Genomic DNA, 72,089 nt, shown 5'->3' with positions numbered 1-72,089 from the left:
GTGTGTGTGTGTGTGTGTGTGTGTGTGCGTGTGTGTGTGTGTGTGTGTGTGTGTGTGTGTGTGTGTATGTTTCCTTATAACATTTCAAATCTTACCAGAGTGAATCACCCCTCCCTCACCCCCCAACATCTAGCTCCCCCCCCCCCCGGCAATCCGGGAACCATTTATCTCGCTAGATGATTTGACAAGATCCCTCCATTATTTTCGGGTGCATGTGGACCTCTGGGCAAAGAAGAACCTATCATTCGAAACGGGGTGACCACAGAATGATGATATTACAAGTTGAACACAAATTTTCAAAATGTTTAGCCTTAACTCACAAGTGTTATAGAACTACTCTCCACAAGTAAAACAGATAAATAGATCAATAAAATGCGCACAGGATGGTACTTTTCCTTCTCTTGGGGCTGGCGCCAGGCAATTTCAATCATTTTCCTGGTGCCAGGCGATTTCAATCCTTTCCCTGGCGCCAGGCGATTTCAATCCTTTCCCTGGCGCCAGGCGATTTCAATCGTTTCCCTGGCGCCAGGCGATTTCAATCATTTCCATGGAGCCAGGCGATTTCAATCATTTCCCTGGCGCCAGGCGATTTCGATTATTTCCCTGGCGCCAGGCAATTCCAATCATTTCCCTAGCGTCAGGCAATTTCGATAATTTCCCTGGCGCCAGGCGATTTCGATCCTTTCCCTGGCGCCAGGTGATTTCGATCACTTCCCTGGCGCCAGGCGATTTCGATCATTTCCCTGGTGCCAGGCGATTTCAATAATTTCCGTGGCGCCAGGCGATTTCAATCATTTCCGTGGCGCCAGGCGATTTCAATCATTTCTCTGGCGCCAGGCGATTTCAATCATTTCCCTGGCGCCACTCTCAGTGAGCCCCTTCCATACCGGAGGCTTCTTGGGGCCAGGGGGAAAAACTACAAAAATGGCGTCAAACGGAAAATATGGTAAAAATATGCTCCATAATCATGAAGTATATTAATTTGTTCTATCACCCCCGTTGGCGCCAAGAGATGCTCTTCAGCCAAAATAAAATCGTTTGGGGACAGTCAAAACAAGATCGATATACACTGGGTTCTCGTGGACTAAAAAACTTTTAACCTATTAACGCAAAAGTCCCCCTTCAGCTGAATAAAATCGTCTTCCGTCAGCCAGAAAAAAGTATATGAATCTGGGCTGAGCTCGGGAATGCCATGAGCTTTGGTGGGGCAAACCTTTCCTTTACGCGGAGATCAAATCACAAAAGCTTAAGACCTCTTTCAAGAATGTTTATCGTTCGGGGGGGGGGGGGCGACATATCTGCCCCATCTCGGCTCCCTCCACCCTTCGTCTTCTCCCTCGCTGTTTACGTTTCTCTCCTGACTCGCCTCCCTCCTCCCTTCGTCTTCTCGTTGTTGTTGTTCCCCGCGCGTCCCTCAAGCCGCCGCCGCCGCTTTTCACCTCCGCCTTCTTCTTCTTCCCAATTTCCTTTTCCTCCTCCCGGCCCCCGATTAGCCTGGTCGACAAACAGGGACTGGAAATGGGAATCACAGCCCATCTAATGATATGTCAGCTTCACGCCGCACTAAATCTACGCCGTTTGGTCCTATTTCCTGGGCCTAAGGCTTCTTCTTCCTCCTTCCTTCCTTCCTTTCCCCCTCTCCCTCGGTGTTCCCTTCCTTGCCTGTGGCTTCCTTTATCTCCAATTTCTTTCCACATGACAGAGAAGCGAAAGTTGTCTTTCAACACGCAATAGAAATATTCAATTTTTTACCATTTTATGTCCAATTATTAATTTTTGACGAGCGTTCTGAATATATTCATCATTGTTGTTGATTTATGTCCCATCAGCTTGTATGGAAACGATAACCTCTGGAAAAAAGACGATCATGGAAACGGTAAGGGGGAGCGCATGAGATCGCTGCCTGGAATTAGGATTGCCTCATATTAGTGTCAGGTCCCGTGTAGCTGGAGCAGATCGAATTGGAGGGACGTCGAAGAGGAGCCGCTTCAGAGGGTCACTGTAGCACTTTTTATCCTCAGATGAGCTACGGAACTCCCAGCGAGTTCATTGGCTGTAAGACAGCCAATCACCGGGTTGTGACTGTTGACCAATCCCGACGCGAAGGAAGCAAAAGCCACAGCATACTTTTTCAACATACTTATTCAATTATTGACTTATTAATTTACTCATATATTTATGTACTTATCTATCTATTGAATTATTTATTTATCTGTTTATTCATTCATTTATATACCTACTTAATTACTTATTCATCTATTCATTTATCTATTTATTATTTTATTTTTTATTCAAAGTTTCTATCCGACCTCATTACGAATTGCAAGGTCTACCAAAATATTTCTTGATCAGTGCAACTCATGACCAACACAAGTATTGTCACCATAAAAGAGAGAGAGAGAGAGAGAGAGAGAGAGAGAGAGAGAGAGAGAGAGAGAGGCGCCTGCTGACTGTGACCAAAGCCGTCGCCTTGGCTGATCATACTCGGATAGCCGGGCCGAGAATCGGTCGCTAGGGGAACAGGAAGCAAACTCCCGAAACTGGGGAATAGGGAGCAAACTCCCGAAACCGGCGTGACGCCAGCCAGAATAAAATCAGAATCCCTCTCGTTTAGGGAAGGGTCAATACCAAGTTAAGATAAACAAACGAACAAGTAAATCAATCAAATATTCGATTTTTCATTTTCAACGGATGCCACAGGTGACCGCCACCTGCCCCAGTTGGTCTTGTGACGACAAGGTTGGCAGCTGGCGAGTTGGGGACAACCTCACCAACAAGTGTTGTCACAAGTGTTGTCACAGAAGGAGTAGAGTCTTGAGGAGGAGGAGGAGGAGAGAGGAGGAGGAGGAGGAGGAGAGAGGAACAGGTGAAGAGCAGAAAAAAGCGACCGACATTAATATCTTAATTGGAGATTACCCTTAATTTGTAAAATAATCCTTCGTGACTCTGGTCCGTAGAGGAGCCTCTAAAGTCCTCTGGAACACTGACTAAATATAATTTATGCAGTCAATATTGCGTGCGGGGGACTTGGGGGTGGGGGGGTGAGGGCGATGAAAGACAAATCAAATAATTTTCCAGGTGAGACGACAATGTCCCGAGCCACACGCGAATGAAAAACTTTCATTATCCCAAACGAAAAGAACAAGAATCGATAAGCAAGCATTCATTTTAAAACACACGCACACATACACGCACACGCACACAATACACGCACACGAACACACACAAACACACACGAACACACACTGCAATGCACACTAACAAACCCACAAACACACACACCTCTCATGGCGCTGTGGTTAGAGCTCTGGCCTGCCACTACGGAGGTCCGGGTTCGACTCTCGCCCGGGGCTGAAATAATATCAGTATCGCAACGCTGAGGGGTGTTACTCCAACTCTCGTGGGCGGGGAGTTGGGTGTGTGTGTGTGTGCAAGGTCATAGCATTACCCATAGATCGGACCTACGAGCTCTGAGCTCTCTTCCAGGAGGGAAATAGCTGTCGATCACGAGTCCAACACGTGATCCAAAGACCAAGTGAATACACACACACACACAAACATACTCAAATTGAAACTCTATCTATATGCCAAAAGGCTTCGTCCCCTTTATAGGTGAGGTAACTAGCCCAGCCAAGACAGGCACCCACCCTCCACCGATCACAAAACCATTTCTTTTCCTTTCAAATTTGAAAATGTTCACTGTAAAAAGGTATGTATATATATATATATATTTATATATATATATTTGTGTGTGTGTGTGTGTGTGTGTGTGTGTGTGTGTGTGTGTGTGTGTGTGTGTGTGTGTGTATGTGTGTGTGTGTGTAATAAAATCACTTGAAAAATAAAATGAAAGGTGACCGAACGTTTTCATTTTATTTTCCAAGTGGTTTTATTACACATTTTGTGAATCACGTGTTTTTGTGATTTATTCGCATATATATATATATATATATATATGTATATATATAATATATATATATATATTAACTATAATACACTTTAATTCTAAGCCATCAACATCGAGAAACTCGCGGAGGCCAACATACAGAAATTGAAACGTGGTACGGCGAAGGACTCGAACCCAGGCTAACACATGACAAGTGTTAGTGACTTAACCGATTGCGCCATATATATATATATATATATATATATATATATATATATATATATATATACATATATGTATATATAAACACATACCTATACAAGGAGAAACGTCCAAATCCATGAAAGATACACGCCCAAGCCATCGGACCTCCCACCTCTACAGATAAATAAAATCTGGTGACAACACGCAGACCAGAACCCACGGGGGGGGGGGGGATAGGTCCATCACCTCAGCGAAGACTCCGAAGTCTTCAGTTCGAAACTTCGAGAAGTGTCTGCAAGAAAGACTTAAGAGACTGAGAGACCGTCTGGTGTGTGGGTGGAGGGGGGGGAGGGTAAGGGAGTCTGCTGCAGATGTCAGGGGAGTCTGGGAGTGCCGGAGGAGTCTTGCCGGGAGTCTTTCCGGGAGGTGAAAGGGTCGATAATGAGGAAGAAATTTTCAAAGTTTGAGACCCATGATACTCCAATTAAAGACGAAGACACCACCCAACCCCACCCCACCCCCTTTTTTCATTTTTCTTTTTCACTTTTCCCGCCATTTCTTTCCATTTCCTCTTATTTTATCTTGCTCTTTTTTTATCTTATCTTGATTTATTTTCATTCTTATTCAGTGAGATGTTATTCCCTTTTTATTCTTAACCCTTCTCGTCCTTACGTCTAAATTTGTTTTTTTTTTACTTTATCTAATTCCATTTCATTTTATCTGGACTGTGTAAAATTATTTCAATTTCAATTTCTTCTATCTTTTTCTATCTAAAGATCTTCTTTAGAGATTTTCGCAATTCCCTGCCATATCAATTTAATTCCATTATATTTTATTCGCCCCCAATTTTATAATTCTGAAAGTTTTTCGTTTTCTTTTTTTTATTTGAACTTGATGCAATGTATCTATTCGATTCTCTAAATACCCACATGCCTTCTGTAATTGCGGGACACTTTTTTAAACTCATGAAGATACTACGACTCCCTACATTTCAAAGGGCCTTTCTCCCCTTATTGAGGGGGTGACCGAATCAAAACAACGACCCACCATGCACCCACCCAAAGACCCATTCGTTGTACCCTTACCCATCTCAGCTCCTCGTGGATGAAGGGTCATCCCTCGTCCCCACCACACAGCTCGGGTCAGGGGCAATGCAGCGAGACATAGCACGCCCACAGCAGGTCCAGATAACCTAGGATGGTTTACCCCCACCGCTTCTCCGCATGGCGAGTCAACAACAACAACCCATCCCCACCAGCTACACACTCGAGAAATGTACAGACAAGAAGGTATCTCCTCCGCCCGCTCGATTTCCTCATCTATTCACAACCACTCTCCATCCACACCTATCCTTTGCACTCTCCCTTCCTTGCTCGACAGACATTCCTCTTGCATCATCGTTTCCAATGTTTTCCTTGTCTCTTCCGCTCATCTCATCCTCGGTCCTCCATTCAAGTTCACTCCTTCCACTTTTGCTTCCCCCAAACCATTTTCGTTCGTCTTCTTCATTCTTTCTTTCCGTATGCCGCCCAGTCCATCTCACCATTTCAGATCAACACTCTCTTCTCTTGTCACCAACACTCTCCGCCTCACCTCCACATTTCTCACTCTATCCATCCTCGTAACCAACCCCATACTTCTTACACACTTCATCTTAAACATGTCTAGGCTCTTCCTGACAAACGATAAATAATGATAGATAATAAGGTTACTATGGCTGGTAGTCCGCTATTTTGATATCCGATCTTAGAAAGGCAAGCTAGCTGCCCGGTCCATAGGACATGACATCCCGTATATTCAGAGAACCAAGTACTGCTTGGAAAAGGACATAGGGTCTGAGGAAGCAATTGGCGAAGACAGAGGCTGGAAAAAAAAAAAAAAAAAAAAAAAAAAAAAAAAAAAGAAGAAGAAGAAATATACCTTTCCCCAGACTATTCCACTCCTTGGCGTAAGAATGTTAAGAACAGAATTATTTCCAAAAGAGTTCCTTCCCGCTCTTCGGCTACTTCGGGTCCGTTCCTCCTCCTCGTACTTCACTTCGAGTGACGTCATAATCCCTTCCCCCTTCCTTCGATGCTTTTGGGGTTGTCTACCCATGCCACATGTCACGACGATTTTTAACATCACGTCAAAGAAGATCAGATTAATTTACTGCAGTGGTTCCTAAGTCGAGGGAAGGGGGAAAGGGACCCGTCGAGAAGGAAATCTATTTCCGCCTTTCTTGCGCAATGGACTGGAAAAGGCTGGCAGGCCAACAACGGCAAGAGGACCCAAGAAGTGCTCAGTCCGGAGGGACCGTTGGTCGCCAGGGGACTGGCGGGGACGGGGGTCGGGGTGGGAGGCAGTCCCACAGTGGCGTTCGGGGTACCGACCGGGCGCCGCGCCGCGCCGCTGTCGGAGGCGTGGGCCCGTGTTTATTTGTGCCCCATTGCCCTTCAAATGCAATAATGCAAATGGTGTAGGGGGACCCCCAGGGGAGGAGGCGGAGTCGCCGTGAAGAAAGGGAAGAAGGAAGTAGAGAGAGAGGAGGGAGGGAGGGAGGGGGAGATAGTGGGTGGGGGATGGAGAGAAAGAGAGAGAGAGAGAGAGAGAGAGAGAGAGAGAGAGAGAGAGAGAGAGAGAGAGAGAGAGAGAGAGAGAGAGAGAGAGAGAGAGAGAGAGAGAGAGAGAAGGGAGGGAGAGGGAGAGAGAAAGAGAATCCTTCAAAAGAAAGGGAGGAAGGAAGTAGAAAGGGAGGAGGGAGGGAGTGGGAGATAGAGGGTGGGGGATGGAGAGAGAGAGAGAGAGAGAGAGAGAGAGAGAGAATCCTTCAAGAGAAAGGGAGGAAGGAAGAAGAGAGAGAGTAGGGAGGGAGGGAGGGGGAGATAGAGGGTGGGGGATGGAGAGAGAGAGAGAGAAAGAGAGAAAGAGAGAAAGAGAGAAAGAGAGATAGAATCTTTCAAGAGAAAGGGAGGAAGGAAGTGGAAAGAGAGGAGGGAGGGAGGGGGAGATAGAGGGTGGGGGATGGAGAGAAAGAGAGAGAGAGAGAGAGAGAGAGAGAGAGAGAGAGAGAGAGAGAGAGAAAGGGAGAGAGAGAGAGAGAAAGGGAGGAAGGAAGTAGAGAGAGAGGAGGGAGGGAGGGAGGGAGGGGGAAGTAGAGGGTGGGGGATGGAGAGAGAGAGAGAGAGAGAGAGAGAGAGAGAGAGAGAGAGAGAGAGAGAGAGAGAGAGAGAGAGAGAGAAAGGGAGGAAGGAAGTAGAGAGAGAGGAGGGAGGGAGGGAGGGAGGGAGGGAGGGGGAAGTAGAGGGTGGGGGATGGAGAGAGAGAGAGAGAGAGAGAGAGAGAGAGAGAGAGAGAGAGAGAGAGAGAGAGAGAGAGAGAGCGAGAGAGAGAGTCCTTCAAGAAGAAGAAGAAGAAGGGGGCTCAGATGGAGGTACAAGAAGAAAACGAGAATATGCGAGAAGTTGGCAGAGCGAAAGGAAAAGAAAGGTGGAAGGAATTGAAAAGCGGACGGACGGACCGGGGGAGGGGGGGAGGGAGGGCAATTAAGGGACAGAGGTGGAGAGGCGGAAGAAGAGAAGGGGAGAAGGAGGAGGAGGAGGAGAAAGAGGAAGAAAGGAAGAGAAGGCGGTCTCAGAATAAGAGGAAGAGGAGGAAGAAGAGGAGGAGGAAGAGGAGGAGGAAGAGGAGGAGGAAAGGCGGAAAAGGAGGAGGAGGAGAAGAAAGAGGAAGAAAGGAAGAGAAGGCGGTCTTAGAATAAGAGGAAGAGGAGGAAGAAGAGGAGGAGGAAGAGGAGAAAAGAGAAGAAAAAAGAGGAAGGAAGGAAGAGAAGGCGATCTTAGAATACGAGGAAGAGGAGGAGGAAGAGGAGGAGGAATAGGAAGAGGAGGAGGAAGAGGAGAAAAGGTTGAAGACTATAGATAAGAGATGTGCAAGAAGAGGGTGATGTCGAGGAAGAGGAGAAGCGGTGGATGGTGGAGAAGAAAAGCGGAAGAAGAGGAGGAGGAGGAGGAGAAGGTGGAGGTATATGAGGAAGAAAAGTTTCAGAAAAAGAGGAAGAAGAGGAAAAGAAAGAGAAGAGGAGGAAGAGGAAGAAGAGGAAGAGGAGAGAAAGAGGAGAAAGAGGAGGAATTGGAGGAGGAGGAAGTAGAGGAGGAGGAAGTGGAGGAGGACGAAATGGAAGAGGAGTAAGTGGATTAGAAGGAGGAAATGGAGGAGGAGGAGGAAATGGAGGAGGAGGAGGAAGTAAATGAGGAGGAGGAGGGGGAAGAGGAGGAGACTGTAGAGATGACGGATAGGAATGAAGAAGAGAAGATCAAGAAAGACAAAAACACGCGGGAGTCGATGAGGAAGAAAAAGAGAAGAAGAAGAAGAAGAAGAAGAAGAAGAAGAAGAAGAAGAAGAAGAAGAAGAAGAAGAAGAAGAAGAAGAAGAAGAAGAAGAAGAAGAAGAGGAAGAGAAGGAGGGTCGATAAAGGGCGGAGGCAAAAGAGAGAGAGAGAGAGAGAGAGAGAGAGAGAGAGAGAGAGAGAGAGAGAGAGAAAGAGAGAGAGAGAAAGAGAGAGAGCTAAGTTAATTACGTGTGTGAAGGGAAGGGAAAGAAAAAAATCTGAAAATAGAATGAATATGAAGAAAAACAATATCGAAGTGGAATTCTTTCCACCATTTCCGCCAAGAACCACTCTCACCATCTATTTATTATTTAACTATATCTATGCATTTATTTATTCCATCTATTATTATTTATATGATCATAATTTTCATTAATTTTTCTTTGATTTATCATTATTACGTTTCTTCCGCATCCGGCCTAGTTATGGACCAAAAGGTCTCCTGTCGGCATGCTCCGCCTTTGTAATCCTTTGTCTTGCAGCAGGGATCCCCTTCCTGAATGAAGCCGCCAGTACCATGGGCAGACCCTTCCCTTCCTCTACATGTGAACCCCCAAAACTCGCCAGTACTGAAAGCTTTTTATTATTCGAAAGCCATCCCATCCGGGAACCTCTCAAGATTCATAACAAATATTCGAAAGCGCTCGCCAATGTTCCCAACTTTTTCATATTCGGAACGAAAATGCTTTTGAGCAAAATCTCTCATCACCTTCTTGGATTTCGTGTGCAGGGTTGCACAAAAGTCGTTTCTTCACTCGCTGACCTTAGGGGCGATATCTCAACAAAATGGACCCCATACCACGAGAGGGTGATGCAGTTTCTTAGGAGGCAATCGGTGGTATTCTTAAAAAAAAAAAAAGAAAAAAAAATCTCTTCCAAGGATTTGTATAAGATTTATATAAGGAAAGATTTATATAAGGAAATATTTTGCCAAGAATACCACCGTATATTTGTATAAGATTTATATAAGTAAAGATTTATATAAGAAAATATTTTTTAAGAATACCACCGTAAGATTCTTACGGTAGTATTCTTAAAAAAAAAATCTTTCCCTTCCAAAGATTTGTATAAGATTTATATAAGGAAAGATTTATATAAGGAAATATTTTTTTTAAGAATACCACCGAAAGTTCCTATATTGTATTAAAATTCCATAGGTGCACCAGAAACAATAAGGTGGTTATCAAGAATTAAAACCTCTCAGAGACTTTTGGGCCACCCTGTATAGGTTCTCTCTATTGGAAATTTCTGAAGTTCAAAGTTCTCCAATATTCGGAGGGACACCTTCCGACAGCGGCAGCACAAGCTACGAACGCGTCAGTCTGAATTCTCTCCTATAACGGGAATTTCTAGAAATCGAAAGAAAAATAAATCCGTTGTTCGCAACAAAAACGGCTTTCAAGAAAATATTTAATAATAACAATAATAATAATAACAATAATAGTAATGGTAATAATGATAAATAATAGTAATAATAACATAAACAACAACAATGATAATACTGTCAAGTAAACAAACCCTAAATAGGCAAATAAGATCAAACAACCAAACAAGTAAACAATGTTAACCTATTCCTAAAAAAATAATAAATAAATCAATCAATCAATAAATAAAATAAGTAAATAAATAAATAAAAAGGTCAGACTCCATGAAGACATTTCCCTCGCACTTCGTTAATTATCAAAGTCTAATTACTTCCTGTCAATTTACAATCTTATTCTCGCTGGCATGTCATGTCAGGGCGAGGTTCCATTTTAAATCAATTACAATAAATCCAAATATTGCAACACATGTGCCGTTTTCCTGATATGTAAACACGAATTTAATGAGAGCCGTCCAAACATATACATATAATCTAATAAAATATTCCCTTTACCAAACAAATGCCTCTGCCCTTCTTCGAGAGAATGAACTTTGTAAACTGTCGACATTTGAAAAAATAAACATTTACAAGTTGTTCGAAATCTCACTTGTAATCAGAGTATAAAAAATTATCAGTTTCATCTTTATTGTACTGTTTTCGGGAATATACCTTCAGAATTAAATATGTAATTAGCCTACCTATTATATGTAAGTTAATACATAACACACATACATTAGGTGGCGCGGTTGGTAGAGTCCCCGATTCTCACTAATAAATTTCAGTATCGCTGCGCTTCGAATCGTTACTCCAACTCTCGTGGGTGGGGAGTTGGGTGTGTGTGTGCGTGTAAGGTCACAGCTTTATCCATAGATCGGTCATACGAGCTCTGAGCTCTCTTCCGGGAGGGAAATAGCTGTCGATCACAAGTCCAACACGTGATCCAAAGACCAAGGTGAATACACACACACACACACACACACACACACACATATATATATATATATATATATATATATATATATATATATCAATCTTGTTTTTCTCTCAATGTCAGTGGTGCCGACAAGTTTAGGAGTGTACAGAGTTATATTCAATTTTATGGATATTTCTCTTGAACATGTTGATTAATTAACATACTGTACGTAGAATCAGTTTGGAATACATAACATCGTGAGAAAACTGCTGTTGTATTCAGGTAGATTAATAAATCCAATAAAATATGCACCAACTTAAAAAAATGGTCCAGGTTTTGTCAAATCACATTCGAAATTGTCAAACACTATATTATTTTGAATAATGTTTTCTAATGTTTCACAGAACTACATAGATTACGTTAGAATATGCCATTGTTACAAGTACTCTTTCAGTTTTTCCTGGGATATGACAAATGAAAACTTGACTGATCCGGCCTAGTTAGTGTTTATCTTCCGTTTCACTCTATTCACATTTGATTTCGGATGAAATTTTGGTAGATATAAAGATGTTTACCAGTCTTACGGATGCAATTTTTATATGTAAATACGAAGCGGATAACTTATAATTCTGAATATTTTGAGCCTCATAAATAAGTACCGCAAAATAATGTCAAAGTTTTTAGCGTTTTTATGAGGGCTGCGCAGAGTAGCACGCCCTAACCCGAAAGTTACAAAGATGTTTCCCAGAAAAAAGAAAATAAATAAATAAATTAATATATATATATATATATATATATATATAAATATACATATATATATATACATATATATATACATATATATATACATATATATATATATATATACATATATATATATATACATATATATATATACACATATATATATATACATATATATATACACATATGTACATATATATATATATATATATATATATATATATACATATTATATACACACACACAGACAGACTTGTCCTGTTGCTTTCTATTCGTTGGTCGAAGCCACGAGGGAGGTTATTGTACGTAGCTGACGATGCTGGTGACCCAGTGGAGGATGGAGTCGTGCCGCCTGAGTAAAGAAAGCGTCGACGGGATTTTCTCTTTGTGGGCGATGCTGAATAAAGATCTAGCCAAATACTTAGAGGAATTTGCCTCGTTTCCTAGGCCGCTTCACTCACTCCTTAGCGTATCTTTGATGTACCGCAGCCGAACCCTCCCCACAAATAAATAAAATAAAGAAAAAACGCTGCCAACATTTTTATTGATTTGTAGTACTTACTCAAAATGGTAAGAGCTCTTTGATGTATAGGTAAGAATTACATGTGTCTGTGACAGGCAAACATCTTTATGAATACCGAAATTAATAGCAATCATTTTTCCTTTCATAGAAATATCGGTTAATGAAAAGAAAAATCTTGGAATTTCTTTTATTGTGTTCTATATAGTTCCATTATGCTTTGAGGCCTTCATGTATTATTCTTTGAGTGATTGATTTATGGAATTTTTGGCTTGAAGGCCAAGCGCCGGAACCGGTAGACCATTCAGTGCATTATTCTTTGTATAGATTTCATTATTACTTGGATTATTTATGCACCTGTTTTACAGATAGAACGTCCATGTTAACTCATTATCTAGTCAATATGTCCGACTTAGGAAGTGTCAAGCAACCATAATTTTTTGTGTTTACCTATTTACTTTATTACTCATGGCAAGCAATCTATTGGCGACTTATGTAAATCATTGTCGCTTCAAGTTTTACTGACTGGAAACCCGCAGTGACTGCCAGTGGCCCTCCCACAGATCTCTCCAGGAATAAACATTCAACTATCATTAATGTTGTATTAAGGGTGAGCCTGTTTATGTCACTACCTCAAAAGGGTAGGAAAGGAAGAGATATTGGTTGTCACCCCTCCTCAAGTAAAAATGTGGAAGAAATAAATTTGAAATTGACAGAGATATCTTGGGCCCAGTCTAGAGATCAAGTGTCAGCCCCTTGGGGCTGCACCTCCAGATGGAGATGAGAGTGTTGACAGGATTTGAAGACAGACCAACAGGAATGAATGAACATGACTGTAGGACCACAACTCACAGGCACTCCATCGTTGGTTCCTGTTTTTACCATCATAAAAAATATCTGGCTGTATCAAAATATTTCTAGAATAAAAACAATCAGTCTATAGAAAAGTAAAGGGAAAATGTCTTTTAGTTTGTCTAATCATTAGCCGTTACAGTCAACACTCTCCACTTTCTGCATTGTTGAAGTCCAAAGGTAAATGAAACAAACATGTGAAAAGTAATGCCACTTATTATGTTGACCACACAATGACAAGCTTCAGTACAAAATGCAGTGCCCTAGCCCACATCTGCCTTTACATAATACCTGCAATATTAATCAGACAATGGGCAAGTTTTCAATAATCATAAGGAACAGTCATTATCTATTAATATCCTCATCACTGAATGAAATCTATGAGGAGGTAAACACACCATATTTAGTTCTATCTGCCTTGAAGGTGAAGCTATGGAAGCTACTAGAGGTTGATGCAAAAACACACAGGAGCTGATCAGCTTTCCGACTCAGAATGTGCTGCTGCTGAGCACCTGGGGGGGGTATTTAGCCGAGCATGTCTACGAGTATGATGAGCACAACAAAGTGAAATGATTTCATGGTGGAAATGTTAAAAGAAAATGAAAAGAAATGGTCAAACGGCTTGAAAAGGGTGATACAAGAGTGGGTTTCTGCGTTGAGACATCACGTATTTGGATGGTGTAAACATAGGCCTACGTATGAGTAAGGTGATACGATAGGGAACCTTGTACTGGACAATCTCCTGATTTTCTTTTGGTAGCCACCGATTTCACTCATGTGAAGAGGTAATCTCTATATGAGATGGGGTTAACCCATACAACTCATCATTAGGCAGGTGAAACAAAATAGAAAGAGAAAAAAAAAAAATCACCCAACAAACTTTACCCAGGTGTCAAGGTGGCCACTGCCTCGTACGGTTTCACAAAAATGACTGGCTGGGTTGAAAACTGTTACAAATTTGGTGAACACTTGAGCAATTGAGAAAAATTACCTGAAAAGGATGAATGAAAACACAAACACAAGAATAGTTTTCATCCCCATTCTGTTCCTTAAATACTCCATTCTGGTTAACACCATATACCTTAATTCAGTCAAGAGACAGACTTAGAGCAACCAAGATTCCGTTTTATCCCAAAATTACCCGTCAGGAGAATGAAACTGCCAGGCATTAGCACGAACCAAATTTGTAACAACAGTCACCAGATCTGTACTATGGGGTTCTTAATTTGCTGGACTTTGACAACAAGGGAAACTCGCACAAAGATACAAGCTTTTTCATTTCCTGTTGTTTGGCACAGAGGACTTACTCAGGAAATTAAAATCTCTCGTCTATGAGCTTCCTTTGCTGTCAAAGTTCCATTCGTCTACATGAATGGTACTTACTCTTTCACTCTGGTCGCTCTCAGGCAATGCTGTTCAGCTTTGTGTTGTGCCCCCTTTGGGAGTTGGTGGGAGGGTAGGAGAGGGGGGGGGTGAAACCTATCTTGATTAATTAACCCCTTCCATACCCAGGGGTATTCATTCTTCTGTTACGGCTCTTTCCAGGGTATTATAATTAGCTGTGTGACCCCTTCTGTAGTATTTGGATTAAGGGTCAGCATGGTAGTGATGACATGGATGGATAAGGTTGGCCATAATGGTGAAAATTAATGACAACATGGATAAGGTCAATAGAAGGAATTTTCCTTCCCTTTCTGAGGTAACCTGATCTACCTCTGTTAAAACAATAATATCACTAAATTAAAGAGAAAATATCCTGTAACTTTTATAACAGAAGAGATGCTGAAATGCTAAGTAATAAGAATTCACACTGCTCCTATGGCATGTGGACAAGAATGCTGCCACCATGTTCCTATGTACATGATAAAAAGCCAGTAAATGGAGTGGATTGAGGAGACAAGGGATTCCCCTTTCTGTATTTTTCTCCCGCAGAGGGTCAAGACATGCTTTGATTGAGCCCTCTTCTGCCTTACTAAGGGTTAAAAGCCACTGGTATATGCATTGCATTTCACCACTTACAACCAGCCCTTCTATACTTGAGAACAAAACATCAGAGAAGTCTGGAGGTATACAAACATATACCAAAGGCTTTTCCCCCCTTGTAACAAGGGATGTAGCCAAAAAACAAAGGCATAAAAACCATTCCCACCCATTCCATCCCTATTACACTCCACTCTCCTTCTCCCTCTACCCTCCTTATTTTGGCACCTCCTGGAGGCAAAGGAAAAATTTAAGGAAGGTTTGCAAAGTCAAAAAATGCAAATGGACCAAAACTCGTGTGAAAAAAGAATTGTGAAAAACATGCGCCATACAAAGCAAGGAAATGAAGAAACATGCAAGAGGGAGAAGGTAAAAGAAAACTGGGTCAAGGGCATTAAATCAGGTTGAAATGTGAATTATGTACGTGTGCATTTAACCCTACTGCAGCATTCTCCGACTTTTAATCATTCATTCGAGCTGTTGCCGCTGCTAACAATCTCATGCCTATCTTTCAGTTATCCCTTTGACTGTCTTGTGCCTTTATTCTAGCTGCTGCCTTGCATGTTTATTTGGCTGAGAAAAGCTTCTTATGAAAAAATGAGTGTTAAAAGAGAAAGAGAGAGAGAGAGAGAGACAGACAGGGAAAAAAGAGAGAGCAGAGAGGGAAAAAAAGAGAGAGCAGAGAGGGAAAAAAGAGAGAGCAGAGGGAGAGCAGAGAGAGAGAGAGAGAGAGAGAGAGAGAGAGAGAGAGAAAATTGACCTAATTGTAGTATATACATGAACGAACGAATTGATAATGGATGGTGGTCCTGCATGACAAATGTTAAAGAGATTGACCTCCTTCTCTACCCGTCTTCAAAACCTGTCAACACCATAACTTCCATCTGGAGGTGCAACCCTGAGGGGCTGTCTCCAGAACTGGCGTAAGATCTCTCTATCAACTTCAATTGCATTTCCTGTATTAGGATAGCTGGTGTCTGCTCCCCTCCTACTGTTGACTTGTAACACTTCCACATTAATACAACATACACAATAGTCCAATTTTTCTTCCCTGGCAGGCCCATTGGCTCTTGTTAGCTCCTCTGGGAGGCTATGGGCTTCTGGTCCATGGAGCAGAGCAACAATTACTGTTACTATTGTTACAGGAAAGAGGTTTTGCTTACAGAGTCCTGTCTCATTTTCCTCACTTTATCATATGCCTGTGGTATCCCATCTCATTTCCCTCATTCAAACTTAGCTTCAAATTTGTTTATGATATGAGATTGGACTATGTCCTCTTTCAGGCTATTCCACAACCTGATGTATTTATCTTTTATCCTTCAGTATAATCCCTCTAAATCCTCTTAAATTTCCTATGTTATATTTGTTTGGCACTTTGTTGAAAGCCTTTTCCAGGTCCATGTATTTAGGCAACCCACTCTTTCTTTCTTGCAGCACATCAACTACTCTTAAATAGAAAATTGACAAGTTGGTTGCATCACATGACTTTTTCTGAATTTCAATTATCAAATTGCATTCCCCCTTTCCTCCAAGTCATCCAGCTATTTTTAACACATTTTGGCAATCATCTCATGCCTTAGCTTTTGTTTTGCTATTGCACATCTTTTGTTCCACTTTCCTTTTTTTTTGCAATGTTCTCCAACTTGTTCTTGATATATACTTTTCCACCTATGCTACATATTTTCAGGAAATTTTCCTCATTTCTTATTTGTTTCTTTAATCTTGTTGAACTCCTTCATAGTGGCTTTTCAGTTCTGCATAGTTAGCTTTTGCATAGTTGTATCTTCTGTCTGCACAATTCTTCCTTCATTTTTGTTTATTTCCAAAATGAATTCTGAGACTACATGATCACTTTTACTTAATGGACAGAAGTACTTCAGCATTTCTATCACCTCAGGTTCTTTAATCATCATCAAGACCAGTCTTGCTGAAGTTATCTTTGCCTCTACACATTTTTGGTACTTTCATCCACTGGGTCATTATGTAATTCACTGATAAATTCAACACTGTCTTGCCCTATGATTCTTAATCTATTTCCCACTACAATTTCACCCCTCCACAATTAATATCTTCCTCTATTACATTTTCATTTTCAATCAATTTTTCAATTATTCAGCTGTGCTTACCATTACCATACACACAACACAAATACAAACACAAAAATAACATATAAAAATTTATGAAATGCATACAAATATATCTAAAATTATGTACTGAACGTACAATAGAAGTAACTTCTAAAAACAATCTCTTTTTCTGTATTCAATCATGTAATCAATATCTATCACATATATGAAAAAGAGAAATCTTTGGCAAAAGTGCTACATTGAGAGTGTGACTTCCCCATATAATCTTAATTCATATATTCATTTCACACTATTACCGTTTTGTAAAAATTACCACACTAAGGTACCCTCAAATCATATCATTAGAAAGGTTAAAAAACAATGGCATTGAATACAAAGTAAAGATATCATATCCACAATGTTGTGGAATCTGCAGATAAAGAGCCATGGCTACATATAAAGAAATCTACAAATTATTCAACAATAGTACCTGTCATGATTAGGTCTGAAGTATGATCCTCAACAGGTAGCAGCTACTGCTAACCAACAGCTGTCCAAATGCAAGGGGCAAAACCATTTCAGCTGCAGCAAGGTACTTCCTGGTATGTGTTTATATAAGTATATATACACAACAATGTACCAAGATGAATGAATATTTAGGGTAGTCGTATATTTCTACGAATGGCAATGTGTCTATTGTGAAAGCATTCTATGCGAGGTAGGAAGAAAAAATGACAAAAGAATGACCAGATGAGAATATGAATGTGATATAAACAAGGCATATGAGCAAAATAAGGTAGAATATGACGAGCACTTGTTTACCATACTGTAATGTACAGGAACAGAGCTATACTTGTGGGTTCTCATCTGTTTCCATATATCAAATATAGTTATAAATCAATTTCATGGTTTTTTATAAGATTATATTTTCTTCCAAATCTGCTACATCTTTACGAGAAACCACATTTATTTTTATTTTTTTCGTGATCTCTTATAACTTTCCTAAAGCAAAATCTTTCCCATCAATTTTATCCCCTTCTTTCATGGTTTTGAATACAGTAATCATGTCACCTCTTTCTTTTTTCTTCTGTACATATGTGTGCGTGTGTATTTCCCCTAATGTCACATTACAGGAAAAAAACAAATCATGGGGGTCAGTCTATCTCCATCAATTAGACTTGGCTTTTGACCTAATTCCTTTGATAAAACTATTCCAAAGGTCATTACATTTGTACACAAAGCTACGTTTCTTAATATCTTTCGGGCAACTTGTCTTAGCATTTTTTCTTCTATGAAGTCATGTCACTTCCCTATTTCAAACTAAGAGATTTTTTCTGTCAATCTTGTCCACTTGTTTCACTAACTTAAACACAAGAATTATGTTAACTTCTCTTCTTTCTTCATTAACATGTCTGTTACTTAGGTGATTACCTTCTGGATCCCATAACTTAGTACCTTTAATGTAGCATGAATGTAGGCAATTGCATGACCCACATTTAACTAAGCTTCATGAAATCAGTTATCAATGTTTCCCACATTTTAACTATCACTTTAGTTGCCTATGTTTCTGTTTCAGGCAGTTTATTTTGCTCTATGTACATTGAGTATTTGTAATAAAATCCTGTACTGGGTATTCACTGCATAAGTTTTATGCAATCAGTTACTTTGCATTTTTTATGACTAGAGAATGATCTCTTTCAAAGACCACTCTTCGTTTCTACTATCCTTCCTTAAATTTCTCCTTTACCCCCACTATGCCTCCATCTTTTAATATTTTCCTTTAGTACCCTGTGGGAAAGTTGTTCAATGGGTTTCATGGTGTATGTACATATATACATACATACATGCTACATCATTCGTAAAGATATGTGAATAACAATATTTGTAAAAAATTACTGGGAAATAAGAAATATGCTCCAAACGTTTTCATCTAATAAGATATCTTCAGGGAATACAAGATGACTAAACAAGCAGAAAATTAAACAGAGAATACACTAGTCTAAGTGAGAAATTAGGAAAGGCAAAGATGCTTCCAAAACACTGTTATAACCTGGACATTGCTGGCACTGTGGGAAACCCAATTTTCTTGATAAAATTACCCCAAAAAATTGTTGAGTTTGCCACTTCTCAAGGAACACCCAGGTCATAAAACAGAGTTGCGGAAACATGTTGAGACTTTCCTAATGCCTTATTTGTCTTTGCATATTCTGCATTAAATTTTCCTCTTCTGTTGTTGTCGTTCCCTAGACTGTCTGTCCGAGAAGTCCCGTCTCCTCAAGGAATGCCACAGCCAAAGCTGGGTTTTCCCACAAATCCTTTATAGAGTGTATGTTGTGTTCTTTGCATGCATGATTGTGTATAATGCAGTCTTCCATTATGTGTTGTATGGTATGGGGTGAAGTGTTACATCCTGGGCAGCTGTTCACAATGTGGTCATCCAGCCTCTTCTGGTAGCTTAGAAGTGCTGGGTGGTGGCCGCACCGCAATCTGGCCAGGTGGACTCTGTCCTTTCATGGGAGAGAGGATTCAGAAGGGTGGATATCAGGGGGTCTGGCATGCAGCAGTGTGTTGTCTTTCAGTGTGTTAATGGAGCAGTGAGTGATATGAAAATGAATATGTTTCCGGAGGCTGGTATTTGGTGGTTGTGGAGGAAGAGAAGAGAGTATCTGTGTGTGATACAGGTCTTTGGGTGTTGTTTTAATGTTTCTTGGTGTGTGTGAATGTTCTGCTATGTAGTGTAGCGGGTGTGATGTGTTGTGGTGGCTGCGGCAAGTGTTTGTGTGCCTCTCATGTCGAGGTGGTCCTTGACTTTGAGGACTTTTGTTTCATGGTGTAAATGGTCTGTAGGTGTTGTATTTGTGCAGCCTGTAATTGTTTTTAGGGCTTTGTTTTGTATGATTTGAAGGGTGTTGTGGTGTGTCTCACTGAGATTAGGAGCCCATGCAGGACTCGCATAATTCATCACTGAGCGTATGCATTGTTTGTATATTGTTGTATTAGTTTCTTTGTTTTGTCCAAATGTTGTTCCAGTGATTGACTTAAGTGCATTAAGTCTAGGTGTGCATTTGTTTTTTATGTTTGTGATGTGTTGTTTGAAAGGCATAGATGTATCGTATGTTACACCAAGAATTTTCTATGTGTTTGTGTGTGGTATTAGTGTTGTTGACGTAGAGATGAGCTATGTATTTGTGTTCTTTTGTCCAGTTGGTGAGAAGTGTTGCTGTAGATTTGGTTGGAGCTATTTTGAGTCTGTTTGTGATTTCATATTGTCTGAAAATGTCTTGATAGATGAAAATACATGGATTGTCTTACTTCCCAAGCATTTTTCTGTATTTACATACACACACACACACGTATAGACACACCCACCAAGGGATTTTACCCCTTATAATGGAGGTAGTCTTGTCAAAAGGTATGTATCTACTCCCAACCATTCCACTCTCACCCATCACCCTTTCCTCCCTCTCATCTTAGCTCCTCATGGATGATGGATGATCCCTGTATCCCGTCCACTATCCTGGGTCAAAAGCAATGTAGTAAGACACAGTACATCCCTAGCAAGGTTGCTTTACTTAATCAGCAAACCCACCTCTCCGTCCCCTCAAGAGTAACTTGGGACAACAGGTTCATTGATAAATCATAAAATGCAACTAGAGGGGAACAAAAGGACTATTGAATCCTTCTTTCTCATATTTTCCTCCTACATGAAGTTAGGCCATAACATATGCTTTGCTTCATCCAACCCCCTTACCAAGGGGCTTGAGACCTTTGTATGTATAGTGTGTATGTATGTATATATAATAAATAAATAAATAAATAAAAAATGTATGAAGAATGTCTGAGATTATAAGTTGAGTGTTCGAGTCTCTCTGGTTCCTAGCTGTGACGGTTACCCACCCCATCAGTCCTAGTACACTAGGCAATACCAATAGTTTCTGTTACAGCTATGCACTTTCTGGTATATACCCCTCATCACCACCACACACTGATAAAACAGTAAATATGACTTCCTCCTCATTAGGTAGTGAATATGCAATTTCTATATAAAAAATAATTTGGTCTTGAGTGACCCATCAATCAATCTGTTTGCCTTGGTTCACTCTTTCGAAGACCTCTGGCTCCCAAGAAAGCAGCCACAGCCACCAGTTCAACCTACAAGTCACTCAATGAAGAGATTCTGTGGACCTGTCTGGAGGGAGTGCAGGTGAGTGTAATACAATGTATTCTGTGTCATCTGTGTGGTGGTTGCATCTAGAGCATTTTGTTTTCATTGTCAGGGCATTCTGGATAGATCCTGCTTCCGTATGAAATGATGACATGAATGTAGGCACACCAGTGCAATTTTTGCTCATCTTTGATGCAATTTCTCTGCTGGGCTGATCTCTGGGGATGTCTAGTAAAATATAGAATTTGGCAGAATATTCTGTAAAGCTTGTTTTGTGATCTGAGTGTATATTTTTGTATGGACATAATGTAGAGTACTAGGGGAACTTTAGTGTATATTTTTGTATGGACATAATGAAGAGTACTAGGGGAACTTTATTGTAATTTTCTAATAGAATTCTGCTGGGGTTGTTTTTATACTGTGTTTTTGTGAAGTAATATGGGAGGTAGGTTGGATCATGAACTGTGTGTTACTCTGTGGAGAAAAATGTTGGTTTCTGTGTGAAGATGTTGCAATGACATTATTTTGTTTGGCATCATAGATATCTTGTGTAGTAGTGGATTGGAAGCTGGGGGGGGGCGCAATGGTTAGTATTTGTGTGGGGGATGAAATCCTTTTGATGTTCTTTATTTGTTTGGCACAGTTGAACTGGGTTACCTTTGCTTCTGAAAGTTCTTCTCAAATTCCGAGTCTGTCCACTGCAGTAAGCATGGACCCAAGCAGTCTTCAACTGCACAGGGCTTTGCAGACCCCAGCCACCCATTCAAGAACTCCCACCTACATAACTTAAATTCCACTGACTGGAAAGGTATTTAACATGATACTGGCATTGTTTTACACATACATACACACAAAATAAGGACCTAGCCATGCAGACAGACCATAACAAAACATATTAGAAAAACTGGTTCTCTCTTCAAAAGAAGAAAAAGGGGTGACATGACTGGTATGTTTATAACATTGAAAAAGAGGGACAAAAATTGTGCCTACTCTCTTTCTACTAGTACCAGTCAGTGAGAGAGAAACAATCCCACACTAAAACAACATTTCTTCCAAGAGAGTATGGGAAGACCTAAGGACCAATGTTCGCCACTGTAGGACTGCAGGATTCCAATCAATGAAACTCTAGGCAACTGTCATTACTGATAATATTTGCTGCCTCAAGTTTCAGTGTCTGGAAACTCAAAGCTCCGCAGTGGTTTCAAAATGATCATTGGGGCCCTTCTATAGGTGTTCCTGTGAAGAAACATTCGACTACTATCCATGTTCTATTTGTGTAGGACTGTATGTCACTGGCTTATAGAAATACAACAAGAGCAGTTGCCAATTAACAGGTCTCCTTTTGGGAAATGATGGAGGCCATATAGGCAAAACTGATGGAGATCCTATGCCCAATCCAGACGGTCCCAGCCCCTCTGATATGCACCTCCAGATAAAGAAGGACAGCAGGGAGATTCTTCTCTCTGAAGTTTGTCTTGCAGGATCATAACCTGAAGGTACCCATTACTGAGTTCTATACATAAAGATATACACCCACCCTTCCCACATCCTACAGCCATTTGTCTTCCCTTTCAACTTAGCTCCTTGTGGATGAAGGACCATCCCTACCACTCACCCACTGCCTGGGTCGGAAGCAATGCAGCAAGACACAGTACTTCCACAGCAGGACTTCAAGGCCAAAGATGGTTTACCCCCACTGCTTCATTACATGGTGACCCTCCCCTCCTCCCTCATCCACTCATGGAAATACATAACGGGCAAAGAAGAAATCCCTTCAAGCCGTGTCACTCTATTCACTCACAATCACTCTCCACTTGCACCTACCTTTTCCCCTCTCCCTTTCCTGTGCAACAATCATTCCTCTTCTACCCAAAGCCCCCTTCACTCCATCCAACCAAGCACATATACACAATCAAAAGGCCCTTTCCTCCTTACAAGGAGGGCGTGTGAGTGTATGGCTTACTCTAAAGCACACACACACCCTTCACCCTACCTACATTCATCCAAAACCCATTTGTTGTCACTCACATCATTTATATACATACATATGTATATATGTATGTACATATGTTGTAAGAGGAGTAGGGGGAAAACGCAATTAAAACAAGAGTTTATTCTTTGACTAACTTCGCACTGTGGTGCTTCTACAGAAAGAATGTTTACACTATAGAAAATCTGGCATTAAATATGGAAAATGTGTTGGGAGTGAAAGGGTACAAAGATAGGAAAATTGGTTCAAGGAGGCTTGAAATCCTGCAGGATGGTCAGACTGGCATTCCGTGGGGTGCTTCTGGTGATTCAATAACCCGACTTCTTCCATTTTCTTGCTGCGTGTAGTGCTGCCGACTTATAGAGTTTAATGTCACCTACTCTATTATTTGTACATTTGTTGGTGGTTAGGTATAGAGCTTCTACAATTTTTTTCCCTTGTTTCTTACTGAGATTATTGTGCAGTATGATTGTTTGTTCTCATCTTAGTAAATGTCCTTTTTCATATACATGGTTCATGAGTGCACTGAATGTCCTTTTTCATATACATGGTTCATGAGTGCACTGATGTTGCAGTGGTATTGGTAATTGTAGAAGCTCTATACATTACCACCAACAAATGCACAAATAATAAAATACATGACATTAAACTGTCACAGTCAGCAGCACTACACACATCAAGAGAATGGGAGAAATTAGGACATCAGATCACCAGAAGGACCCCATGGGGTGTCGGTCCGACCAGACTGCAGGATTTCGAGCCTCCTTGAACTTAAACCAATTCCCCTATCTTTGTACCCTTCCACTCCCCACACATTTTCTGTATTTAATGCCAGTTTTTCTAAAGTGTAAACATTCTTTCTAAAGAAGCACCATGCTGCAAAACTAGTCAAAGAATAAAACTTGTTCTATCTGTATTTTCCCTCTACTCTTCTTACAACTTGTCAGGATGTCTTCACATGTATATATATATGTATGTATCTATATTTATGTATGTATATATCTATATGCTTATAAGTATGGATGATGCTGTGATTCATGAGGGGGAGAGGATGGGGGGTGAGGGAGTATGTATGAGAAATAAATTGATGCAGCCTGAAGAGATTTCTTCCAGTCTTCTTTTCTGCACGAGGGGATGGAGAAGGGGGGGTCACCAATATAATGAAGCAGCCTTGCTGTGGATGTGCTGTGTCTTGCAACACTACTTCTGACCCAGGGCAGTGGGCGAGATGCAGGGATGACCCATCATGTAGGAGGTGCCAAGATAAGACGGAGGGAAGAGGGTGGAGGGGAGTGGAGTATGTTAGGGATGGAATGGGTGGGAGTGGTTTTTATGCCTTTGTTTTTTGGCTACTTCCCTTGTAAGGGGGGAAAAGCCTTTGGTATATGTTTGTATATATATATACATGTATGTATATATATGTATGTATATATATTCATGTAAGTATATATGTATGTATTTACTTATATGCTAATAAGAAACACTGGTATGCTGTTATGCAGGGGTCACTCTAGCATATATGTATATATGTACATATATAAACCAATGGCTATTTCCCCCTTTCAAGGGAGGTAGCCAAGAAAACAAAGGCATAAAATTCACTCCCACCTATTCCATCCCCACATACTTCACGCCCTCTCACCAACCCTCCTTCCCTCTTATCTTGGCTCCTCCTGGATGATGAATCATCCCTGGATCTCGCCCACTGGCCTGAGTCAGAAGCAGTGTTGCAAGAAACAGCACATCCACAGCAAGGCAGCTTCATTTAATCAGCAACCACTCTCTCCGCCAACTCATGCAGAAAAAAAGAAGACGGGGAGAAATCCCTTCGGGCTACATAAAAAACATCATTCACAAATACTCCCTCACCCTTTCCATCTCCCACGCACTCCCTTCCATGCATCACAGCATCATCCATACACAACCATTCTCCACTCACCCTAATCTTCAGTCTTCTACCTTTCTTCCTCAACAGACATTCCCCTCCTTCCTAAAGCCCCTTTTACCCCATCCATCCATCTCATCCTTGGTTGCCCCCTCATGTTCACTCCCTCCACATCTGCTTTCCACACCCCTCTTACTAATCTTTCTTCACTCATTCTTTCCATGTGTCCAAACAATCCTAATACTTTTTCATCAAACCTATCTCCCAACTCCCTTTCCACCCCCACTCTCCTCCTCCTTTCTCACTCTATCCAGCCTAACCCCTACCATTCTTCTTAGGCATTTTGTCTCAAAACCATCTTCAATCCACTGCCCATTACTCCTGCATCCACCTCTTGTGCCACCCCATCCATGTACACTTTGAACAACCATGGCGACATGACACATCCCCAGTGAAGTCCCACCCCCACCTCAAACCACTCTCTCCATCCCCAATTCCAATACAGGCTCTACTACTCTTGCAAAAACTCTTGACCCCTTGACACTATATACATATATATAATATATATATATAAACACACATACACACACAAATGTAAACATACACCTGTAATATTTGTCATACATATTGCAGATGTACAAGTAGTCAACACAGTTTTATACTTAGAAATGTGTATATTCATTCCTGTATCATGCTTTGAAAAAAATATGGTAAATCACTGTTGAATTAAGACTTTTACTTAATCGTACAAGCCTTATTTCAACACCGATTTCCGATCCACAATACCGTTTCATGTCATCCTGCTCTTTGAATGAAACGTCCATTCCACTTTTGAGCCCAATCTATTTTTAAACACCAATTAGATGAAAAAAGAAATAAGCAAAGGAAAATTTAGTTCTTTTAATATTCTGAGCAATTACCACAGTTGATCCACATGAATAGTTATCATGGGTCTTCAACTAAGTGGCATATTTCTTTTACAATGCTCTATACAATTTTAACTTAAAATCTACATAGCTGATGTGAGAATTGATGGGCACATGTATAAAATGTTTATGTGGGATGGGGGGTAAGAAGGCAAATGGGGAAGGAACACAAGGGTGGTGGTAAGACCATTTACAAAGGGGTCACACTCTAATTTAAGCCTTACTCCTGGTCGGTACAAGGGCCTTTACAAATGCCAACATGAAAAATTTGTATGAACTGGAGAGGTGAACAGGTTGGAACATTACAAATCCACAGCGTTGGAGCATAAATACCACTGGAGTTGGTTTTGTGCACTATTGTAGACTACAAGTTGCAGATGATCATGCAAAGCTGGCTACTCCTTGCACTGCAGCAGTATAATGGGATTAATGCTTCATATACACTTTCCACCCACCTCCTTCCAAACATTTCACCCTTCAAGCTTAAAATCAATTCACACTTTGTTTCAAAATGCTAAGAGCAAGTATATGTACAAGACCTACAAGATGAGTTGATAGAAAAGTCAACATACAAGAGGAACCCAAGACTTGGAATGTGCAGCCCAACACTATCGTGCCTCTGTGACACGCTTCCACGCTCTTGCCTCCACACACCAGCACCCACAGCGGCACAACTACTTTGATTGATTCAGCTCCTACACATGTTGAGGTCACGCTATGGTTCAGGAAAGGGTTATGATGTCTCGGAAGTGTCTTCTTTTTTGTTCTTGAACGAGGCCAAGTATTCCTGCTGACTAGCAGCCAATACCTGAGCCAGAATGTCTGCCTCTGCACTGCTATAGTCTGTTAATCCTGCATAGGAAGAAAGTCACAAAACACTTATGCCACATGTCTTTTTTTCTATCTACTTACATATTAATTTTATTTATAACTAGTGCTACAGATTTCATATCACAAATAGTTAATACATACTTTTCAATATAATCACACTTGTATAGTATACATATCTATACAACATATACCAATTTACTTTTCATATTATTTATATACACACATAAATATGATCAGTATACATACACATACACACACACACAATCACTCCAATATATTTATAAAAACCTTCATTCAGTGAATTCATCTAAGGATACATGTAAATTACCCTCCAAAATATAGAATATGCAGTATGGGAACAACTTCCAATATTGTGCAATTAACATTTCAATGAAAGTTTTTGTGCAACCCTACTAGTTACTACCTTTCATCTTGACAGTCTATCCTTCACTCCCAGCCAGCTAGGAAATCTCTCGCTCATTCCAGGAAATTTAAGTCTTTCTACATGTTCCAATTTCCACTAGTAATTTGTGTAGTACCTTGTCATAGGCTTTCTCTAGATAGGTACACAGAGTCTATACATCCCTCTTTCTTGCAGCAAATATACTGCCCTCATTTAAGTTCAAAATATTTCAGACATATAATCTTCCATTTCTGAATTCATATTGGTTGGGAGCCAATATTTCCAACTTCTAAAGAAATTAAATCTAACTTTTACAATTCTCTCATATAATTTAGCTATCATGCTAGTCAGAGACACAGGTATGTAATCTCAGGGTTCCTCCTTAATTCCCCTTTTATGGATTGTTAACACATTCCTCTTTTAATCCTGAGGTACTATTTACTCAGTTACTTCCCACCTAAGAGGGAAATGGCTCTAGGCATATTGAAAAATAAATTCTTCTAATAAATGTACAATCAACCACTTCGTTACGACAATGCCTACCTTGGCATCACGAGGCATGAGTGGATACATGTGGATGCCAGTGGCGGTGTCTTGATTATATATACATATATATTTTTTTGTAGTTGTACATGAGTTACCCCTGGATTCTGTGAACTGGTTTGATCATGTTTTCTGTCTTTATTATTACTCAGAGTAAAAGGGAATGAGTAATACAGCAGTGACTTTATATCTTATAATGCAAGTAGTGTGATGCATCGTTCATATGGCAGCCAATGTTGCACACATGGGTTTGACTTGTACTGAAGTGGTTAAGATGTGATTGATTTATGAAATTTTTGGCTCGAAGGCCAAGCGCCGGAGCCGGTAGGCCATTCATGTATTGTTTGAGCTTGGACTATATTACCTTCAAAACTATTTCATATATCTATACGGAAAACTTATTTCTTCACATCCTTTTGACATGTGGTCTTTCTTAATTTACTTCCATGACCTCTTAAAGCCTTCTCATCTTTGATCAGATCTCTTTTATCAGTGCAATCTATCCCCTTTAGTGACCTGAACACTGTAATCATGTCCCCTCTTTCTCTTTGATCTTTCAAAGTTGGTAGACCCAGTGCTTATAGTCTTTCTTCATATAGTTTATCTACCTGGCTGTGTGTGTACGTGTGTTAGCCCCATTTTAATATACTAGATAAGAACTACACTCATTTATCAAACTTGGTTTTCACTTGGCTTGCTGTCTGTTTTGTATTTTCACAAATCTGTTTATTGATATGGAGAGTTGTACTTCACAATATCCTTTAAACACCTTTTTTTTCATTTCATTTCCATATCCTTTGATATTTCTTTTATCACACATGAAAGCCTTTGTCAAATGAGTCCTCTTTTTGTTATTCTGAACGATAGTCAAATCACCTCTTTCTATTCTTTCTTCTCATGTTGTCAGTTTCAGTATATCTAGTTTTTACTTGTATGTTTTCTCACCAGTAGGCCTTTTTGGTTACGGCTATTTGAATTCTATTTCTTATTCTATATCTTTCATTTTGTGTTGGGTCCACACCATTGCAGCATATTCCAAGCTGGTGCAAATCAGGTTTTTGATGATTATCTTTTCTTTCTTTCTTTTTTTCATCATATACTTGACAATTTACTAGTTTCTCTGTAATTCTTTATTTGTCTATTTTTTCCTGGTGACAAATCATCCATTACTAACACTCCCAAATATTTTTCCTACTTTATGGCAACTCAACAAACCTTCCGTGGGCATCCAAAGCCTCCTTCACCCCATCCATCCATCTTCTAAACTTACTCCATCCACTTCTGCTCTTCAAACTCTCTTTGGTTGTCTTTCCTCTTTCTTTCTTTCCATATGCCCAAACTACTTCAGTGTTTTGTTCTGCCCTATCCAACATCTTCTTTTCAACCCTACACTGCCCTACCTCACATTTTTTGCTCTACCCTTTCTTAACACCAATCATATTTCTTAAACACCTCAACTCAAAAACATTCAGTCTCTTCCTTTCAACCTCTCACATTCCAAGTTTCTGTTCCATATATCATCATGGGTACAATAACTTTTTTCATACAACCTCTTAGTAAAATATCTTATCAAAAACTTTCTTTATATCCAGGTATACTATGTCCACCCACCCATCCACGTCTCTCTTGTAACACACAGATCACTCAAGCAAAACCTGAACAAGAATGAAACTCATAAACTTCCTTTTCTGAATCCAAACTGATTACAAATCTAAGCTCTCTCTCACTTCCTAATACTTTGCAATATCCATTCCCAAGTATCTTGACCCTGTTATCTCATCTACGTCATTTCTTCTTTATTTCACAAGATATAAATTTCCTTCTCTTGCCGGTGGTGGTCCTACACGACGTATAGCAGACAGAACTGTTTCCTGACAGCTTCTTCGAAACCCATCAAGTCCCTCACTTTCATGTGGAGGTACACTCAGTCCCTGGGCAATGCCCAAAACCTCTAGCGACCTCAATTGTGTTTCCTGTATCTTTTCGTGTATGGACAACTGACAACCAGCAAATGATCTCCCACTATATTGGCAGCACAGAAATAGTCCCACACTAATACGACACAGACAACAATCCCAGAGAGATTTGTCAGCAAGCCCAAGGACTGTTGCCAACCAGTGAAGGACTGGGTTTACAGTCTATGAAACTCAAGGTGAAAATGACCTCCCTCTCTTCATCCTTACAACTTTACTTGTCCACATTTACTCTCGTCTTTCACTTCTTGCATAATTCCACATATGTATGTAAACATATATATATATACTGTATATATTGGATACATACATGTATATGTATAAATTTGTCTATATACTAAATGGCTCCTTCCTACTTATAAAGGTGGGAGCCAATAAATTTGTACATTACATATATAAATACAAGTATTTTACTACATATGTGTATACACCTGAGTGCATACACATCTAAATATATATACATATACATATACACACATTTAATAGGTCTTACCAAAAATGTCTGGTGGCAACTGATTGAGAAAGGAGGCACTCTCATTCAGATGAAAGTCCCCAAAGGAAGAATATCCTGAAGATGAAGGCATTGGTTCCTGATAAGATGCTGCTGAATCTTTGGAGGATCCTGGAATTGCAAGATCTGGTGTAGGATGGGGCGCGGGCCTTGAGCAGTCTGATCCAGCAGATGCCCTTGAGGTTGACGAAGTTCTCGGGGAATTTGAGCCCCTTGGAGAAGTTCTGGCAGCCTCCACTATGCGGGGGGAGGCCCGAGGGGAAGCCCTCACTGTGTCGCCACTGGCCTCAGCCTGCTGTAACTGCTGCAAAGGAGAAGTCCGACCCCGAGATGATCTCTCCCCTGAACCTGAACCAGATGGTGAGGTGGTGGGAGATCTCTGCAAAAAGGAAAACATATACATAAATAATAAAACATTACAACTTTGTTCCCTCAGAGCACATAAAATAAAGCCTGTAAATAAGACCCAATGACGACTAGAAGTAATTTCCATGGTAAAGTATCTCAATCCTCCATCATCATTATCACCATTAGGGTTATACTACTTTATCTGCACACTGATGATAATTTGTTCATTTTAACCTCAACATTTATACATACATACATACATATACCAAGGCTTTTTCCCCCCTTTCAAGGGGGGTAGCCAAAAAGAAAAAGGCATAAAATCATTCCCACCCATTCCATCCCTAAATACACTCCCCTCCCCTCCCTCTTATCTTAGCACCTCCTGGATGATGGGTCATCCCTGCACCTTGTCCATTGTTTTTTTCCCACTTACAAGAGAGGTAGCCAAAAAACAACATTTATAAAATACATAATGCATACCAAATGACCTTTTCCACCCACTCCACACCCATCCAAGAACCCATTCCTCACCCCTCTCATCTAACACCTCTAAGTAGGTTGATGAAGTTCTCAGGTCAAAGGTAATGTAGCAAGGCATACGGTGGTATTCTTAACTTTCCTTATATAAATCTTACATAAATCCTTGGAAGGGAAAGATTTACATAAGGACAGAATTTTCTTTTAAGAATACCACTGTAAGAATCTTACAGTGGTATTCTTAAAAAAAATATTTCCATATACAAATCTTTCCCTTCCATGGATTTAGATTTATACAAGGAGAGAATTTTTTAAGAACTCCATCACTTCATTATATGAAAATCTCCCTCATCTCGTTCACTCGAAAAAATTGTGAAACAAACAAAAACACTATTTTGGTTCATTTCATTTCCTCGTCCATTCGCAACCACTCTCCATTAACTCCTATCCTTTGCATTCTCTCTTCCTTGCTTGACAGACATTCCTCTTGAGTCTAATCCCAGTGGGAGTAAAAAAAAACAACAAAATAGATAGGAAAACAAATGACGAACAAATGTGAAGTATAAAAACCACCAAAAACTCAAACCTCAACCCACCCCACAAAGCAGTTGTAGTAACTTGAGGAAAAGTGATCCAATTTGATTTAATGGCATAACAATTTGAGTCAACATATTTCCTACACATAATGGATTTAATATAATTCTTAAGGATTCTACAACACTTGACCAATAAAAAAATTCTATTGAGCTAAAAAAAAAAAAAAAAAAAAAAAGTAAATTATATATATATACATATACCAAAGGCTCTTTCCCCTTTATAAGGGGGTGGCCAAACCAAAGCACCCTCCCACTACAAACACATTAAAATCCATTCAACATATTTTTCATCTCAGCACATGATGGATGAAGGGTCATCCCTGTCTCCCACCACACAGCTTTAGTTGAAAGCAATGCAGTGAAACACAGCACTCCCAGTGCAAGGCCCAACAACTGGAGCTAGCTTATTCCCACTGCTCCATTATATGGCAACTCCCCTCCTCATCCACTTGAAAAATTTTGACAAAGAAAAAGACAAAAATATCCCTTTGAACCACATATTTTCATCCATTCTTTCCTGTCTTAAATGTCGATAAACTTCCTCTTGTCACATAAATGGAACACCACTCACCACTGGATGCAGAGAGATACAAAAACGGGTCACTATGAGCATAGCTCTTGTTCCGTAAGATACAACTAGGTAAATATAATATATAAAAATGTACCATATCAGTCTAAATATCATGCAACATTTGAATACATACTTATGGGGGTTGACTCTCATTTCGGTGATTCGCTCGATCGGATTATGCATTTCTGGTCCTCCCAACCTTATCTTTTTATGTAAGACAATGGAAATTTAACACAATGTGCAGGGAAATGGGATGCATCTGTGACAGAAATTTCATTGAAATCCATTAAGAAATTTTTACACAACAGACGATTTACTTGCAATTTTGAGTTATTTTTTAAATAACGTTTATTTTTCCAAAAGTATGAGGAGAATAATGATTTCCTTTGGTGTACAGTTAGTAGACATCCAGATGTACCTAAACTAGTATACTCGTAATTATAAGTGAAAAAGAAAGAAAGTCAGCCTTACAGCAAATTATAAAAAAAAAACATAAAATCACAACTTTAAAAAATTGTCAAAAATATATATCAAGTAGGTTAAGAATGAATTTACTAATATTGTTAGATATAAGTATCACGATCATTTTCCAACAAGAATGATCAAAATTGCTTATTTACACACGAAGTTATAGTTACTTTTGTGTGAAAAAACTAGTTTTGAGAAAATAGCATTTTTATGTTTATATATTCACTACTCCATAAAAGTGCCTCCAAAGAGTATCAAATGCACATATCTACTTACATAATCCTTTGACCATTTCTCGGAAGTAAGCAGCAGATGTTCATTACATTTCTTTTGTACCCATGCCAGCTGAGAATCGTGACAATCCTAACCTTCCATATCCTTCACATAATGAATGGTACACATGCATTACAATCCCTTTGCTAAGGTGAGTATTCTTGCACTTCTCAGGTTCAGAATGGAGCAAAATACTTCGGCAACTATCACATCTGACATATTTAGTTATGGAGTAGTGAATTTATAAACAAGAAATGTATAAAACAGGATAGCACGTGGAGAAATTACGCACGCATACGCTGAACCCTTTTTCGATCGCACTGAGTGTGGTGACTGCTGCCTAACCTATCGTACAACAATATCAGAGTATAAAATTCTCAAAAACAACAACAAAATGACAAAATACAAGGAAAACAAACCATAGCAAAGAAAGGGGCATGGCTGACGGGTGCACCTTTAAATCTCTGGCCCTTTAAACCCACCATTACCTGAGAAGGGTGGCGTTATACGTCTGGAAACCAGTCCCGCGGTGTTCAGGGACACCACACCAGTCCACACACTAAGTTTGACAAAATTGAATATTTTTCACCAAAATGAGAGGCAACCCCCTTAAAGCTAAAACATTTACCAAAAAGTCCCAAAAACACTTAGCCTAAGCATAGCATTCCAATACCTGTGCTTTGGTTCTTTTATCATTTTCCCGCAACCATTCGAGATAACTTTCATGTGCAACTTGTTCTTCGATGGCTTCTGTTGTAGCTTCAAAATCCGTAGCCCTAATCTTATCTTCTAACATTGCCTGCAATAACAAACGTACATTAGAATTTTTTACGTATCTTAACATTTTTGTTCTGGTTCATGCTTTGGTATTCATTCTAACTGCTATTGGGTAATTTTGTTTTGCTGAGGAAGTTACTACTATTACAAATGGATTAATCCTCTCTAGGCTAACTTTGTCAACACATCTATTCCATAACCGATTTGGTCAAGGACCAAAAATGTTTACTGATATGCTGGCTACAGCTTTATAATGGTGATATTTTCCTACAAAACTTTTTTTAATTTCACTCCTCAGCTCAGTTGAGGTTGGTCAAGAACTGATGTTCTGGTCAACTACCAGAGCAAAAACATTATAATTTTTTTTGGTTGAGATCTGATTCATTCAACTTGTGAGATGTTCCAGAACAGAGGTTCTATTGTATATGCTAATCCTTACTTGTTCTAAGTGGAAATTCTCACTAATTCCCGTAGCTTCTTTCATGAGATTTTTTTCTGCTAAACCTGGCTGGAAACCAGGAAGTCCGAGTCCAACACCAATAGTTGCCTTGTATGGGTCAACTAAGCTGTTGTAATGAGTACCCTGATGGTAGGTTAAGCGCATTGGCTCATTGTCCGTTTGCAAGCTTCCCTGAAATATGTTGATTGGCTCTGCAAAAGAAAAAGGTTACAGTAAGTAATAAGCACTTGTGTATGAGTTTATCTTGTGTATGTACAATATGCACTTGTATGAATGAATCTCTTAAACAAGTGGCCTTGCTGTGGATATGCTGTGTCTTGCGACACTACTTCTGACCCGGGGCAGTGGACAAGATGCAGGGATGACCCGTCATCCAGGAGGTGCCAAGATAAGAGGAAGGGAAGAGGGTGGAGGGGAGTGGAGTATGTAGGGGATGGAATGGGTGGGAGTGGTTTCTATGCCTTTGTTTTTTGGCTACCTCCCATGTAAGGGGGAAGAAAGCCTTTGGTATATGTATGTGTGTATGTATGTATGTATGTATATATGTATAAATGAATCTTCTGAGTAATGAGGTTCACAAGTTCAGACATGGCAGCAATGTTAATATCTTAACCATATCTTTTAAATCAATTCCACTGCTGCCTCAAGTTCCAGTTACAGGGGACCACAACCCCACAGCAGCTGGCAACAGTCCTCAGGCTCTCTCACAGATCTCTCTGTGAAGAAACCTTGGACTGACATCTGTGTTGTACTAGTGTGAGACTGTTTCTGTGTCATCAGCAGAAAGTAGTAAGAGGGAAACAGTCACCGATTGTCAGCTCTCCACGTGTTTAACCACTTCGGTGTGATGACGGCTACGTAGGCATCATGAGGCATGAGTAGGCACATGAGGATATCGACATCAGCATCTTGATTATGTTTTTTTTTTTTTTTTTTTTGTAGTTGTACATGAATTACCCCCGGATTCTGTGAACTGGTTTGATCATGTTTTCTGTGTTTAATCATTATTCAAAGTAAAAGAGAATGAATAATTCAGCAAAGACTTTATATTTTATAATGCAAGTAGTGTGATGCATCATACATATGGCAGCCAGTGCTGTGTATGAGAATTTGACTCATACTGAAGTGGTTAAAGATGGAGGGAAAAAAAAAAAAAAAAAGCTGATAAAGAAAGATCCTGGACCCAGTCCATAGACCAAGTGTCAGCCTCCCAGGGCTTCACCTCTAATTGGAAGTGAGGACGTTGATCGGGTTTTAAGACTGGTGGCAATCACAACTCTCTCCGATGTCCTTCTTGCAAGACTACCTCATGCAGGTACCTGTCATTGGCTCTTCCCATTCTTGATTTTATTAATGCTATCATGAAGACTTTGACTTTGACTACCTAATTTGTAAGAGGGAAGAAACCCTTGGTATGTATATGGATGTATATGTACTAATAAGAACACGGGAACATGTGTTCACTTATGCAAAGTAGACCACTTGGAATAAAGAAACTAACAAAGCAGAGCGCTTTCATATATTACATCTTCGTTAGTTTCTTTTCCAAGTAGTCTACTTTGTGTATGTATATGTGTGTGTATATATATAAAGAAATACTACAATGACCATTCACACATTCATACTCACCAACACTATAACAATAGACTTCAATAATTCGATTGAAGAGTTCAGACATGGCAGCAATTTCAACATGATTGCCATAGCAATCATCTCTTCTTTTCCTTGCTACGTACGTCTGGAAGTTTTCTGATACGAAAGGGGCAAACATGTCTTCATTACCAGACTGGAAAGGAATAAATGTTGCCTGGTTAATGGCACACACATGGCTGTTGTGTGTTAATGTTTTAGACATTTTCCTCACTAATACAATAAGTACAAGAGAGGCAGTAAAGGATAAAAGAGAAACAGAAAGAATGAATGTTTTAAGGACGAGGTGATGAAGTGCACAAAGACAGTACATAGGACAAGGGAGATGGATAGGAACAGGAGAGGCAGGAAATGGTACGTTGAAGAGGTAAAAGCAACAGTGGAGTAGGAGTAGGAGTAGGAGGAGGAGGAGGAGGAGGAGGAGGAGGAGGAGGAGGAGGAGGAGGAGGAGGAGGAGGAGGAGGAGGAGGAGGAGGAGGAGGAGGAGGAGGAGGAGAAGAAGAAGAAGAAGAAGAAGAAGAAGAAGAAGAAGAAGAAGAAGAAGAAGAAGAAGAAGAAGAAGAAGAAGAAGAAGAAGAAGAAGAAGAAGAAGAAGAAGAAGAAGAAGAAGAAGAAGAAGAAGAAGAAGAAGAAGAAGAAGAAGAAGAAGAAGAAGAAGAAGAAGAAGAAGAAGAAGAAGAAGAAGAAGAAGAAGAAGAAGAAGAAGAAGAAGAAGAAGGGAGGAACCAGACACATGAAGATTGGTTGCAAAGCAGAACTAGGGAAGTATATTGGTGGTACAGAAGCAGATGTTAGGTGGAGTAGGGGTTTGATGGAAAATTCAAAAAGGAATAAAAACATGTTTTGGAATGAAGTTAAATGAGTGGCCAAGTTTTATTCACTTTGCTTTTTTTTCAACATGGTATGATCCAGTACAAACCTTGTCAAAACAAGACCAAACTGGTCTCTCCATTTGTGAATAGTAATTTTGCTTTGAATGTTAGTATCAAAACATCTCTACATCCCTTTTTGCCATGAATATCGACTAACTTCTACCCCCATTTTTTTTTTTTGTTGTTTGATAGGGGGAATTTCGCAATGTTAAACCAAATCTTGACTTTACTATGAACTTGCTTTCTGCCTGCAGGACTTGATCTGCCTCCACTCTGACCTCAAGATGAATAATAATTTTGCCATAAAAGTTAGAATTACATCCCTATGCAACCATTTGCAAAATGCTTCATCAAGAATTATACACCCCTGATGTGAAAGGATTACATTTATCCAACAAATCAGTCACGATTTAGTCATAAATAATCAAGATTTACACAAAATAATAATAAAGGGTAAAACCTTATTCATGATGAACTTGTAACCTTGCAATTCATGGGTTATGCTTATCTGAAATAAAATTCAGAACCAAATTAAATGTGCTGATTAATACAAGTAAATCCAGAATGTGAACGGAATCACGCGTGCAGCCTTTCAATTTACTTACAATGTGGTCCATGCACTGTTTACGAACGATACCATGCATGTCCTGGTCCCCGTACACTTGGTCAGCAATAGCTCTGAAGAGACAAGCGCCATCTTCTCGCATTTTCTTGATGATGAAACCTTTTTTCTTCATCTTCTTCTCAAACCACCTCTCTTTCTGCAGCATCAAAAATTAGATGTTATAGCATTCTTGTCAAACATTTTCTTCATTATATATTATCATTTTCTCACAACTCTACCTGATTACATTAGAAAGAGAAAACTCTTTCACAGCAAGGTCCAACAATCGAAGCCGGTTTACCCGTGCTGCTTCACCAAATCATGACCCTCCTCTTCATCCACTCAAAATAAAACAAATTTAGAAGCAGATAAGATCACTCCTTTGGCCACACAATGCAATCACAATCTCTCCATTCATTCCTATTTTCTGCACTCTCTTCCCTGCCTCCTCAGACGAGGTACTGAATAACACAGACAACAGTCCAAAGTTCCTTCCCATAAGGATCTACAGAAGGGCCTGAAAAGTAACACTAACCACTGTGGGGTTGTGGGTTTCCAGCTAGCGAAACTCGATCCTATCAGCTACCAATTGCAGCCCTCTTCAGGAAGGTACTTTCCTGAAGAGGGCTACAGTTGGTAGCCAAAATATGGAATTTTCTTTTATTCAAAGTTTACTTCATCGATCCTATCAATATACCTAGAGGTTTCTTCCCCCTTATAAGGGGGAAAGCTGGACAATCCAAGCATCCACTCCCATCCATCACTCCATGCAACAATTATCATTATAATTCAAAAGACAAATATTTTTTAACATATACCAATAATTTTCTTTTAAGGCTCCCTCTCTATTTAGTTATTCCTCTCTCCTTACTCTAGGCTGTTGCTGGTTACCTACAGGCCCCCTATTCTTCTGCAAGAGAGACCAGGGGCAACAGATGGATTGATTGATTGATCCTTACTCTAGTTCCTTACCTCATCCCACTGGTCAGCAGTGAGGTTCCAACCAAATGGTTCATGTTCATCTCCGCTATTGTATCCACTAATATCTTCATTATCATCTCGGGGTCTGGAGGGTCCAGCCTTAGGATGAATAAACACAAATAAATAAATGACTAAAAACATGCATACATATACCAAAGGCTTTTTTCCCCCTTACACGGGAGGTAGCCAAAAAGAAAAAGGCATAGAAACCACTCCCACCCATTCCATCCCCTACATACTCCACTCCCCTCCACCCTCTTCCCTCCCTCTCATCTTGGCACCTCCTGGATGACTAAAAACAATTCAAATAAAAATGATTTGGTTTAACACAACAAACTCCTCCTCTCACAGTGGGCTTGGATGGTGCCTCCTCACTAATTCACTCGAGTCAGACACCCTTGATCCACCTCACACCAACCCCGCACCCAATTAGTGATCTACACCACTGAGGCATCAAGCATCCCAACAACAATAACAATACGACAAATCATGTACCAAAAGGCCTTTTCCCCCTTATAAGGAGGGTGGCCCAGCCAAGGCATACACCCACCCTTCACCCATTTGTTGTCCCTTCCATCTTAACTCATTGTGGATCAAGAGTCATCCTGGTTCCCTCACCCATTGCTCAGATCAGAAGCAATGCAACAAGATACAGCATCTACACACAAGGGCCTAACAAATGATTATATTAATAATGACAAAAATGCATTGGGTTAATGCCAGTCTACCAAAGATACATATACCAAAGGCTCCCCTCCCCTCCCTTATAAGGGGGGTTGCAAAAAAAAAAAAGTATAAAAACCACTCCCACCCCTTCCATCCCCATCACACTCCCCTCCCCTGCACCCTCTTCCCTATCAAAGATACTTCAAGGTTACTCACGTGCTACCCAAACGCTGTAATGACACAAGAAACGGGTAAAATCACTGCAAACAAACCTGTGGGGATAGTGCTGGTGCAATGGCTGAGGGCAAAGAGGTGTTGAGGGGTAGCTGATGACTGTGTGGTGTGACGGCCCATGCACTGCTGGTGCTTGGGTAAGGTGGTGAAGAGTTGCCTCGTAGTTCTCGATGCTCACGATGCTTGGGGCGAACACTCCTGGTGATTAATAATACACCTTGATTAGAAAACTGTAATAATATATACACAGAAGCAAGGGTAGTGGATGGGAGTGGAGTACATGGGAGTGGGTGTATGCCACTAGTTTATAGAAATTGAACAAATCAACTGCAATTAATCCAGACTTGGGAAATAGCCACAAAATAATATTCAACACTGGCTCAACACCATCATGACTGGAACAGAGATGTTCAAAAACATGTGAGAACAGAAAGACGAGGAAAACCAGGAACACAGAAGGCAACAACATACCACTCCTTGCCCTCCTCCAGCCAAGCAGTCCCAGAATATTCCACGCCAAAATTGGACTTGTCAGCCATCTCAGACATCACCCATAAGAAGAGAAGAAACACGGAATCATCACAGTTTACCACTGACAACAATAACCAGAAACTGAACACAGTAAACTTGTGTCACCAATTTTCAAACTTGTAGAGTTAAGATAAGCACTTGTAAGAGGGTGTTCTGTGTGATGCACATTGCTCAATAGGATGCCACTTGGTCTCCAAACTAAATGCAAGACCTCTGTAATTCCACTATTTCTCACCACTTTTTCACACAAAGAGATCCGACATCCAGAAACTATTTCCTCCCTCTGGCCAATTGACAGTAACACTGAAACAACCAATACTAAAGCAACAGAGGCAGTGAATAGTAGATGGTGAGGTCTTTGATGAAGCCTCAGCTCAGGCAGAAATAATGAATGACGGTTTCCCATCAGTCTTCACCAACGAGCGCAACTTTTTGGAGAAATGCGAAGGGAGCAAAAAACCAGATTTAGCAGATACAAATGTAGAAGTGGAAGTTCTCAATCTTCTGGGATAATTGGATGTAACAAAAGCTTCAGGACTTGATGAGATTTCAAAACGGGATAAAGAATGTAGGGAACAACTGATGGACACGATCCACAGTCTTATTACATGTCCACTGACAGAAGGCATTGTGCCTCTTGATTGGAAAAGGGAAAACTTAGTGCCAATTCATAAAGGTGGAAACAAGGAAACACCACTAAATTAAAGGCCAGTATCACTAACCAGCACAATAGTGAAATGATCTGAAAGGATTGTGAATGATCAATGGACTAAATATCTTGAAAAGATGAACATTCTGACAGTGAGTCAGTTTGGCTTCAGATTAGGAAGCTCGTGATTTGGTGCAAGAGAGAGGGAGGGTTGGGTGGACTGTGTGTACTTGGACCTGAGGAAGGCATTTGATAAAGTACCTCAGTCAACTTATATGGAAATTGGAGCATGCTGGAGGGTTGAGAGGAAAACTATTAGAATGGATTAAAGACTTTTTGAAGGAAAGATACATGAGGACAGTAGTAAAGGACAAGATGTCAAGTTGGAGAGCAGTAACAAGTAGAAGTCCATAAGGTTCAGTGCTTGCACAAGTAATGTTTCTTGTCTATGTTAATGACGACATGATGGAAGGAACAAGCTATGCCAACATGTTTGAAGATGATGCAAAAATCATGTGAGAAGTGAAAAATGAGGACAGTAGAATACTGCAAAAAGATCTAGATATTATTTTTGCATGGAGCCAAGAATGGGAAATTAAGTTAAATACCAAAAAATGCAAAATAATGGAGATGGACGATAGCAGCAAAAGGCCATGGATGGCTTTTATAGTTTAAATGTCCTTCAACTATTCCTTGGGAAGCGAACCCATTACAAAAGCAAAAGCAGAAAAAAAAAAAAAAAAAAAATGTCACCTGACAGGCATATCAGCAGGATTGTGGTAGACATATGAACTACTACAGATGATTAAAGTCTCATTCCATTTTATGGATAAAGAGATGATGAAAAAACTCATTGAAACCCTGATATGTCCAAGACTGGAATATGCATCAGTAGCATGATCCCCACACAGAGTGAAGGATATAAGCAAGATTGAGAGAATACAAAGGGTAGCAACCAAACAGATCACCAGCCTGGCAGCTAAAACATACAAGGAAAGACTAAAAGTACTGGGTCTACCAATTTTGAAAGATCAAAGAGAAAAAGGTGACATGATTACAGTGTTCAGGCATTGATAGAACAGATCTGACTAAAGATGGGAGGGCTTTAAGAGGTCATAGAAGTAATTTAAGAAAGACCACATGTTGAAAGGATGTGAAGGAATACAGTCTTCCATAAAGATATATAAATATATGGAATAGCTTAGGTGATATAGCCCAAGCTGAAACAATACACGAGTTCAAATCTAAATATGATAATTGGAAATCAAAGATATAGATTAAGTTAGAACCATACATGAATTTGAGTCTAGGTATATTAGAAAATTAGAGAATAGGAAATGGGACCCAACAAGCATTGCTCCTTTCCTATATACTACAATTAGGTAAATACACACACACACACATAGAATACTGGATACCAGGAATAACTTGGATAAAGAAACAGTGTGTGCAAACACTATAAGATTTTAAGAAAAAACAATGCTGAAAGATATAAAGACGGGTCACCACAAGCATAGCTCCCTTCCCGTATAATACAACTTGGTAAATACAATACCTGAGAGGGCTTGCCCTGTAACGCCTCTTGCTGTGTGATGGTCCACTTTCCAGAGCATCATCAAAATGAGAAGGGGAAGAGTGAGAAGGACGCTTTTCTTCTCGTGATGCAGGTGGGGGCCAACAGGGTGGAGAGCCTTGTGAATTTAGATATAGGCCACCTCTGTTTGCACTTTCCCCATTCTGAAAAACACAGGACAAAACATCATAAAATCATACTGTATACACACTTGAATTTGGAAATTAACCAACTTTGTGCTTCTACTGAGTAAAGGTCTGAAAAAGCAAATGCATAAATAATTATGGTTTGTATTATATCAAATAAATTAAACTCCATTCCAATAAGAAGTTACACTCAATTTCTGCCATGCAGCTCGGTACAGTTGGTAGCCCTGCAGACTACTGCTCCACACAGACACCAGCAACATGCAAATTCCTCACCTTCTTCCAAAGATATTATATTTCTCTACTTTGTTCATAAGATACAATTTTTTTTTTCAATCATTAGAAAGAGCAGTCATTCTACTCCTATAAGAAATATTTCAAAACTCAATAGGTTAAGAAACTGTAATTATGTGAAGCTGAATTCAAGGAAAAGAAATGATCGGTTTATACACATCTCTATTTATAATCAGTTTTCTTCTCACAAATATACTGCCTATCTCTTCCCTTTTACTCTCATCTGTACTACATCCACGCACATTAAAAGACCCAAACCTTAGGGTACTGGTTGGAAAACTCCTAGACCCTCTTATGCCTTTACTTTTTTTAGGAATGTCCCCTGTGGGGCTACAGGGAGAAGGATGCCTAGTCCTAATCCCTGTCCCGTTTTTCTCGCCTCTTACGATTCAAGTGGGAAGACTTGGTGGCAGCATTCTATCCCCCACCACAGGGTAGGCGAAAAAAGGAAATGAATATTCAGAGAAATGGTACAGGACAGTAACAAGGGGTTGGGGGACAGCATAACGGAGGGACAGTCGCAGTATAATAAAAGTGTCATCATTTCTCTGTGAACAGAGTCCTCCTCTATCACAGACAAAATGATGTGTGGCTCTGGTCCACTGGGGCACCCCATATAGACCCTAAGTATCAACTGCATGCTACTTTGCCACAATAACATGTAGCCAATACCCCATACAGGGGTAGAAAAATAAAATATTTTCTGCAGGTGAGGAATTTGCATGTTGCTGGTGCCTGTGTGGAGCAGGTGTCTGCAGGACTACCAACTGTACCAAGCTGCATGGCAGAAATCAAGTGTGATTTCTTATTGGAATGGAGTACAGATTATGTGGTATTAGTATTTTGTCAGCAATCACCAGTATTTCTATTCTTGAGGACATTACACTGAAGACATAAAATCAGAGATATGGTATAGGAGAAATCTAAGGAGGGTATTTGAATGGAGAAATAGTAAAGCTAAAAGTTCCGTTCTATTTTGAGCGAAAGTTAGTCTCCAATCATAAAAGAATGATGCATGTATATTATGACACATTTTTAGTATATCAATATTCATGTGCATGGTGTAAGTTTTCATTCCACAATTGATTTTGAAAAGACTATTTTGTGTTTGTATTGTTCCAACAAAGTCATGCTAATGTGGATCTTGCTGGTTTTGAGAGCAATTTTTTTAGTTGGGCTGATGTGTAGGAGAGTTGGGTGGTCAGTCTTGGAGTACTTGTTGCATTGTAGTGTGATTCACTATGGTTCTATTTTGAGCAAAACTTAGTCTCCAATCATAAAAGAATGATGCATGTATATTATGACACATTTTTAGTATATCAATATTCATGTGCATGGTGTAAGTTTTCATTCCACGATTGATTTTGAGATACTCTGTGTCTTCTGTGGTGACTGCATCAATGGCCAAGACTATTTTGTGTTTGTATTGTTCTAACAGTCATGCTAATGTGGATCTTGCTGGTTTTGAGAGCAATTTTTTTAGTTGGGCTGATGTGTAGGAGAGTTGGGTGGTCAGTCTTGGAGTACTTGTTGCATTGTAGTGTGATTCACTATGGTCTTTGATCACATGTTGAACTCATGATTGACAGTCATTAACCTCCCACATGAGAGCTCAGAGCTCGTATGACCAATCAAAGGGTAATACTGTGACCTTACATGCACACACACCCCCAACTCCCCGCCCACGAGTGTGTGTACATGTTTGCATGAATGTGCTATTGCATGGTGCAGGTGGTAGGCTATTGTAGATGTTTCAGTAGCAAGGTGCCAGTTTTTTTCTGACAAGTTCAGTTAGATATGCTTATATTTTGCAAAAGCATGGATGAGCAGGATTGAGTACACTCGCATAGCACAGTGTGTATCATTTTCATATACTGTTCTATGTGGAGGATTATGGTTTGTGTGTGTAGGTGTTCTATTGGTGTGGTTTCAGTGCACCCAATAATTATTATTCTTAATGCTTTGTTTTATACAGTTTATAAAGAGTGTTGTGTTTTTTTGACTGCTGGGAACCATGTCAGGTAAGTGTAGTCAAGTGTGGTTCTTAACCACTTCAGCATGATGATGCCTATGTAGGCATCATGAGGCACGAGTGGGTACTCAAGGATGCCAGAGTTGGTGTCTTGATTATATATTTTTTCTTATAGTTGTACATGAGTTACCCTCAGATTCTGTGAACTGGTTTGATAAAGTTTTCTGTGTTTATTAATACTCAGAGTAAAAGAGGGTAAGTAATACTGCAGTGACTATATATTTTATAATGCAAGTAGTGTGATGCAAATTACATATGACAGCCAATGCTGTTCATGAGAATTTGAGTCATACTGAAGTGGTTAAGAACTTTGTAAGTGTTATGCTCTGTATTTGGTGTGAGACCACTTGAGAAGTTACATTGTGCAGGCAAGAGTATTGTACTGGAGGGGGTAGGAGGGGTGGCACCATTGTACAATATTTTGATCCTAGGTTGTTTTACAATACTCTACACTCTCCTCTAGCTAATAAGTTTGTTAGCCATTTCTTGTAATTGTTGTGGATGTCTGTCTCAATGATCTTTTTTTAATGCAATGCTAGTTGGATATGGTGGATAGTGAAAAGATTGGTCTGTCAGATGTCCAGTTTTCTGAAGGCTTGTTTGAATGTTGCTGTGCTTCTGGGAGTGGTTGAAGGTATCTGTCAAGGCCTATGTTGCTATTAGGCCAAGGTGTTTCATTTGGATGTTTGACTGTGGAGGTATAAAGGTCATGGTTAGTGAAACTTGGTACACAACTTCTTACTAATCTTAGAAACTTTCCTACATCTTTCATACTCTACAATATTCTAGCCCTCAAAAAATTCTAATTTTCTTTTTCTTTATATGTACAGTTTGTTGCTGTAATGTCTGGTATGATGTCTTAGAATTTTGTCAAATGCATTAGATGATTTTGGTTTCTGCATGAATATGTTCTACTGGGGTGGTTTTGGTACATACTGTTATCATTCTCGATTATCTATTCCATGCAGTTTGTACATGTTTGTTTTCTTCACTGCTGGGAACCATGCTATGAATGCATAGTTGTATGGTTCTCAAGAACTGTTTATATAATGTGATTAGTATATTTATTTCATAAGTAATAACTGTAGGAACTACTACAACAGTTTCATCACCATATGCATATATAACACTGTGTTGCACCTTACATGTTCAGGACCAAAATCTTACTTAAATTATTTTTCTAACTAGTAAGGTAGCTAATTAATAACTAACAGTCATTTCAAATGGTAACTTTAAGTAATATCCTCTGAATCATGATGAAGTATGACTGACTCTTCTGGTTTCCCCGCTTGATCTAATCCATTTTGAACTCAACTCATCTCATCATCCTTCCCATTCTCCTCCACATATTCTCTTTCCTTATGACCACACAGGTTTCTGTGCACCTTCTTTAAATGAACAATATTACTTCTTTTGCATGCTGTTCACACTGACCATACATTAATTTGTTCCTTTACTTTCTTTTAAATAAAGCACCACCACACAAAACACCTGATATTGGGTGCCCCTACCACTGATGTGTACATCTTGTTTATGCACTTTTGAATCCACTGGTTCCATCATGTGTCATCATCTTTATAATCTAGATATCTGTCTTCTTCTTTGTCACTTGATTATCTTAACTTGTCATTTTGTTACCATTGTTTGGGATCCTAAACTTACTAACAAACCTTTCTGTCCCTTCTTTTTTGAAGTATCAAGTAAACGACCTTCCATCTACTGATAACTTGTAGTCCTTATCTCTGAAATGCTTTTCCTTGACACACTTATACAGAGGAATCATATCATCTTTTTCCTTGTGGTCATCCCAATTTCTTCAATCTATATATGTTACATCCATCTCTTCTCACTCCGAGCACATCTTGTAGTATTATTTTGAACTTTTTCTAGCTTTCATTTTTTTTCCAGATGCATATACTACATATTCTAGGATGGGTCTTATCTCTCCATACATAACAACAGACGAAATAAAATTCACTTGGTAATTTTTAGCTCTTTATAATCTATAGGTCTAATTTTAGGGTACTGGTTAACCCACTGTTATTTCTCTAGGTCTATCATCTGCAAATATAACTGTATACCAGTACTGGAGTTATTTACCCTCTCTGTTAGATTATCATATACATTAGGAGCATGGCTGACATCAGCACTGACCTCTGAAGAGCTATTTGTTATCTATTCCTAGACTCCACTCTTAACTCAAATTACTGTTTTCATCTTCATCCTTACTAAAAGATTTCTTATCCACTCCAATATTTCTTATCTAGTTTTCACTGAACAAGATTCTATTTTGTCCAATACCTTTTCTGTGGTACTTGATTAAGTCTTTTGACAAGATCTAAATATACGTTTCCCTCTTGCACTGTCAAGATTACCAAGATTACCTCATTGATGTTCCTCCTCAGAATCTCAACAGTCAACATCAACTTATCAGCTCATTTCTTTTCAAGAGGTTAATTGATTCACTAAATATCTGTTTAGTATCTTGCATTATTATGTTTATTGAGTGACACTGGTCTGTAACAAACCACATTCCATTTCACTTTTATGTAAGCAAAAATGGAAATCTCAACATCTGTATTTCTCATCTTGAGTGTTCCATAACCAAATAAAACTTTTACATGCCACCTTAATTTTAATAAAATTCAATTCTGGTTTTTAATTCTCTATATATGTGTATATATCTAGATGTACATAATCCTTTCAACAACTGTATGTTCACTTGTGGATTCATTCCAAGTCTGTGAGGATGGATTTGTACTACCACACCTAGATAAGGAGAGAATGTTATCTACTTATCTATGTAGGTACTTCAAGAAGCCTTAGAGGAAGAGTTATACTGTACTCAATGCACCACTCCTATTTTTTTTTTCAATTGTCCAAACCTAAACATTGGTTGCTCTGCACCACTTGTCCTCATTGTAATATCACCCCTTTGCTGCTTTGCCCCCCTTTCAATGTCTGTGTACATTTCTGGCATTACAGTGCATTAACATTTGTATATATTAATGCACATACTCCTTTTTCTTATACATTTTGTTTTGGTGTGGGGTATGTTTCTATAGATGTACATGAATGTGTGAGTGTTCTTGTATTAATTGTATGTACTTGATTGAGGTATACAGTAAAGAAACAATACCTGTAGGATTGTATCTTTTACTCTCCAATTATCATACCTAGCTTAAAATTCATGCACAGTTCCAACTTTGTTATCCTCAGCAATTGCAATTATTATTTCAAACCACATGTTCTTGTCATTATCAGCACTTCATGTATATTGATTCTTTGCCAAATAAACTTATTATTACAATTATTATCTCCTTATTCTTCCATTATCATATTTAGATTTAAATAAATTTATGTTTACAGCTTGTGTGTTTCCATGATTCCATACTGCCTTCTAGAATATTCCAAATATTTATGCATCCATATGGGAAGTTGTTTTTCTTCACATCCTTTATACATTTTCCTTTTTCTAAACTTTCCTCGAACCCTCACAAACCCCATCTTTAATCTATTCCTTTCATAATTCTCAACATGATAACTATCACCTTTTTCTCTTCTTACTTCTAGTGAATGCGAGATGGGTGGAGGGAGGGTGCTTGCCTTGGCTGGCTACCTCCCTTATAAGGGGGAAGCAGCTTTTGGGCATATGGATAGACTTCCTTTGAGGGCAGGTCCAATTTTCTAGCCTATCCTCACTAGTCAGTACCTTCTATGTATTCTTCTTTAGTTTCTTCCCAACTGTTTTTGTTACAGTTACAGGTGTTTAAGTTCATTTACTGTTATGAGATCTATTAGTAGTCTACATTTTAAAATATATGATAGCTACAGCAGATGAAGTTCTTGATCTACCTTAGTACTTGTACCTTGGTACATTCTCTTGAACATATCAGTAGTGTAAACAAGTATACATTAATATTGATCCTTATGGTATTTTATTCATCAATTAAAAAATATATATACCGGTATATACCCATTGACAATATTTTCATACAGAAACTAACATTATCTGTACTGCACCAAACCTATGAAGGGGTTGATTTGACAGTGCCATAAGAAAAAACAATAAATGTGGGAATTCCAAGTATATAAGATTATATTTCTAACCACACTAAGTTAACCAATTAAATGGCACTAGTGATCTGAGATGATTTATGTATGGTGCGACACAGGTGAGACTGATCATCTATGCTGCCCACAATAGTCGCCTGACAGTAGAACTACTACTGGATAAATGTGATTTGACTCAAGTACTGGTTTAGGTTGCTTTGATTAAATCTGGCTCATGTAGATTAACTTAGGAATAAATATAGTGAGACCTTATGTAATGTTTTACAGTGCATTGGTTAGGTTAGGATGTATTTAGTTGTATATCATAAAAATAATAACAATTACAATAATAAGTGTAAAAAGATAATAATAATAATAATAATAATAATAATAACAATAATAATAATAATAACGACAACTGTTGCCTCAAGTTTTATACTTACATATATCAAAATATTGTTTCCCTCTTACAATGGAGTAGGAAAGGAATAGACCTATCTATCACCCATCCCAAGTTTCATGAAGTGTAAAACCTGAGGCCCCTGATCCCCAGTACCTCTCACAGATTCCTCCTAAAAAAAACTTTGGACTGTTGTCGCTCTTGTATTAGCATGGGGCTATTTCTATGTCAATAGCTCAGAGTAGTAAGAGAAGGGAAATAGTTGCCTATTGTCAGCTCTCCATGAATGAATACATGTAGGAAATACAGCTGAAGTTGACAGAAAAATCTTGGACCTAGTCTACAGACCAAGTGTCAGCCCTCCAGGGCTGCACCTTTTGACAGCGGGTAACAAAGTACTGCTCCACAATTCTCTTGTATGGGTGCATTGAAAAAATAATTTATTCTAAAGCAACAATTTTTCATGATGAATCTATATAATGTGACCATTTAATAACATATTACAGGTAATACTTACTGCCCTGCTTTTGTCTCAAGAGATGGGTGGGGGAGGGGAACTGAAAATTTATTATAAACTTCAGTATTTAACATTATGTCCTTTAGACAGCCGACATTGTATACGTACCAAAAACATGAGATTAAGGCTTTCATGCATAGGAATACTTACAACAGGAAAACCAACTAAACAGCAGAGTAATTACACCCAATTACTAACGTAATCTGTCAGTGCACACAAACATCCCTTTTCCCATACTGTTGAAGGAGAAGAACACAGTAATTCGTAATAAATCATTACGTTATACTTTTTGGATCCTAGTCCAATGGTAAAATTGGCGAGCTACCTGAAGATGAGACGGTAAGGAACCCAATGGCAGCTGGTGCTGATGTGACGTGTGGGAGTGATGGCCACCAGAGCTATGGGCTACTGCGTCATTATTTTCGACTTCTGCGGCTTGATTAGAAGCTTGAGGCTTCTTCTTGGGTAGAATGGTCATTTTTCACTCACTAATTAACACTCGCCGCACCATAAGCACACTACACAACACACAAAACCCGTTACACTGTGCACCTACAAGAAGAATATGGCGAAAGTGCAGACTGTAAGGCTATTTACTTTATTTTCATCGGAGACATGATAGTGGTGTCAAAACATCTGTGAAAGATGGCGCCCTAGTAGCACTATAAGGTATTATATATTTCGTGCTCCGAAATATAAACAATCCAACTGCTTAATACCTTTCCCGATGTATAGACACATTGAAAAGGATATTTGTTGTCATACAAAGGATGAAAAACAGCTGATACGAGATTATAAGGAATGCCGTAGGGGTAAGAATAATAAAATCTTCCTCCTGGTAATATACTGTAGGTTGCACCACGCAACGTATGCAGTACTGTCACTTCGAAATAATAGTGGCTGAATGTTTATATATATAATTTTAACTCACGTAACAAGTAAATGACATTTTTGACTGTTTAAACCAATACACTAATAAATCGTACGGATGCCAAAGGAAATGCCCCTCAGATTACGATAGTTAGATTGACGCTATTGCAAATAGGGTTAGAATTATTCTCACAAGATATAACCGGGAACTCAGGATCTACAAACTGACAAGAATACGAATATGTATCTATCCACAAATTGCATTACATTAGATGATTAGTTGATAACAAAGTTCATTATGAATAATTCCAATAAAACATTGGAGTGCATATTACATGCAAAGGGTCTTTTCCCCATATAAGGCGTTGGCTGAATCCAAGCATACATCCACTCCACACACATCCAAAATATGTTTACTGTCCCTCTCATTTTAGTACCTCATGAATAAAGGGTAATCCCTGGGTACCCATCTCTGTCCCCACTACACCATTCAGGTCAAAGGTAATGCTACAAACAATAAGAAACAGTAGCTCCACAGTAGGGCCTGACAATTTACCCTCACCAATTTGTTATACAGTATGGTGAACCCCTCCACCTTCTATCCACTTGGAAAATAAATTACAAAACAAGCAGGGGAACCAGTGGAATGAGTTGCCACAGCATGTGATTAAGGCAAGTTCAGTTTAAATATTTAAGTCCAGTTATTTCATCAGTCTTTATTCAGACTATAAGAATTATGAGGATTCTGATAATACATAGACAAATCTCAATTAGGAAAGGTAACAAAATAATGCAAACATAAACATAAAAGTGTTCATTACTATCTTTAACCTTTAATAAGTACCTAAAAGACATGGATATATACTATTAGGCGAGGCCTACAGATTAACCAATAATCCTTAACTTTCAGTATAAATGCAAGAAGAAAATTCTTGTAGGCCATGCCATTTCTTCCTCTGAATACAACTACTCTCAGTTCACTCCTATCTTTTGCACTCCTCTTTGCTTAACCTCTTCATTATGAGTAAAATTCTTGCAGGCGGCATCAACTGCCTGATGTATGATGATCTGATGATGCATCACAATATTTGCGTCATAAAATACAAAGGCACAGCTGTATTACTCATTATCTTTCACTCTGAATATTAATAACCGCAGAAAATATGATCAAACCAGTTCACATAATATGGGGGTCACTTAGCTACAATTACAAAATACAAATAGTCAAGACATCAATGCCAGCATCCTTATATATCCACTTGCGACTCATTATGCCTACGTAGGTGTTGTCATATGGATGGGGTTCATAGACATTCCTCTTGCATCAAGTGTCCCCATCACCCTGTCCATCCAGCTCATTCTTCATTTTCTCCACAAGTTCACTCCATCTACTTTTGCTTTCTATACTCTTTGGCTAGTCTTTCTTCACTTATTCTTCCCATGTGCTCAAATCACCTTAACACTCTTTCCATTCCCATTTTCTGCCTCACTGTCAGATTTCCCATCTTATCCATTCTCATTGGACTATACTTCTCATGCACTTTATCTCAAATACATATTCTTCTTTTCTGCCTCCTTCAGATTCTAAGCCTTTGCTCCATATAATGTCATAGACATAATTATTCTCTCATACAGTCTTCTCTTTACATTCCTCCACAAGTATTTATTTTTCATAAAAATTTTCATGCCCAACAAACATGTAATTGTTTCCTTTACTCTATAATTCACCTCAACCTCCATTACTCCATTCACTACCTCACACAGCCCCAAACACTTAAAACTTTTAACTTCTTCCAGCCTCTCACCCTTTAATCTCACCTCCAACTCACCATCATCATCACTTTTTGTACATTTTATTACCTTACTTTATCACCTTGCTTCTGACCCAGGGCAGTACCAGGGCAGTGGGTGAGATGCAGGGATGACCTGTCATCCAGGGGCCAAGATAAGAGGTAGAGAAGGGGGTGGATGGGAGTGGAGTATATGGGGATGGGATGGGTGGGATTGGTTTTTATGCCTTTGTTTTTTGGCTACCTCTCTTGTTAGGGGGAAAAACCTTTGGTATGTGTATATGTGTACTTTTGCCAACATTTATTTTCACACACCCTGCATCCAACTCCTTCAGTATATCCTAAATATAGCCAGAAACACAGTGTCATCTGCAAACAACAGCTGGTTCAACTCCCAACATAGATATTTGTTAGTCCGGTTCTCTCATGCAGAAAACCCATGGCCCCAGCAAACCAGCCACAACATAAGAACATAAGAATAAAGGAGACTGCAAGAGACCATAAGGCCTACACTAGGCATCACCACCTCTCATCCCCATCCATAAAGTTGTCTAATCGTTTTTTAAAACAACTGATAGTTTCAGCGCTTACTACATGGTTACTAAATTTATTCCATTCATCGACCACCCTATTAGTAAACCAATTCTTGCCCATTTCCTTCTTAAATCTAAATTTGTCCAGTTTATACCCATTACTGCAAGTCCTGCCCTGTTGTTTTATTATGATGACCTTGTTTGCATCACCCTTGTTATAGCCTTTGATCCACTTGAACACTTCTATTAGATCACCCCGCACTCTGCGTCTTTCCAGAGAGTGTAAGTTTAGGTGCCTAAGCCTCTCTTCGTAAGGCAAATTTCTGAGTCCATGTATCATTTTGGTCATTCTTCTCTGTACTGATTCTAGTGGATTTATGTCCATTCTGTAGGACGGAGACCAAAACTGTACCGCATAGTCAAGGATGGGTCTAACTATCGCTAGATAGAGTTTAATAATTACCTCTGCACTTCTATTCGTTACTGTCCTAGCAATGAAGCCTAATGCGCTGTTAGCTTTATTTCTGGCACTAATGCACTGCTTCCTGGTTTTAAGGTCCGGACTCACCAGTATTCCCAAGTCCCTCTCGCACTCACTGCCACCAATTATCCCACATTTCACTCAGTGAAAAAAAATTGTCACTTTCAGGAAAGAGTGAGTGTATGATAGTAGGTTTTACAAGGGTTTAGAAGATGCACTTTATGCAGCCAAGAGTAATGAAAGTAAAGAAAATTTTTTTTTTTAGTATTTTGTCAGAAATAACCAACATGTTGAAGGTGGTAAAGGAGAGATTAAAGTTGTTAGAGTTTGTACAGACAAGTCTGGGAAGACAGACAGGGAACATTGAAGCTGTGGGGGGAAAGTGATTCCAACCAGTACAATGTGAGACAATGATTGTTATTATTATTATTGTGGAGTGTTTGTTTTATGATCTGAGTGCATGTTGGTCATGTTGGGGAGTTTGCTTGAATTCACTATGTTTTTATCACAGAGTTGGTGTAGGATAGTAGGGGGGAATGAAGACATTACATTTGAGAAAAAGAGGAGAGGGAAAAGGAAGCAAATAAAGAAGTATGTATGGGAATTTCTAAAGAGGAGCGTGCATGTAAACAGAAAAAAAAAGGAAAGAGGGATGTCCTTAGCTTTAGTTCCTTAGAAAAGATTAAATTAGCCCTATCACCTGTTTTTTTTTTTTTTTTTTTTTTTATGGCCAACTCTTGATTGGAAGAAGGGCTATAAATAAGATATATTTTTTTCTTTCTTTTCCAGGTAGTGTACTCTGAACACAATGGCTTTCCCATTACGGATGGGGAAATATGCATTTTTGATAAAGAATGTAAATTGTCATAAAAGAAGAACATCTGTAGTTATCAGATGGCATTTTTCAAGGCAGTGTATGTTTGTAACATCACAGACAACAGCAAAAGATTGTGTGCATCCAAGTGTAGATCTTGCTCCACAAATTACAATAATTAGCCACACCCCAGCTGATCAACTGGAATCGAGGTTTGTTGCACTGAAGAGCAAGAAAGCAAAGTCTTCTGCAAATAAGGTAAACAAGTTATGGTAATAGAATAGAATAAGATGTGATTAACAAATTGTCAAATATGTAAATACAATATTGAAGAAAATATATATATATATATATATATATATATATACTGTATATATATATATATATATATATATATATATATATATATATATATATATATATATACATACATATATCAAATGGTAGAATCTGCTCATTTGCCTCCTGACCTCACATACGGAGTGAGCCGAGGGTAGAGACATCTTCCCATGTTCCCCTTTCTTTTGTTAAGGGTGCTACTTAACAGCATGCTCTCTCTTAATTGTATTTACTGAAGAGGATTGCAGTTTGCAATCGAAATATATAGATTCCCCGTTTCCAGTCTTTTCTACTCCACAGTGGTTTCTACGTTATTGACAAATGTGTGATTACATTTTTCATCTGTAATACACACATATATATACTGTATATATATATATACAGTAAATCCTCGATATAACAGACGATGGGGACAGGGATCTGTCGTTATATCCAAAGATCCGTTATAACTGAGGATCTGTTATATCCGATGGAAATACCAGACAGATCCATTATATCCCAAAGTTTGTCTGGTATTAGAAATTAGTAGGATTAGAAATTACAGTAAACCCTCGATATAATGGACAATATGGGGACGGGTCTGTTGTCATATCAGAAGATCTGTTATAACCGAGGATTCCTCACTATAATAGATGAAAAGCCGTTATATTGAGGTTTTGTCCTGTCAGATATTTTGTCTGTTATATCCGATATCCGGTATATCAAGATCCGTTATATCGAGAGTTTACTGTATATATATATACATACATACATATACCAAAGGCTTTTCCCCCTTACACAGGGGATAGCCAAAAAGAAAAAAGCATAGAAATCACTCCCACCCATTTCATTTCCCATATATTCCACTCCCCTCCACCCTCCTCCCTCCCTCCTATCTACATTTCTCATTAGTAACTGCCTTACATTCAAGGTTCAGCATTTTGTTGATTACCGGAAAATACTGGTGCAGGGCGGTGATGGGGGAGATGGTTGTATATCTTTCCTTCGGAGATATCGCAATCCAAGGGCTGGGCCAGATGGTGGAGATGGTGGTCATGGGGCTCATATCATCTTTAAGGTAAAAAAAAATTCTACTAATGTAACCTCAGTTTTATTTTGCAAATGAAGTGAAGTTTAGTACAAGTAACATTTTATTTGAATTATCTGTTCATATTCCAGTAAAAAAAATTCTGTTTTATCCAAATATTGTAATTAGAAAAAAATCTAATGATTCATTTTTTTTTTCCCCAGGCAACGTCAGATCGTAAATCACTTGAACATATAGATTCATTTATCCCTGGTGATTCAGGAGTCAAAGGTGGAAACAAAAACTGCACAGGAGCAAATGCTCCCAACACCATTATTGAGGTAACAAGTTACTTCTTGCCAGTGTAAGGCCAGAAATTTTAATTGAATATTATTTTCATTTCATTGCATTTTTCTAGAAAATTAAAATGTAATGCCACAACGGCATCCACACCTGTGAACAGCTGATGAAAAATGGAAGATATTTCCTATAAAATCTATATGTCCAGCACCTGAATGTTTAATGTGTGGGTTATAACATAGTATTTCAAGATTATCAGTAATCAAATTGCCCTGAAAACGTGAGATATCAAATTTTTATGGGTATATATTTGACCTTATAATTAGCTATTGCCAGAGTGAAAGGGGGTAATTTGTAGTGTTTTTGAGAAGAAAGATAGATGTGTTAGCACTAAGTGAAACAATACTAAAAGGGAAACATGAATTTTTATATGAGAGTGTGGTGGGTAGGGTGTTGGGATTGGAGAGAGGATGAGAAAGAAGAGGCTTTGTTGGTAAGTGATGAGATGTGTAAATGTGTGGTTGAATAGGAAGGAAATGTCATCTCGGATACTGTAGGTAAAAATGAGAAAAGCTTCAAAGGTATGTATTTTCAAGACATTAACTCATCATTCAACTGCTCATCAATTTTGTGCCCTCCACCCTTAGATACCACCAAAACAACACCATTGTGATACTTTAGTTTTGATGAATAACTTTTTTTGTAACAATAATGGTTTTGTATCTGTTTACTTATGTGTGGTTTACATAACTAGTGGCTGAGACAAAACAATGACAGCTTCCTGTCCGAAATCTTCTTTGTTCCACACAACCATGAAATCTCTCCCCCTTACCAGGGAGGTAGGCAAAGTCAAAAGGCATAATTCCACTCTCACCCATTTCATCCCTACATACTCCACTCCCATCCACCACCCCTCCCTCCCTCTCATCTTGGCTCCTCATGGATGACGGGTCATCCCTGTATCCGCTCATCATCCTGGGTCAGAACCAATGCAGCAAGACACAGCACATCCACAACAAGCCTGCTTCATTTAATCAACAACCCCTCTCTCCGTCCCCTCATGCAGAAACATTGAATACGGGGCAAAATCCTTTCTGGCTCCGTCAAAAATATTACTAACACATAACCACTCCCTAACCCCCCACATACCCAGCCCACTCCCTTCCATTCATCACATTATCATCCATACACATCCATTCTCCACTCACACCTATCATCTGGCTTCTCTCTTCCTTCCTCAGCCATGAACTAAAGAAACATTAACAGTAAATTTGAATGGCCAGCTTTTTCTATTGGACACGAGCCGTAAAATTCTAAGTCACACTTATACACATCTCCCTTAGCCCACATATCAACTACATAATAGTGAAAATCAGCAAGAAAATAAACATATTAAGATCAGTAGCAATCACAGGTTTTTGGCAACAAAAAGAATCACTAATCACAGCGTACAAGCATCTCATAAAAACCACACTTGACCATGGTTCCCCACAGTCAAGAAAACAGACACCCTACAAACTGTACAAAACAAAGAAGACTAATAACCTGATTCACTAAAACCTCACCTAAACACAAAAACCAAAACCCTCCCCAAACAGGAGCACACAAAAATGAGAGACAATCCATCCAAGAGCCCTCATTCCTTCCTTATATTAATTTGTTTTTTTTCTCCAAATTTTTGCAGGTCCCCTTGGGCACCACATTTAGATTAAAAGGAGAAATTGTTGCCAGTCTTGAAGAAGCGGATGCAATGTTTGTTGGAGCAAGAGGTGGTGCTGGAGGAAAAGGAAACGTGTTCTTCACAACAGATATGTAAGATGTCTACATGAACTTCTTACATACACCAAGGGCTTCTCCCCTCCTTACAAGGGAGGTAGCCAAAGTCAAAAGGCATAATTCCACTCCCACCCATTTCATCCCCACCCACTCCACCTCCACTCACCACCCCTTCCTCCTTCTCTTCCATCTTGGCTCCTCCTGGATGAAGAGTCATCCTTGTATTTTGCCCATTGTCTAAGTTAACTTAGAACTTAGTTAACTTAATTAACTTAGAACTTCCTAAGAAAATAATGATAATAAAAATATAAGTAAATAAAAACACACAGGCATAGTGAATACTAATAAAAAAAAAATATATAGTAGTTATGATAAAAGAATAAGCACATTTACTCTTTCAACACAGAATACTTTATATTCAGAATTATGTACACTTTATCAATTGTGTTCTCATTGACACCAGCCAATATTGATTAATCTATAGAGTCCAGTGGCATACTTTATTAATTTTGTCCATGTTGAGACCACATACCAGCTTATATCTTTGAATGGAGATGGGGAGGTTGGCATGTTTTGAATGCTGACAGTCAGAAAACAAACACATCTAACCAAACCAATAAATTGAGTACCTCACTAGCCACTCTTAGAGATCAACCCAGAGGAGAATTCACTTTGAAGACTTGTGGGAGAACTACTAACATGCATGTGATCGGGTCATCAACCAGAACTAAGACAGCACTAGCACAAAAGTGACCAGTCACCAGATACCAAATACACAAGTTGTAACCACTACATAGAAAACAAAGAACATATTGGCATAGACTACCCAGCACTAACCCACACCAGACAACTTCACAGAATGATTTGTAGGCTGACCCAGGGGTCATGCCTAATTTCCTGGAGGCTATGAGTATTGTCAGTTGGAACTGTGGCAATAGATTGATTGATTGATTTTGTACAATTTCCTAGAGGCTATGAGTCTTGTCAGAAGGAGCTGTGGCAATAGATTGATTGATTTTGTGCAGCAAAAGGAACAAAAGTAGTAAATGAATGATCCCATCTATACTATCATATCACTGCACAGAAGTAGAATAGTTTGGCAACAGTCAGAATAGAAGAAAAGTGTTATGAAAAATAAGTATCTGGGGATGAATGCTAAGAGAAGGTTGTATGAGGGAGTGATTGTGACAACAGCACTGTATGGAGTGGAGAATTAGAATTTGAAAGAGGCAGAAGGAAGAGCATAAATGTGTTTGAGGTGAAGGGTTTAGGAAACATGGTGGATACTACAAGGATGTAGAGAGAGCTATGCAAAGATGAGGTTAGGAGCAGAGGTAGAAAAAGAAATGGAAAATTGAGTTGACTTGGAGGGAGAAATTGACCTATTGGTATACCTATGTCTTCTACTTGAAGGCAACCAGCTTCCAGTACTCCACAATACTCACACACAAAAATACATACACACTCAGATCACTGAAAAAATACTCCTTAATACACTGCCATATTGTATACTTCACCAGATCCTCCCAGAAATGAACACAACAGAGAAATCACTTCTTAGATGAGCAGAAATAGCATTGGCACACATATGTTCAAGTCACCACCTTCCACTAAAACAGCGTCAATACAGGATCACCAGGCAACAGATATTAGATACTCTAGATGTAACCACCACAGACAACTTAAAAGCACATTACACTAGACTGTCCTACACTCAATCCAAACATACATACATACATATACCAAGGCTTTTTCCCTCTTACAAGGGAGGTAGCTAAAGGGAAAAGGCATCAAATAATTCCCACCCATTCTATCCCTGAATACACTCCACACCCCTCCACACTCCCTCTTATCTTAGCACCTCCTGGATGACGGGTCATCCCTGCACCTTGTCCACTGCCCTGGGTCAGAAGCAGTGTTGCAAGACACAGCACACCCACAGCAAGGCTGCTTCATTAAATCGGCAACCCCCACTCTCTGTCCCCCCATGCATAAAGGAGAAAACGGGGAGAAATCCCTTTGGGCTGCGTCAAATTTTGCTCACACATACTACCTCACCCACCATCCCCCTCGCCCATTCCACCTCATGCATCACATCATCATCCATATACAACCATTCTCCATTCACCCCTGTCTTCTGTCCTCTCCCGTCCTTCCTCAACAGACATTCCCCTCTTCCCCAAAGCCCCCGTCACCCCATCCATCCACCTCTTCCCTGTGGTGGGGGAAAAGAATACTGCCACCAAGTAATTCCACTTGGATCGTGAGAGGCGAGAAGAAAGGGACGGGGATTGGGACTAGGCATCCTTCTCCTTGTAGCCCCACAGGGGACATCCCTAAAAGAAAAGGAAAGGTTCAATTCAAACAGTTCCTCAAAATCTCTTAAGTGAGTGACTTTAGGGCTGACCTGGTGGTTGTGGCCCATCTCCTGGGATCTGTAGGTCTCCTGTAAGAGAGAACAGGGGTAATAGGTTTTTCAGTCAATTGCATAGAACCTTGTACCTGTTATTTTCAGTGGAGTCTGTAGGGGATGGAATGGGTGGGAGTGGTTTTTATGCCTTTGTTTTTTTTTTCTACCTCCCTTGTAAGGGGGAAAAAGCCTTTGGTATGTGTATGTATTTTCATATACTTTCTCTTTGGGGGTAATCTTGATATCTTAAGTATAGATGGCCCAATAGAGTTGTTTTCTTGCAGTCTGTTATTAGGAGTACAATTGTATTTTTTTTTTCTTTTAGCGTCTTGTCAAACATTTATTTAGCAGTGATGTTACCCGCTACCTGATGAAAATTGAAATATGATTTAGAGCTGAATGTTAATTGTTTCCCTTTTTTGTTTTTTCCATGCCTGTAAAGTGATCAAGCCCCAAAGATTGCTGAATATGGTGGAAAGGGAGAACAGGTGTCATATGAAGTTGAGCTACGCACCATGGCAGATGTAGGGCTGGTAAGTCGTTTTTCACAAATGTTGAAGTCTGATCTTTAAGTAGGGTACAAACTGTACTTAATTTTCTGTTTGAATTTTGAACTTGTCATTGGTTTAGAGTGTGAGCATTGCAGTATTGTATCTATTTTTCTTTTCTGTTCATGTTTTCAAGGTCATCTTTCCTCAGAACTATAATTCCATACCTCTGAAAATTAATATCCACATGAACAAGTTGCTTAAATGCAGCAAAGGAAACATGGAGGACTGGGAGTGAGGCATTCATTCCTGACATTTCGTCTACTTTTTTTTTTTTTAAAGTCACTCCCAATCCATGTTTCCTTTGCCATGTTTAAGCAATTCCATACCTCCTTTCCTTAGGGAACTTTATCAAATGCCTTGGTTATGTCTGTTGTTACCATGACCATTCTTTATGGTGATGCTTTCCTGTTGAAACCCTCCAGCATTTGTGTGATGTTTTTCAATGATGTGCTAGTGGAATGTCTCTCCCTGAATCCTAAATTGATTTGGGGAAGTGGGTAGATCAGTTCTGTTTCTTTCTGCAGTTAGTATATTCATCAGCTTTGATGTGGTGGATAGTAATGAGATCAGTCAGTTTTCTGGTGGTTTGTTTGATGCAGGGATGACCCATCATCCAGGAGATACCAAGATAAGACAGTGGAGGGGAGTGGAATTTGTTGGGGACGGAATGGGTGGGAGTAGTTTCTATGCTTTTGTTTTTTGGCTACCTCCCTTATAAGGGGGAAAAAGCCTTTGGTATATGTATGTTGTTTGATTTAATTTTGAGTATCACATGTGTTATTTTCCAGGTTGTTTGAATTTTGTTGTGCAACCAAGAGTGGTTGAAACTATCACTCAAGGTCATGATTGCATATGGGCCGAGATGTTTTAGATGAATGTTTGATATTTTATCTGGTCCCTCTGCATGGGAGTTTTTCAGTTTCTTTATTGTACCTTCCACATCTGGACTGGAGAAGGATGACAGGGATCTGTGCCTAATTTGATTTTTCATATCTATTTACTTAATTTCTTGTGTTGCAGGTTTGATATTTATTTTGGAGGAAGTGTTTGTTAGTGATATTGCATTGCTGTTTTGATGATGGTATTTTACCTTTGATTATTCCAACTGCTTTATGGATGGAGAGGGGGATAATTTAGAAAAGTAATTACAGTTCTTCACAGCTGTTATTTGTTTTCCCATCTATTTTAATTGTGTGTTCTTCCCAGCTCTCATTCTTTGTGTTGTTTATTAGTTGGTGATGTTGTTCTAGTTGTAGCATTTTTTTTTTTTTTTTTCCTTTCTTTTTTCCCCAACATGGATATCTCAAGTGTGTAGTTGGGGTTGTATTTTTTTCTCCTATAGGGTCTTGGATTATGTTTCTTGTTAGCCTTTTAAATGTCACTGCTATCTCTTCCTTTGCTCTGTCAGTGGATGGGAACTGGCTTATGGCAAAGATCTCCGCATTCTTTTCTGTTTCTTCTGTGAATTCTTGCCAGATTGCTTTTTTGTCCTTTTTCATGTCTTCCTGTATGTAGGTTTTATTTTTTCTTCCAGTCCTATGGGGGTTATTATAGAGAAATAGTATGAGGGGAGGTTATGAATGATTCCCCATGTTTGTTTGGAGGGAGAGTGAGCCCGTGGTTATGTTGAGGAAATTGCTTGTTGGTTACATTATGTAAACATTTGTCTCAATAATTCCTGACATATTCTCAGTGAATGATTATTTCAATGTCCTTTGATATTCCCCAAAATCCAGATAGGTTTTCCCAATGCTGGCAAATCAACTCTTTTGCGTGCCATATCTAGAGCACGGCCCAAGGTAGCAGCTTACCCATTTACAACTCGAAATCCTCATGTTGGTATGGTGCACTATGCTGACTACCAACAGCTAGCAGGTGAGTGCCCAAAAACAGTGTTCAGAAAATTATTGATGATTTTTATGACCACATGTACTATAACTTATAAGAAAGGGATTCTACAGAGCTGATTAAAATAGTCTGCAGGAAACTAGAGTAAAAGAATGAGTGCCACTTGGAATTGGTCCATCTGTTGCCCCAGATCTCTTTTACAGGAGACCTATGGCTCACAGGCAACCAGCAACAGCCATCAGATTTGTCCATAAATCACTCAAGGAAAAAATATGGTATTGTTATCTGGGTATAGTTGGGTTGGAATAGCAGGTACCTCCCATGAGTCACATTTCTGTGTTGAAAGGACTAAAGATTTTTTTTTTCTTCTCTCTTTTGTTTAAAGTTGCTGATATTCCTGGATTGATAGAAGGAGCTCACAAGAACCGTGGACTTGGCATTGCTTTTCTGCGTCACATTGAAAGGTGTTCATGTCTACTCTACGTTATTGACATTGCACACCCTAGGCCACTGGAGCAGCTAGAAACACTAAGGTATTGTACAAGTAGAGCCAGTCTTGCATAACAAGACTCTCCAATCATTATTCATCAAATACTTATGTCAACTTGTCAGGGTAGTGGCTGTTTTGTGATGTACTAGATGTATGCCTTTATCCCCAAAGTACTAAATTTCTTGGTACACGGGTTTATGTACAAAGACAAAAAAATATAAAGAATAGGAAAATAATAATCACACAAAAAAGTTATTTGGAAAAGGGATCATTTTGTAGTTTTTAATTTATTGTAATAATAGATGGATGTGAGTACTGCATTTCACTTTTCATGCACACAGGTATGAATTGGAACAATACGAGAAGGGGCTGTCCAATAGACCAAGCATAATTGTTGCAAACAAGATGGATCTACCAGAAGCTCAGGTATTAGATCTTGTTGTAATGTACTCTATGTTAACTTCTCTGTCAGCTTCATTGATCTATACTATTACTGTTTTTCCCAATAATGTATTTAAATTATTGTGCTTGAAATATTTATTAATTTTATCATTCTTTTCATATTTTCTTCTTCTCTTTTAATTTCAGAACAATTTTGAGAATTTCAAATCTGGAGTGAATCTTCCCACTCTTGGTGTAAGTGCTAAGTTGGGCCTTAGTTTGACGCCTCTGCTTGCAAGCATGAGGTTTCTTGTAGATCATAATCTGGAACAGAAAAGCGAAGTTTTGTTATATTAAATTATCATTGTAGTCTGTATACTTGTAAATAAATATACAAAAAAAATTTCTACTTAGTACTTAACATATTATTTTTTACTAGTGGGCAGTGAACAAGATGCACGGATGACCTGTCATCCAGGAGGTGGCAAGATAAGAGGGTGGAGGGGAGTGGAGTGTGATTGGGTGGGAGTGGTTTTTATGCCTTTGGTTTTTTGGCTACCTCCCTTATAAGGGTGAAAAAAGTCTTTGGTGTATGTATGTATATATTTACTAATGTTTTTACTGGTATTTATTTATGAGAGGGAGGAAAGGGTGGTAGATAAGAGTGGAAGGGGTGGGGATGACTTTGGCTACCTCCCTGGTAAGGGGGGAAAAAGGCCTTGGTAAACAGATAGATTTGTGACCATACCCATGGCGCTGTATGAAGCAGACTCGGAGTCTAAGGGAGGCAGAAAGGAAGAGCCAGGATGTGGATGTAATGAAATGAGGTCAATTAGACAAATAGAAAGTATGAGTGGACAAGGTGCAGGGATGACCTATCATCCAGGAGGTGCTAAGATAAGAGGGCGGGTGGAGGGGTGTGGAGTGTATTCAGGGATGGAATGGGTGGGAATGATTTTATGCCTTTTCCTTTTTGGCTACCTCCCTTGTAAGGGGGGAAAAGCCTTGGTATATGTATGTATAAATGATATAGACCATGGACTAAAATCTACTGTTTCCAAATTTGCTGATGATACAAAACTGTGCGGAGTGGCAAATGATCACTCAAACCAATTAGATATTCAAGAAGATTTAAGTAAATTATAACAATGGACTGAAAAGTGGCTAATGAAATTCAACACTGGTAAATGCAAGGTAATGCACATAGTTAAGTATAACAGTAAGTACGAATACAAGTTATTTGGAAATTCGTTAACAAAAAAGGATAGTTAAAAGGATCTCGGCGTAATTATCAGTAATGACCTCAAATCATCCAAGCAGTGTATTTCAGTGTTCATGTCTACTCTACGTTATTGACATTGCACACCCTAGGCCACTGGAGCAGCTAGAAACACTAAGGTATTGTACAAGTAGAGCCAGTCTTGCATAACAAGACTCTCCAATCATTATTCATCAAATACTTATGTCAACTTGTCAGGGTAGTGGCTGTTTTGTGATGTACTAGATGTATGCCTTTATCCCCAAAGTACTAAATTTCTTGGTACACGGGTTTATGTACAAAGACAAAAAAATATAAAGAATAGGAAAATAATAATCACACAAAAAAGTTATTTGGAAAAGGGATCATTTTGTAGTTTTTAATTTATTGTAATAATAGATGGATGTGAGTACTGCATTTCACTTTTCATGCACACAGGTATGAATTGGAACAATACGAGAAGGGGCTGTCCAATAGACCAAGCATAATTGTTGCAAACAAGATGGATCTACCAGAAGCTCAGGTATTAGATCTTGTTGTAATGTACTCTATGTTAACTTCTCTGTCAGCTTCATTGATCTATACTATTACTGTTTTTCCCAATAATGTATTTAAATTATTGTGCTTGAAATATTTATTAATTTTATCATTCTTTTCATATTTTCTTCTTCTCTTTTAATTTCAGAACAATTTTGAGAATTTCAAATCTGGAGTGAATCTTCCCACTCTTGGTGTAAGTGCTAAGTTGGGCCTTAGTTTGACGCCTCTGCTTGCAAGCATGAGGTTTCTTGTAGATCATAATCTGGAACAGAAAAGCGAAGTTTTGTTATATTAAATTATCATTGCAGTCTGTATACTTGTAAATAAATATACAAAAAATTTTCTACTTAGTACTTAACATATTATTTTTTACTAGTGGGCAGTGAACAAGATGCACGGATGACCTGTCATCCAGGAGGTGGCAAGATAAGAGGGTGGAGGGGAGTGGAGTGTGATTGGGTGGGAGTGGTTTTTATGCCTTTGGTTTTTTGGCTACCTCCCTTATAAGGGTGAAAAAAGTCTTTGGTGTATGTATGTATATATTTACTAATGTTTTTACTGGTATTTATTTATGAGAGGGAGGAAAGGGTGGTAGATAAGAGTGGAAGGGGTGGGGATGACTTTGGCTACCTCCCTGGTAAGGGGGGAAAAAGGCCTTGGTAAACAGATAGATTTGTGACTATACCCATGGCGCTGTATGAAGCAGACTCGGAGTCTAAGGGAGGCAGAAAGGAAGAGCCAGGATGTGGATGTAATGAAATGAGGTCAATTAGACAAATAGAAAGTATGAGTGGACAAGGTGCAGGGATGACCTATCATCCAGGAGGTGCTAAGATAAGAGGGCGGGTGGAGGGGTGTGGAGTGTATTCAGGGATGGAATGGGTGGGAATGATTTTATGCCTTTTCCTTTTTGGCTACCTCCCTTGTAAGGGGGGAAAAGCCTTGGTATATGTATGTATAAATGATATAGACCATGGACTAAAATATACTGTTTCCAAATTTGCTGATGATACAAAACTGTGCGGAGTGGCAAATGATCACTCAAACCAATTAGATATTCAAGAAGATTTAGATCAATTACAGCAATGGTCTGAAAAGTGGCTAATGAAATTTAACACAAGTAAATGCAAGGTAATGCACATAGGTAAAAATAACAGTAAGTACGATTACAAGTTATTTGGAAATTCGTTAACAAAAAAGGATAGTGAAAAAGATCTCGGCGTAATTATCAGTAATGACCTCAAATCATCCAAGCAGTGTATTTCAGCCTCTGAGAAAGCAAATAAGATTCTGGGACTGATTGTGCGATCTTTTGATTTCAAAAGTCCATCACTTATTAACAAGCTATATAAATCGTTAGTTCGTCCACATTTGGAATATGCTGTTTCCGTATGGTCACCGAATCTCATTAAAGACATTGACAGGCTGGAAAAAGTACAACGGCGAGCCACAAAACTGATTCCAAATATCAAAAATAAATCATACGAAAATCGATTAAAGCACATGAATCTGTTTTCCCTAAAAAAGCGTAGACTCAGAGGTGACTTGATACAGGTCTTTAAGATTTTAAAGGGAATTGACAACATCAAAAGTGACAAAATTTTCACATTGAATGAGAATCAGACAAGAAACAATGGTCTCAAACTGTCCGGAAATAGATTCAATTTGGAAGTAGGTAGAAACAACTTTGCCAACCGTGTAGTTAATGAATGGAATAAACTTCTTGCACAGGTAGTGCAATGTAGTTCAGTTCGAAGCTTTAAGAATCATTTAGATAAATACCTAAGTAAGATGCTGTAATGATTATAATCTATCTTATACTATTTGTTTTTGTTTTGTTATCATTTGTCTGTCTGATTTTCATTTATCATTAGTTATATGTCAATTTATTATTTACTATTTACCTGTTTGTTTATTATTCTAACTATACCTATGCATTTATTTATGTATTTTATTTGTTATTTACATTATTATAGTTGTTATTTATTATTTTATTATTAATGTTTTGTTTTTTTTGTTGTTTTTTTGCATCCGACCTAGATATGGATCAAAAGGTCTCCTGTCGGCATGCTCTGCCTTTGTAATATATATATATATATATATGTTTGTGTGTGTGGCTGAGTTGAAGGATAGACTGAAGCAATTGGTAACATTTTGGGTGTGTGGAAGGAGAAAGCTGTTTCTGCACCTTCTTTGGCAATGTGCTCTCCACTTATCAGCCATATGTGCATGGCACCTCCTTCATTCCCGTATGTAAAGCTCCATAGGAAGGGGTTGGCAGAGACAAAACCCACACTCATGTATGTATCTATATACCAAAGGCTTTTTAATCCTTATATGGGAGGTAGCCAAGTCAAAAGGCACAAACCCACTTCCACCCATTCCACTTCCATCCACCTTCCTTTCCTCCCTCTCATCTTACCTCCTTGTGGTGTGCTAAGATGACAAAACCCACACAGTTACAGCTCCTCTTAAGACCCCTTTTTATTGCCCTTTTTCCCAACACCAAAGAACTTGCATTCCACACCAACTGTGTGTGTAGAGCTTAGGGCAGAAGGAGGGGGTTCATATGTATGCAGCTGGACTCTGCAGGAGTGACCCCAACTACACATATATACATATACCGAAGGCTTTTTCCCCCTACACGGGGGGATAGCCAAAAAGAAAAAGGCATAGAAACCACTCTTACCCATTCCATTTCCTATATATTCCACTCCCCTCCACCCCTCTTATCTTGGCACCTCCTGGATGATGGGTTATCCCTGCATCCTGTCCACCAATACATACTTATTTCAAGGTCCCCCCCCCCTTACAAGGGAGGTAGTCAAAGTCAAAAGGCATAATTCCATTCCCAACTACACAAGTTTACAAAGGATATAAATATCAATAACTACAAGTTATGTCAGGCACTTGCTGCAGGCATATCAGATAACTATGGCCTAAAATATAGTCTGCCTGTGTGACAGCCAAGAAGATCTATGAGTGGTCATCTTGCTTTGTAAGGAAACCATTACTTCATTAGAGAATGGATTCAATCTGTGAGCAACTTGTTTCCTTTTAATAGCACCGTCCGAGGTATCAGATGGATGTCTTAAGTAGTCAATATTTAATGGAAATTGGTGACAGATATCATTTCAGAAGTGACTGCTTTCAGTTTCTATCCTTCCTTAAATCTCTCCTTTACTATCCTTATGACTCCAATTTTTTAAAGTGATATTGTTCCGAAGATTATGAATTTATGTTTGTAAAGGTGGGTACAAGTCTCCCCACTGAATTTAGGAGAAAGAAATTGTGCAATGGTCGCAATATGGAGGAGTGTCCCGTCAAATGTTTACTTCAGAATTTGTTCTGAGAACTAAATTTATTGTTGTGTATGCATATTTCTAAAGACAAATAGAAAATATTTAAGCATATCAGAATAGGGGTTTTGCACACACCAATACACGATCATAATCTAAATTCTCGAAACTGAGATAAAAACATATAAATTCTTCGAGTGGAAACAAAGAGAAGGAACAATGTACATTTCTCAGAATTGAGTAATTCACCTTTCCAAGTACAATGTTTATCACTCCAACTTCCAGAAAAAAAAAATTACTGATGAAGACCATGATGGATAATATTCATATTTATTTATAACATTGTGTGGTACAAACGAAAACTATTTGTGGCCGGCAATTCATGGTACTGTATGTTTGTTTTTGATTAAATTATACGTAGATAGAAAACGTCACAACATAATAAAAGAAAACGTCTAAAACAAAACTTTAGGGGATGACCTGAAAATCTCTTAGAATTTAAAACTATACGGCCAGTATAGTGCGGTCACCATTAAGTAATGTACGTGGTTATGAGAATAAATGAAACGCGGAGTTTCATGATATTATTAATTCAGTTTAACAACTGTACTATGAACCACAGCATTCAGTGCAAGCAGCTTCGGACGCCTAGGACGTAGGCTAGTGGGCATCTAACCTACGTAGGGCATGATATATAGTATAAACAGAATTATATTATGGACATGGATACATATATAGAGCATCTACATGCTAAGATGGTACAGGGAAATATAGGGCTGGGTACGGATAGAATATATGTATAAATATACATGGTAATATATTTTATGATGTGGTATCAACGCATTGGCATATGGTATGTTGCTACGTTAAATTATATCACATTACAACCGCTACATCAGTTCAGATTTAAACCTATAAATCATTCAAATATTAAAACAAAATTATATTTCAGCAGCGTTCATTTATAACATCGAGAGTGTCGTATTTGGCCAATTTATTACGACCATGCATGTTGAAAACATAATAATTTTGTTATATATTGGGAATAATACATTTCATCACTAATTCGTTACCCAGGGATATCTAATGTACAATTGATATTTAATAGATACATAAATATTTGTCGCATAATTTATCACCTACAAAAGGAGACTTATGTAGTTTACAAATCCCCGGTGTTTATCAATATCTGAGTCAGTGTGTATATCACTCAACCATTTGAGGTCCATTGCTGAATAGAAACTTCTGTCAAACACTTCTGTAACTTCTTATCAGTATCGTTTTGCGAGATAGGCTGCACCTAGTATAGTGCTGACATGCATGTCCGCCTCTAAGACTTGTCTCAGTTTTAACATTTCGCCTTAGTATATTTACCTTAATTGTCATAAGTCACACAACCGACCATCCTTTGCCACGCCACGCATACAAAATTATCTATCTCCTCTTTTGACTTTCTATCTAGCACGGCTCTCATCTCGTGGCGTCCTGTCAGTAAAACAGTTCCTAATTTTTTCCAGGCCCAATTCACTGCCCAATTCCTTATACGACTTTTATTTTTATCGCCTCTATAGTATCTTTCCCTCCGGTCTATTCTGTCGCCAAACTTGTTCTCTTCCTGTCTTTCAACGGTATTCCTTGCAATGGCCTTTCCATTCTAGTTTTTATTTTTTCATTTACACGTGAAGTTGTGTCTAATCTGTTTTCTTTTCCTAATCACAGATGACATATAAATCTTACTACAAATAATGTGCTACGGCTTTTCTCAAATAATAATGATAACAATAATAATAACAATAATAATAACAATAATAATGATAATGATAATGATAATTATAATAATAATAATGATGATTGATGATGATTGATGATGATGATGATGATGATGATGATGATGATGATGATGATGATGATGATGATGATGATGATGATGATGATAATAGTAATAATAATAATAATAATAATAATAATAATAATAATAATAATAGTAATAATAATAATAATAATAATAATAATAATAATAATAATAAGAATAACAAGAAGAATCAGAAGAAAGTGTTTATTTGGCAAAAAAAAAAAAAAAATCAATATACATGAAGTGCAGATAATGAAAAGAATACGTAGTTCGAAATAACAATTACAAATGCCGAGGATAACACAAAAAAAAAACATGTAAGCTTATTTTCATTGTGGTCCTCAAAGTTTATCCACTACTTTTAGGGGAATGTGACCAAGCTATCCTGACATTTTGTCACACAAAGTTTCGTCACATGACGTTTGGTAACAGGATGTTTGGTCACAATGCAGAATATATATAATTAAGATTTTTCAACTACTAAGATTTAATCACATAATCTGATCGAATTTGTAACCTGCAGTTAATACAAATTCAAAACTAAGATGAACAGTTTAACAACAAATTTACAATATTGTTGTAAATATTGAGTCTGTACAGGTGAAAATGGCATTAATGGAAGATAGAAAAAATGGCATAAATGCTTTTCAAATATTAATATAAAATCAAGAATAATTTTAAATCAGAAACCATTCAATCAAACATCTACAATCCATTACAAGAATGACAAAACTAAAAAATATATATAGAATCTAGTAATCTAAACATTTAGTATGTGAAACTAGGCGCTATGCGCCGAAAATCCTACAAATAATGATCAAAATCATATCTAAATATTCTAGGATGTTGATAGTATGGACATACAGTACATATATATGTTAAAGTATACTTTCGTCTGATAGATTTATTAATGAATATAGACACAGATTAAGTGGTTAGGTTAGGTTAAGTTAGGTTAGGTGTGGGACTTTGACCAATAGTATTGTAGGCAACTGTTGTGTTCAAATTTGAAACAGGCCCAGGCAATGTGAGAGTGAGTCCTGATTTCTCAAAGGCATTTCCTGTGAAAAAAAATTAAATCTTTTCACAGCCATAGGAACAGCTGCCGTGAATGGGTGGCTCAACGTAAGATGATCAGGCACCCCACGGAGGTCCAACCAGTGATGTGGTCCATTGGAGATGTGTGTGTGTTAGGGTGTTGGGGTGATGTGGCCAAAAGTCTGGAGTCTGAACTAGTTGAGGGACTTAAATGAAGCGAATTTATCCCAACATCTTGATGCAGAGGACCAAAGGACTTTGCAAACTCGTATGGCATGGTGTCAATGTCACTGAAAGGTCCTCAGCTGTCACTTGTCCTCAAAAGTACAGCTATCATCAGCCAGTTACAGAAATTGCTGGTTCGCCCACACATGAAACATATTGTTTGCCTTTAGGCCTCGAAAAATTTATGACGGACGCTAATAATGTATTATAGTTTTATTTATATATTTATTTATCATTATTATTTTTTCACATCCAACCTTGATATGGACCAAAAGGTCTCCTGTCGGTATGCTCCGCCTTTGTAATCCTTTAAATCTTTATTAGTACGGCGTTTCGCTTGTTACAGCCTTTTCAAGTAGATAGTCGTAATACACATGACTGAGATTAAATAGGAACAACTGGGGAACGGGGTGAGGGAGAGAGGAACCAACACAACTGAACAAAAAGGTGGCATGTTTAATATCTCATCCTACCTAATTGCCCTCCTAACTCCCTCTCAGTAGACACTTGCCCACCTTTCTTATTTCCTTCTTCCCTTTGTTCCTCGGTTGTGAGCTAAAGTCCCTCCCCCAACCAATTGTTCCCAGACATTTGGTCCACCTTCTCCTTAACATTCAGTGACCCCCTGCTCCTGTTGTAACTGATTGGCTTTGCCCACCTTTCTTATTTTCTTCTTCCCTTTGTTCCTCGGTTGTGAGCTAAAGTCCCTCCCCCAACCAATTGTTCCCAGACATTTGGTCCACCTTCTCCTTAACGTTTCCTAACATTCAGTGAGTCCCCTCCTCCTGTTGTAACTGATTGGCTTTGCCCACCCTTCTTATTTTTTTCTTCCTTTTGTTCCTCGGTTGTGAGCTAATGTCCTTCCCCCAGCCAATTGTTCCCAGACATTTGGTCCACCTTCTCCTTAACATTTCCTAATATTCATTGACCCTCTTCCCACTCTTCTTATTTACTCCTTCCTTTTGTTCCTCTGTTGCGAGCTAATGTCCTTC

The 72,089-nt window shown here is 38.8% G+C and overlaps 3 protein-coding genes across 4 annotated transcripts; 2 read left to right on the top strand and 1 right to left on the bottom strand.

The window, feature by feature from the left end:
* Positions 1 to 25,823: 25,823 nt before the first annotated feature.
* Positions 25,824 to 49,892, bottom strand: LOC143023063 (OTU domain-containing protein 5-B-like). Its single transcript, XM_076181540.1, has 10 exons — positions 49,622 to 49,892; positions 41,837 to 42,018; positions 39,140 to 39,299; positions 38,193 to 38,300; positions 37,222 to 37,377; positions 35,724 to 35,880; positions 34,074 to 34,285; positions 33,531 to 33,656; positions 30,107 to 30,503; positions 25,824 to 26,715 (listed from the first exon to the last, which is right to left on the bottom strand). Exons 1-10 carry the CDS (start codon positions 49,772 to 49,774, stop codon positions 26,597 to 26,599), a joined length of 1,770 nt encoding a protein of 589 aa, XP_076037655.1. The 5' UTR covers positions 49,775 to 49,892; the 3' UTR covers positions 25,824 to 26,596.
* Positions 49,893 to 49,973: 81 nt separating this feature from the next.
* LOC143023064 (mitochondrial ribosome-associated GTPase 2-like) lies at positions 49,974 to 63,269 on the top strand. Of its 2 annotated transcripts, XM_076181542.1 has the most exons (11): positions 50,093 to 50,108; positions 50,744 to 50,838; positions 53,760 to 54,042; positions 55,034 to 55,180; positions 55,354 to 55,470; positions 57,114 to 57,241; positions 60,058 to 60,148; positions 61,903 to 62,041; positions 62,400 to 62,547; positions 62,846 to 62,930; positions 63,093 to 63,269. In XM_076181542.1, the coding sequence occupies exons 3-11, from the start codon at positions 53,779 to 53,781 to the stop codon at positions 63,240 to 63,242; spliced, it is 1,269 nt and encodes a 422-aa protein (XP_076037657.1). In that variant the 5' UTR covers positions 50,093 to 50,108; positions 50,744 to 50,838; positions 53,760 to 53,778; the 3' UTR covers positions 63,243 to 63,269. The 2 variants fall into 2 exon arrangements, with proteins under 2 accessions (XP_076037656.1, XP_076037657.1); XM_076181541.1 differs by lacking the exon at positions 50,744 to 50,838 and having other exon boundaries at positions 49,974 to 50,108.
* Positions 63,270 to 64,182: 913 nt separating this feature from the next.
* On the top strand, positions 64,183 to 65,027 carry LOC143023065 (mitochondrial ribosome-associated GTPase 2-like). The gene is made up of 3 exons (XM_076181543.1): positions 64,183 to 64,283; positions 64,582 to 64,666; positions 64,829 to 65,027. Exons 1-3 carry the CDS (start codon positions 64,183 to 64,185, stop codon positions 64,976 to 64,978), a joined length of 336 nt encoding a protein of 111 aa, XP_076037658.1. The 3' UTR covers positions 64,979 to 65,027.
* The last annotated feature ends 7,062 nt before the right edge of the window (positions 65,028 to 72,089 follow it).

This window comes from Oratosquilla oratoria, unplaced genomic scaffold (assembly GCF_046742065.1).
Source record: "Oratosquilla oratoria isolate Oo_2021 unplaced genomic scaffold, ASM4674206v1 SCAFFOLD301, whole genome shotgun sequence".
NCBI classification, from domain to species: Eukaryota; Metazoa; Arthropoda; class Malacostraca; order Stomatopoda; family Squillidae; genus Oratosquilla; species Oratosquilla oratoria.
Note: the sequence above shows the minus strand (reverse complement) of the source record. Positions and strands in the feature narration are given on the sequence as shown.

What these genes read in the sequence shown, in the direction of transcription:
- LOC143023065 (XM_076181543.1), top strand. Translation starts at nt 64,183, where the DNA reads ATGACCTCAAATCATCCAAGCAGTGTATTTCAGTGTTCATGTCTACTC. An exon ending in GAGCAGCTAGAAACACTAAG is followed by an intron (nt 64,284 to 64,581) that starts GTATTGTACAAG and finishes TCATGCACACAG; the next exon opens with GTATGAATTGGAACAATACG. An exon ending in TGGATCTACCAGAAGCTCAG is followed by an intron (nt 64,667 to 64,828) that starts GTATTAGATCTT and finishes TTTTAATTTCAG; the next exon opens with AACAATTTTGAGAATTTCAA.
- LOC143023063 (XM_076181540.1), bottom strand. Translation starts at nt 49,774, where the DNA reads ATGACCATTCTACCCAAGAAGAAGCCTCAAGCTTCTAATCAAGCCGCA. An exon ending in CTGCTGACCAGTGGGATGAG is followed by an intron (nt 37,378 to 38,192) that starts GTAAGGAACTAG and finishes TTGATGCTGCAG; the next exon opens with AAAGAGAGGTGGTTTGAGAA. An exon ending in AGAATTTCCACTTAGAACAA is followed by an intron (nt 33,657 to 34,073) that starts GTAAGGATTAGC and finishes TTGTTATTGCAG; the next exon opens with GCAATGTTAGAAGATAAGAT.
- LOC143023064 (XM_076181541.1), top strand. Translation starts at nt 53,779, where the DNA reads ATGGCTTTCCCATTACGGATGGGGAAATATGCATTTTTGATAAAGAAT. An exon ending in CCATGGCAGATGTAGGGCTG is followed by an intron (nt 60,149 to 61,902) that starts GTAAGTCGTTTT and finishes CCCAAAATCCAG; the next exon opens with ATAGGTTTTCCCAATGCTGG. An exon ending in TGACTACCAACAGCTAGCAG is followed by an intron (nt 62,042 to 62,399) that starts GTGAGTGCCCAA and finishes TTTTGTTTAAAG; the next exon opens with TTGCTGATATTCCTGGATTG.